Genomic DNA, 72,089 nt, shown 5'->3' on the forward strand with positions numbered 1-72,089 from the left:
TTTGGTGGATTCTTCGTGACCTTGCCTGATGATCGAGTTGCAGCACTCCACATTCTTCCTTGACACATACAATACTTTGTCATCTAGGTTCTCTAGCAGTTTTTCAACCAAGAATTTCATCAGCCCATATTTTTATATATCATTCATTTGTGCAAGGACTGCAACCCATTTGATCCTTTCTTTCTCCCAAGCCACTGTATTTAGTTCTATCTCCCTGCTCACAGTTTTTGTGTCTTTATAAACTTTCACTAGATTAATGATATAATCTGATCTCTGTTGTATTATCAGGTCCAACCATTTATTGAATATTTCTGTAACTACCCTGTTCCTTTGAACCTGGTCTAGCATTTTCTAGTTCGCCAGATATTTAGGGTCGAATGATACCGATATCTATGACAAAGGTTGAGGATTTGGACTATGGATGGCATTGATATACTCGGCCATCAAAGTAACAACTTGTTTTAATTCTCTTTTGTCCTTTTTGTCCTTCCATGTTCTTGAAATTTTTCTATTTGTGGATGATTCCAAATTCTTAACATCCACAGCATGCGAAGCAACTCCTAAATCTATCTTTTCAATGGTAAAATTTTCTTCAGTGGCTTTATCTACATCCTTCGTTGGAACTAGTTTGGCTATCTTGGTCGTCTAGTGACCTATTGCTTCATCCACTTCAAGCATTGTCTGCGTCTTTAGTTTCTTTGACTTTGATGCCTTTCCTAAACATCGGCTGACCATGTCTTCCATAGGGATTGTAATCGGCACTACACTCCATTTCTTTCCAACAATATCTTCCAACCATCATTGTGCGCCCGTAGGTTTCTTAGGTGGAGGAGTTGTCTGTATATCGGGTGAAGTGACAATAACCATGGTGTTCATGGGGTCCTGTTGGCTTTCTTCTTTATTTCTCGTGTCCATTTCCTACATTTTAGGTTCATCTAGATTCTGTGAATCCATTGTCTCCTCAACCTCTTCACTAGGGTCTAGGTCTACAACAATATGTTTCGATATGGGCTCCTTACTCTTCTTCTTGCTCCTTGAGCGAGTTACTCGAGCACTTGTGAGACCTAATGGTGACCTATTTGATCTCCTTGGTTAGATTTTTTCAACAATAGGTCTTGAAACACCTGCAACATTAACAATTTCGTTAGTGGAAGAAATGGGAGATTGAGTCACAATGTGTGAATCAATTTTTAGTTCATGCAAGGACATGTAAGGTCCCTCCTTAAACTTTTGGTCTCTCAACCATCTTTCTATTCTCCTCACAACATTGAAGGTTCTAGCTTGGATACTATCATCCTCCTCTTTGTTCCAAACAATTTCTAGAATTGGTTTTCCTTGAACCCCTATGTCAAACTCAAGATCTAAAACATCCTCCCCTGTATCTTCTGATACTCTAGATATATTAATTCAAAGCTTCATGGTAACTATTTGCTGCAAAGTGAACATTGACCATAGTCTTTTCCTTACCTCATATTCATCACTGCAGTTCTCCCAGTAATCCTCCAACTAAGGCTCTTGGCAAAAATGACTATCTACATTTAGGTTATCCATTTCATAACCCCTACTATCAAACTTTCACCTTTCCACATATGGTTGTAGGTTCATCTTTTTGAATTCTAGTTCCAGGTTCAGGGCATGTGATATAGATTTGCAGCTATAGTATCTGAGTTCAATAGGGAATACAACTCCAGACTCGCCCTTTGTTCCCAATCTTTTATCAATGTAAGCTAGCTTCCTCCTTACCTCTATAAGCACATAACTGTCAAAATCATACCTAGGTAGCTTGAATGGTTGGCCCTCAAAACCGCTTACACGTAGAGAAGTAAACTTGGGAAATTGAATAAATAAACTACCATATATGCTCATGAATTCCATTACTTCAGAAGGCATCCTCTTGTTCACATTCCCCTGAAGCTCAGAAACAAGTCTTCCCATGAAGACTCCATTCCATCTATGAATCTTCTCAACATCTCTTTGTTGTTCTAATAGGGGATGAACATTATACACCCTCATCCCATCTACCCAAGGTTCATTAGGTAGACCAAGCCAATCCCTTGTACACGCTAGTATGTAGAAAAGATAAGAAGACATATAAAAACTTGTTTTTCCCACAAAATTACTCCTCCCTTCATCAAGTCTCTCTGCAATTACCTGAGACCAATCGAGATACCTATCACTAGATAACACCACTTGGATGAAAAAGTACATCCAATCTTCCTAATAGAGATAATGTGAGTTTAGCTTCACCTTGTTTAGAAGTTTCACAATATCTCACACTTTTGTGATGAAGTGTTATCTAGTCAGGGCCTTTGGCAGCCATGACCTTCCTTTTTGAACTTTAGGAGCCAATTCCTAGCAACCACACTCATGTACTTATTCTTCTTTTCCGAGAAGTAGGCATACGAGTTCCTAATAGTGCAGTCCTCATATTCATCCTTGTGTGGAATTCCCATTGTCACCACTACTATTTCTCTGGTTATATTGACCAACAACTCACCATTACTAGTTTTGATGCATCTGTTCTCTATGTCATATTGGTTCATGCAAGCCATCACTAAATCCAGACATGGTGCGACAAGCGGGAATGCAACAGCTTCCAAAAGACCGCTTTTCACTATTTTCTCCATCAATGAACCAGTTTGAGGGTTCTTCGCTCTTTCTAGGAAATCCCCTAAATCTTCATGAACTAAGGAGGTGTCTTCTAGCTCTGGTAAAATACTCACTAGATGCAAGGTCCGACCAAGCTTTGGCAAAATTTGCCTCATACTACCTATCTATACTTCTAACCAAGAAATTCTAAAACAAGGTAGAATCCTACTCCAACAATTTTGAGATTTTTATTTCTATACTGATAAATCTTTAGAACTTAAAGAAATCTAGCTTAGAAAGAATCATTTGAACTTACCTATTGCCACCATGAAAACTGCAAATTCTTCAGAAATCAGAGCTGGTTTTACCTTCGGCGCCTCCAATTTTCTCAAGTATGGCAGCTGCAACCTTCTCAACCATGGAAATAAATTCATATATTTCCTTCAATTAGATGGGAAAATATCTATAAATCCACACATGCTTCATCATGATTTACCCAAGCGTGCGAAGTAACGGTGAAATGACCAAAATCTAACACCTTCTTAATTATCCATCACTTCCGCACAAGTAGTCTGATGCACTCATGATTACTTTTAATATTTAGAATTTTAAACTACTAAAAAGGGAATATTCCTTCTTGTCGCACCGCTTTCATTTTCATCCAAAAAGCCTTAGAGTTATTTTTGAAATGAACTCATGAACCTTGAACCATTTGACAAAAAGTTTAATGGTTCAAGTTCATTTAAGAAATCTAATAGTGAGTGAGCGGCACACAACAATACCGGGAATGAGTGACAACAATGACTATTAAATGTGAACCTTGAACCCTTTGAACTGCTTGAGATTTGGTTAAGGGTTCAAGACCACAAATCAACTTAAAACATATGGACCGATGCTCATTAAACAATGATACATTTCCATGACTTACAAAAGACATTTTGAACTTTGAACCATTTGACAAAAGTTCATGGATTCAAAATTTCAAGACGTAAAACAAAGCGTGCTTGCTCACACGACAACAAAGACCACAAATGAATTTCTTTATAAATGCACTTTGAACCTTGAACCTATTGAAATTTTTAGAAAGAGTTCAACGGTTCAAGTATGAAGGAAAACAAACAACCTGATGAAATAAAAAGGCATAAAAGGCAACCCGCGAGTATGAACACTCAAAAGAGAAAATTGCGAGGGGGACTAACATGAAGAAAGCATCATGAGTCAAATAGAGTAGATAGGTGTCATAGATGTCGATATATGTCTATTGATTGTTATATTATGGTTCTTGAGCCAATGTGAATTGCTTTGATAAGGAGTGCCAAGTTGATTGATTTTTGATGTGGATCCTGATTTTGAGTTTGATATGGATCTTTGATGTTTGCCTTTTGAGTTAATGTCATCGATATGAGTTTCGATTCTTGATTTCTGATACGATTCCTGATTTGATGCTTGCGATATGGATTTGGAGTTGATGCTTGTGATATGGGTCTTGATGTTGCTTGTGTTATGAGTCTGGATTTGATGTTTTTGATATGGATCTTGATTTGATGCTTGTGATATGGATCTTGATTTTTGATATGGGTCAGATTTGTGATTTCTCGATATGGGTCTAATGTGATGCTTGCAATATGGATCTTTGATTGATTTCTCAATATGGGTCTTGATTTGATACTTTTGTTATGGATCTTTGATTGATTTCTTGATATGGGTCTTGATTTTTGATATGGGTTTTTGATTTTTGATATGGATTTTGATTTGATGGTTTCGATATGGGTATGATTTTTTATATGATTCCTTGCTTGTTTTTTTGATATGGGTCATTGATTGATGTTCTTTTCTTGAGATGCTTCATTGTTTCATGTTGATTTTACTTTGATTTGATATATCAGATAGATTTGGGAACTGATGATGCACACTTGTTGTTTTGCAGGTAGAGCTTGGCGTGATCTAGTCTCGAGAGCAGTTTCCTAAACCATGGTCATTTATTCCGCGCTTATCACAGGCTGACAAAGATGTGATTGAGAGATGTGGGTTTTCCTCTTTACTAGGAATGCCTCAGTATATCATTAACTAGGGTTTGTTGATAGCTTTGGCAGAGAGGTGGCACAGTGATACGAACACCTTCCACTTGGCTACAGGCGAGATGATAGTCACACACAAGGACTATTATCAGATTCTCTGGATTCCAATAGTTGGGGCCTTGTTGCCATATGAGTAGACTAAGGAGGGTGGTATAGAGGCTGTTTGTCACATCTTCTAAGATGACTAGATTAGCGGGTATGAGATCCCATGGCAGGAGTTTTTGGATTTTGGTTACACTCCGCTGTCATCTGTAGTAGTAGGGTTCATTGGTGGATTTTTGTGTCCCGACCGTAGGTCGAATGGACTAGCCATGGGATGGGGGCTGGTGCTAGAGGACATGGTGACATAGGGATGCAAGTTTGCATGGGGGTCCTATATGTTGGCCCATAGTTACAAATAGCTTCACCAGGTGGTACACCTGGGATACACAATTTTATCAACGAGGGTGCAATCATTATAGATGTGAGCCTAGGAGCACATTCGTGTGTCAAGACCACTTGCAGACAAGGATAGGCCAGTTGGGCGAGGTTCTATTTATGGGTATATAGGTCTAGTTGTCTAGTGTAAGTTGCACAAACTAGAGGATTAGCAAAGAGCACTGGATGATATTGATACAGTCATTTGGAGATTGTATATGGATTGCAAGATGTGGGTAGAGGATGGGCTAGAGATGCCTTATGTGTATATGTCGAGGTACCTGATTGGGCGGATGCCCTTTATTATTGATCAATTCTTGCATAGTTGTGTTCAACGATAGTATGGTAGAAAGTAGGGGATGCCACAGGGAGCTTGTTTATATACTTGCCAGAGATAGGATGTGCCAGAGTGGGGACCCACTTTAGGTAGTGTAGCAATGGTGGAGGAGTATATGACACTGGAAAGATAAATTTGGGATTATGGGGCTAGGGTTGTGGATGCTGGGATGACACAGGAGTTTGTAGGTTACTTCATGGCACATGTAGTGGCATGTATATCTGATCTGGTAGAGATACTACCTACTTTTGATGATGACGAGGATGAGCCAAACTGACAGATAATGAGGAAGAGGAGGTAGGAGAGGGAGGCCGAGATGATGGAGGAGGTAGTGGAGGAGAAGGTGGGAGAGGGGGTGGTGGAGGAGGTGGGAGAGGTAGATTTGATAGAGGGAGAGGGGGAGATAGAGGAGGTGGTGGATCAGATAGAGGATGAGGGCTCATTCTTAGTGCTAGTGGGGTTGGTAGGGTAGGTGCAGTGCTAGCGGCGGTGGGTGGTATAAAGGATGTCAGGCAACCCACCTTGAGGAGGAGATATGATGTTCTACCTCCACTAGTGCCTCAGATAGGGATAGGTATAGGTGGGACCATGACATAGGTACCCACTCATATTAGGGTACTCACCCATCGATAGGGTTCATAGATTAGAGCACTACAGGTCACAGTGCAGGAGCTATAGGCATAGGTGTTAGTGCAGTAGTGCCAGATTATACAGATAATCGCAGAGTGGGATACAAAGGGAGAGTGATGGCTAGTGCCCTAGTTTGAGACACGCTGAGAGAGATACAGTACTTGGCCAAGAAGGCTGAGTATTATACGTGCTTATACGAGAGGTGGTCCCTAAAAGTCACAGAGCTCCTAGTTATGCAATAGTGGCTTCTAGTTGATCTGGCCATAGTCATACAAGGACAGAAAGTAGAGGTGTTACCGGACCTACCCGACATGATCCACCTAGTGGAGATCTAGGGGTTGGGACATCTACTATGAGACCGTCAACCTTAGGAGATAGTCATCCCTGAGGGACCTGTCTCTTGTTGTATTTTGATCATTTTGTTGTATTTTGACAGACATGATATCCCTTGTACATTTTGACCATTTTTCAAATATATAAATATAGCACTAATTTTCTCTAATCCACATGTGTTATTGATGATTATTGATGATATGCATTGATATGATGATTCTATTATGATGATGTGATGCTTAGATAATAATGCCCTTGATTTTGATGATGATGTATCTTGAAAATGAGATGTATGATAATGATTATGATGTGAGATGTATCTTGAGATGTATGATAATGATTATGATGTGAGATGTATCTTGAAAATGAGATGTGTGATAATGCTAATTATGTGAGATGTATCTTGAAAATGAGATGTATGATAATGCTAATAATGTGATACTTAATGGAAGATTACAATGATATGCAACTAATGCATGTTTTTAAGAATGATATGCAACTAAATGCAATATTTAAAATGATGTGCAACTAATGCATGTTTTTAAGAATTATATGCAACTAAATGAAAGATTTAAAATGATGTGCAACTAAATGATCACTTTAATGTTGTCATTCATGTTCAGTCACTTGTTTATTCTCTATTTTTGTTTGTCATCATTGAGCTTTTGATATGTTGAAAGTTTATACAAGCCTCATGGTATAATTGAAGCATAATAACCTGAGTAAAACTTACATGGATGTTTTGATATTGCAAGGTGGCACAAGCATTGAGGTATAATTGAACCAAGGTGACCTGAGTGTTGCTTACATAAAACTGACAAGAGTTAACCATTTGTATGTGCAAAGTGGAAAATATCTTCAATGATATGTTTCAAATCATGTCTTGAGACAGATTTATATCGTATGAATGATTGCCTCATAGACATAAAACTAAAGAAAAATATCAGATTCCTTTGTTGCTTCTCTAGATGAATGCATCCTCGAGTAGCTCAGGAGATCTAATTTTCAAAAATTAAGATACAAAATAGTCAAAACTTCATGCTATATGTAAGAAAATCATAATTCAGAAAATCAACCATCATGTGTGTGTTAAAGTTTTCAGTTGGATAATGGTCTTGTTTTCTAGCCTGATGATTAGTTGTTGACATTGTTTCCTTAGCATGTTGTGATCCTTGTTTGTTGTCAGAATGGTTAAAGTGAGAGGAATGTTGCTCCTAGTCATAGATATTTATCAATGTGGATATACACATTGATTACCAAGCCATGGTGGGATATGATATGGATGTTGGGATCCAAGAACACTGAGAGCGGGGGGATGAATAAATGTTTTGTCAGTATAAATAGTTTTTAACCTTTTATACCATGCATATATAAATCGGTAAATAAATAAACATATAAAAAGAAGCAAATAAACCATCCATGTAAATGAACACTATAACACACATAATTTATACATGGAAAACCTCAATGAGGAAAAAACACAGTGGGATTTGTGACCCACAATATCAGTTCACTGGCCATATGAAAAGATATTACATATAATAGGGGCCTGTACATATAGGAAGGCACACTGCCTAGAGAATACTGCTCATCACTAAAGAGCCTCACTGACTACAAGCTTTCTGCTAAAGTAAATTACTGAAATGAACTCAAGAATGCATCTGCTATGCCAAATAGAGTTCTAGTTTTGTCTCTACGCTGTACTGGTTCAAAAACCTTGAACTACTACCGGTATCTCTTCTCCTCCAAGAATGCTTTCCAAGCTATCTACAGATAATTGCATGATATAACATTCGCATACAAAATGATCTTTATACCTATATTTCATATTATACAATTCTCCTATATTTTCCTATATCCACACACTTCATCTCTATCCTTTTTCTCAAAAATAACCTAGCAGATTGACCTATATACCTATTACAAATAATATGTCTTATATCAGCTTACAATACATTCACCAAAGATATTCAATGCCGACCTTGATGATAATTACAAAATGATTTAATTAAGTAAATCCTCCTTGATGTTGGCTTGCAATGAAGTATTGATGTTGGTGTCGGTGTAGCCCTGAATGCTCCAAAGATGGTATGTGCCGGTATATGCCTCCTAGTGCTGGTATATGACTTCATCTGATCTTGTTTCCATCAAAGACAACAAAATGAATCCAATGACTGTCAATTGCCAACAATCTCCCCCTTTGGCATTGATGGAAATACTCATGTGAAAACTGGATTCCCTATTGGTATGCTCCCCCTGAGAAATACATTCCATCTGATATCCTAATATCCTTCCGATGTGTTTTTATCTGGTATATATTCTCTGATATTTTTCACATATAGGCATACTCCCCCTTTGACATTAATGCCAAAGACCGGTGGAAGAATTGAAATAATTTTAGAACAAAAGAATACGGTTAGTTTTACTCGAGCTTAGTCATCTTCAAGATTTCTGGGTATGCTTTTTGTAATAACTGAAGATATGTATCCTAGCTGGTTCTGAAAGTATCTAAAATGGATGCTAGTCCACTTAGTAAGTGGGCATGTGTTTCCTTCTCTTGGACATCTGTCGGTGTGGGTTTAGCTATCATATCCATGCACTCTCTCTTATGAACACCCAATGAATCTAATCTAGGACTTACCAGTCCTCTTAGACTTCTTGCTCTTCACATGATTTTACCTCTCTCCTTCTCAAAAGCAAAAAATTGATTCTGCAAAGACAAAATTTGTCGATCAACAGATGTGGTCAGTGTAGTCAGTCCATCAAAAGAGTTAGCAATTTTAGCTATCTTATCATATAGCTCCTTCAATCTGCTATCTACATTAGCCATATGAATTTCTATGTTACAAAACACTCTATAGATATTTGTACATTGTTTTAAACAAAAATCAATAGAAATAAGTTTATTTTCAATTTTCTTCTTCTTTGTTTCTATAATCTGATCAAAAGTTATTCTTTTAGCTGCTGTGAATTTATCCACAGCCTATCGATCTGCAATCTGCCTCAGAGATTGAAAATTGTTTGAGATATGCTCTATTAGAGTCTTGAGCTTGCCAGAAGGGCTTGCTCCATTTTCAATCTAACAGTCAGGTATTAATCTGTGCAACACTATGACCGATTGATCAATTATTCCTTTATCTATAGTACCTTCCTTCAGTAATTTCTGAGTAGCCATCATCATCAATTCAGTTGGAATCAACTCAGAGTGATTTCTTCTCAATCCGAGAAGTGTCAATTGCTAATACCTTTGTTGGGGAATCAGTTTTACCTGTCAGTATGGACTAAGTTGCTTTTACCTTGTCCATCTCAACCTCTTTTGCACTGATGGCTTCGCCACTTGGTGCAGTGTCGGTTAATGCTGGTGGAGTATTTATAGTGTCTTGTACATTTCCTTGCTCAAAAATTGTTTGTTCCAGTATAGATTGTACATTCTCCTTAATAGCCAGTTGTGTCTGAATATCTATAGTTACTACCAATTGTGTCAAAATTGGAGTTGGACTGCCCAAAATACATTTCCCTTTTGATTTGTCAGGAATGGTGGAAGATGTTGCCTTTGCAAATTCTTCTTGAGATGTGAAAAAGTTTGGGTTTTTTCTGAAAGAATTTGGTCCATCCCTTACTAGTCTCATTTATCACCTCATTAACTCTCCATCATAAGGCTTATCTGTCGGGGTTTACTATTGAAAACTATCCTATTTGCAGTATCTATGCATCTTTTCATTTCTTCATTATTTATAGCACCACATAGTTCCAAAAGTGCTACTTCCTTGATCTCCCTATCTCTCTTGATAGCATCAAGTCTTCTAGCCTCCAGTTTATTATACAAGGATAAAGGTATCTCCTTCAAAATTTCCACTAAGGCTTTCTTATAAATGTTTATATACAACAAAATAGCCTCTTCTATTTCCTTTTTGTTCATTCTCTTCTAAATCTTTATAATAATTTGATACATTTTTCAATATTCCATCTTTTGTAATTTCATCAATAAGCTCACCACCGGTCATTGTGGTCTTACCGGTTTTAGTAACATCACCCTTCTTCTTTTTGCTTGTGGTTGCTGGTGTGACTGGTTTCCTCTTTTGCATAGGCTTCCTTGTCGGTGGTGGAGGTGTAGTAGGCTTAGTTGCCTTTCTAACAAGTCTCCTCCTAGGCTCTGCCTTCTTCTTATCTACCGGTGGTTTTACCACATTCTTCCTTTGTACCCTTCTAAAAGCTAGAGGTTCATTATCCTCAGAATAAGAATGTAATGCCCCGCCAGGAAACCCCTAAAGGGTTTAAGTTAAAAACACTCAATTAGAGTGTAAATTTTTTTTTTTTAAATAATAATTAAGAGCGTTAATGACAAGTTACAATATTAAGATAGATGGATGTTATCTCAAAGTTATCTCTAACTAGATAACACAGCGGAAGGCTAAAACGATCCTAAGGAGTTTCCCAACGCGATTACACAAGCTTTACACCTAACTCAACTTTCGTCATTAGATCCATAAAACTGGATATCATAATTACGAGACAATGCATAGATCTTGATTATATATGTGTTCTATGGTTGGACATCTTATAATTTTAGGAGGCGTCCAATTACTTTGGTGGTTAAGAGGCCATTGAGGGGTTATTTATTCAATGCACTTAAATTCATAATTTCATTTAGAGGCCTCCAATAGGTTCAGGCGTTTTAAAGATAACAAAGTTCATTCATTAGGGTTAAGGTTCTCATCCACACTTGACATCTTCCTTAAATGTTAATAATATGCCTAATGAGACTCATTCATTTAGGGTTAGACTGCGATTAATAAAATGAGGATTCCTTCATTTGATTTTAAAATATACACCCACATTTGATATCTCTTTTTAAATATTAAAAAGTATGGTTAATAAGAAAATTTCATTCCTTAAGGATTAAACTTCCATTAGTAGAGTGTGGTTCCCTCATTAAGGTTTGAGCATAACCAGACTAAAGATTTATAGTTGCTTTATGGAGGATAAAATGTGAGAAGCCATCGAATTCTTTGAAGTTTTAATAATACTACTAGATGGCTAAAATCATTACGTTGAAAATGTATTAGGGCCACATGAGTTCATCCTTTAACTTTAAGATATAGTTAGCAAGATGGTATTCATCATTTCAAGATTTGAATAATAAGACCATAGTGATGTTCTTCCATTAGGATTGAAATACAATTATCTTGTTGCATATCACTTTTTTTTTGTTAGGTGAAGATAATATGAGAGAGGATTCTTTTACTAAATTTAATGTATCAACAGCTAATTGAATCCCTCCCTTTCCAGTTCATCTTTAGCAATCATAGAGGAATTCATTTGTTGGGGTTATAATTATGGAAGACTAGTTGAGATAACCCATTTTTTTAAAATTAATCTGGTGAGGATTATTGATTATAATTACAACATAAATTATTAGGTATATTCATCCAATATACAACATGGAGGCCTAGTTGAGCCCACACGATTATCAAATTAATCTGGTGAGGATTGCGTGAAATAACTTAACAAATTCTTCCAATGCAATGAAACATAATTAACATGGCGTGATTCATTTACTAAGGTAAAAAGGTAGATATTTATATGATGTGCATCCTTTAGATTTCAATCTAGGAGTTGTGACATAAATTTTAACCTTGTTTCCCTTTTACATTCAATCCATTAACATACTTATTAACAAATTAATCCAAAGAAGTATTCTAGCAAGATTCTTTCCACTATTACAATTTAAATTAACATATTTTGAATACTTTGCCATAATCACAATTTACGAAGTTTTATGAACCTAAATAACTACATTCCTCAAGATGTTTGATTTTGTGCATATGATTTAAATTCATTAATTTTCCATCATACACTTATGAATAGCAACCATACATGAATAACTTAAAGCATGAAACAAGGGAAACTAAAACATCGCATAACACATATATGATCTCGGAGTTCACCCCTAAAGGGGCTACGTCTCCGGGTCTGCTCAACTGCAAGACCCCTTTGGAATTATATCATTAGGAATACATGATCTATAAGTCTTTTACATCTTGCCACTTAGGCGTATAAAATCAATATACAACAGACGACTCGGTCGGAATCTACATAATGATCCCTTTTGAAGCGAATCCAACTGAGTAGTTCAAGCAAATTACAAGTACTAATGACTGACGATACTTTGACTAGGAACGTAACTGGCTATGACCAACACAAGTAAACCGGTGGCAGAGTCCAAAACAAACCTAGCAAGAACTTGCCTCCTTTACCATTATCTATTTCACTTCATCGGGGGAGGAATGACTAAACTATCTGTTTTACTAAAAGAAGGTATCATCCACTTTCGAACCTCAAATCGACACATTATTAAGTTTTCTGATGATCTCGTTAGCATATCAGTTGAGTTCTTCAAAATTATCATGATGAACTTAAAACACTTTAACATTTAGTTTCCTATTTCTAAGTTCACAGCATGATCAGATCGAATCACAAGTTGTTCCTGAATATCGCAATATTTAAAAAAAAAAATGAAATCACCAATTGTTAAAAAGCTATTCACTATATACATGTAAATTTCCTTCAAATATATATATATATATATATATATATATATATTAATCGTATTATCTAATAACATTCGAATTTCAATTTTATTATTTATTCACACATATAATAATCTCCATGTTTAATATATATTAATAAAAAAATTAATTATTATTTAAAAAACTTTATAAAAAAAAACTAATAATAAAACCCAAATTATTTATTTTATTATATCGTGGAAATTGTTTATTTCTTTTTTTTTTTAAATTAAAAATAAATCTAAAACAAATACCAAAAAAAAACCAAGATAGCATTTGGGGTGGGGGTTCCACGTGGACTCCACGTGGCCCCGAAGGCAGCTCACGCTACCATGGGTAGCGGCTGCTACCAAAGGGTAGCAAGCTGCTGCCATGGCAGCGTTGCTACCATTTGGTAGCAGACTCTGCGCCTCACACCCCGTGGTGGGGGTTTATACCCGCCATGGGGTTTTCTGCATTTTTTGTTTTATATATTTTTTTTTTGAAGTTTTTTTTTTTTAAAACAATTTTTTTTTTTACTGTCAAAAATAAAAAGGGTCACACAGCAAAAATGGAATACATCTGTAAAATTTCATTTTCCAACAGCTTCTCTTCTTTGTTTTTTTTTTTTAAATATTGAAATAAACCAAAAGGATTGACAAAAAAAAGAATGTAAAAACCCCATTTTTGAAAAACAAATACAGTCACAGCCATAAAATGAATTTCCAGATTTATACCAAAATCTCCTTTATGGGAGAAAATTTTCCTAACAAGTTTAAAATCACAAAATCCATCAAGAACGAGGGTTTGATTCAAGAACAACCAAGATTGAGAGAAAACTGAAACTAAGCCTCAAACATTCATGGGTGATACTATTTTTTGTATTCAACAAACAAATAAAGGAGTAGATTCGAATCCTACCTCATAATGCAATTCCGGGCATGAATCTTGATGAAGAGCTTCCCCAATCTGTTGCTCCAATGCAAATCCCCCCCCATTTTTTCCAAGAAAAACTCCCAAGCAAAAAGAACCCCCAAAATGCTTACAAAACTAGGTTAAAAGGAGAAACCCTAATTTTGCCCTAATTTTCAATTTCGAAATTAGGCATTTACTTTTAAAATAAAATGAATGAAAATGAAAATGGAAATCATTCATTTTCATTATTTAATACATCTTATTCGCTTTCCTTATTAAAATTAAAATACTTCTATTTCTTATTGCGTTTTAAATTTTAATTTCTCCATATAAATTTTAGGCCTACTTCTTATTTCGAAACTATTGACCGGGTAAGGCGTTTTGGTTAATTTTATTTTCTAAAAATCAATCCTTTTATACTATATCAACTATACGAGTAAAAAGGAAATAATTTCTTTTAAATAATAATAATTTACCCTTTTTCTTCCAAAATGCGAAAAATAAGTAATTTATTTCTATCTCCCAAATGACTTTAAATTTTTCCTTTCCAGAACGCATAACTCAATAAATTTGCTATTTTAAAATTAGCTATTAAATTAACTCGCTATAACATAATAAAGCGACATTTTTAAATAAATGACTAATCTAATGCACGAGTCTTATTTATTCTAATTTCTCAACTACAAATGCGTAAATGTTACAAATGCGTAAATGAGCACGCTAACCCAAGTTAATTACCTTAAGCTTGCTACATTAATAATTTAAGGCAATCTCTTAAATTAATGATTAATCACATAAAGGAAGCTACCCATTTAAATTTCTAAATTACTAATGTGCTCGTCTACTCATCAATTTTGAATTTAATACTTAGGAGAACAAACCTCACTTACCTCGTGCAAGGCATGCAAATCGAGGAAGTCCTCCAAATCTCTTGACACGCATCCCAATGAAAAGCAAGACCCATGAATCCACACATGATGCTCACCTATCCATGGCTAAGGCAAGACGAGAGTTATATGACCACTAAATCCGAATTCTAAAGATGAAGGAGCATACTCAACCTTGCAATTTCCAAAGGAGATGAACCTTGCCCCAAGCAGTGTTGTACCTGCAATCTCCTGCACTCAGGAATTTATACAAGCATGCATATACAAATACATATTCAATGAAGGCGTCAGCTCAATATTTATCACAAGGGTTAGGAACAATTACATTTACATGAGAATCGATGCAAAAGCAAAATAATAAGTATGTACAGTTATTTATATTATCTAAACTACACATTTCACTATAGTTAACCTACCTTTCAAGAATGCCACATAGGAAGTCAATCATGGTCAATGGGTTTTACAAGTCTAACTAGGGTATGGGCATTACAAAGAATCAAAAGTGATAGGGGAAATGTGAACTTGTGGCTTCTTCACTTCTGCAGTACCAAAATGCTCTGTCTTATCATCTAATGGGGCATCTAACAACATTTCTGTATAGAGCTCAAAAATGCTATCATCCACCTCATATCCAAGCTCAATAATCTAGATTTTCCTAGGTTCAACTACTTCCATAGGAGTTTCATCAGTTTTAACCATGAAATAGATATCAGTGGAATACTTCTTCACAATGTTCTTTGATATTCTCTCCCTTTGCCTCATGTTTTCTTAGAATGTCTTGAAATACCCCCAAAGTTTCTCATCTCTATTGGTACCAAGACTGGTGATTACTTCCTTGATCTGCATACCTACCGGTATGTCATGAGCCCAATGCTTCTTCCCTAGACTAGGTAGCTCATTCAGGAAGTAAAACATTAAACAAACAATTAAATTTCCATATCTAAAAGTACCTTTCTTGATTCCTTTGATCTTACCAAGGTTCAACATCAACTCACTTCTCATCCATTCACATAAATCATACTTCATATTGTTCCTTAGAATCTAATATGTAACATGAATGCATGAACTAGCAATAGAATTCAATCGGTTGGATTGAGTTACCTTGTAACCTATTATCATGCTTGCAAACTTTACATTAGTGTTGGTGATTGTGCTTATCCTCATTGATCTATTATCAGGTGTAGCACTGGTGAGTTTCTCAACCTTTGTGTTGCATATTTTATTGCCTAGTTCTTGTTCGACCTTGGGTAAGTTGGTGACAGCTTGAATAGCCTCCTTCATGATCATGTAAGGCCTATCTAGGCAAATAAATTTGTTGTGAACCCTTCTCAGAATGTATCTGATAACCTCATCTTTGAATTCTGATATGTACATAATACCGGTTAACCCTAGATCCTCAATAGCTTTGTATTCCAGTTTGATGGTTTCAGAGTCTCCCAATATCATGGATTGACACATGCTTTTGATGTCCTTTGTGCCCAAATCCTCCAGGGTGTAGTGAATGTATGCCCTCACATCTTCAACATACATTACGTCATCAGGAACCCTAGAAAATGCTCTCGCAAAGTCTTCCTTTTTAGAGATTTTGGGAACCTCCTTAAATACTGGCCTTGACCTATCCTTGACTTTGACAATGGTGGGATTTGCAATGAATGTAGGAGCTGAAGATCCAGATGACATTTTAAAAAATACCTGAAAGTGAATGTCAGTGTAACATTGAGTGCTTTAGATAACTATTTGAAATCCTTTCACAATGCTTTTGCTCACTCTTAACTCACCTTTTCTTCACTCGGATTGCTTGAATGCTCGGTGATAAAATGATTTCACTTACCTCCTTTTATTAGCAAATAAAACCCTAATCTTTCTTTGTAATAAATGCTTCACCAACAACCCTACAGATGTCGGTTTCACATTCATGTGTTGGGTAAACCTTCATTGATGATGAACACAACTCTCTAGATCTCTTTCTAATCTCCTTAGATCTCTTCTGAGGTAATATGCAAAATTTAGCAATGAATTTGCCAACCCCTAAGGCTTATGCCTTAGTTACTAGTGGAATTTCTTGCCGGTGGAGGAATACCCTATTCTACCGGTGGAGTTACCGGTGTAGATCCATCTCCACTTGGTTCTATGGATTTTCTATCCCATCTCTTGGTTTGATCTTTTTTTATTTCATCTACCTTCCGCTTTCCTTTCTCATTATCTTTATCATTATTAACCAGTTGAGTCTTGCTTCTGCAATACTTAGCAATATGACCTATTTTGTTGCATGCATAACATGTAACATTGTTCTTCTGAATTTCTCTGACATATCTAGTATCATTTCTTGACCTAAAATGATTAGAAAAATGTCCAAACTTTCCACATGCATGACATTTAACATTCATTCTACAATCTTCTGATCTATGACCATATTTCTTGTAGTTTGTGCATTGACTAGGAATAGAATTGTAGTTTTGATTTCGCTTATTTCTACATTGTTTAGCCATATGCCCAAATTTATTGCAAACAAAACATCTACCATTGAATTTATAAGCATTAGATTGCCTTACTAGTTTCATCTGTTCTGATGAATTCTGCATACCAATTGTCTGATCTTGATTTGCAGTACCAGAGCTTTTACCTTGTAGAAATCCAGGTCCTCTAGAATCATCAATCTATCTTTGTCTTTTCAATAAGCCATCCAACTGTGTAGCACTAATCCTAAACTTTTATTTATACTCACTTGTAGTAGTCAGATCATCTCTCAGATTAGTTATTTGTCTTTCAATTTTTTGTTGATTGTTCTGGGAGTGTGCCAAGTTAGATCTCAACAAATTATTCTTATGAGTCAATCTACCACATTCATCAAATTTGTTCTTCAAATATATGACAAGATTATCTTCCTTCTTCTTTCTATCCTCAATATCTTTTGATAACCTCATAGTCAGATCTTGCATTTCATTCTTCATGAGCATGTTTACTTGACTTAGTTTCTGACATTGTTCCTTAAGAGCATTCTTCTCATCATCATCTAGTTTTTGCAAAAGTTCTTTTCTCTTGGCTTGAGAAAATGATAACCTTTCTTGTAGGATAATAATGAATTCATTTGCAGAATTCAATTCTTCTTTCAATTTCAAGTTCTTCATTCTTTCAGCATCATAATCCTCAAGCTGTTAAACTTCTTCCGAGGTACCAAGCTCTGATATCAATTGTTGGGATCCAAGAATATTGAGAGGGGGGGTGAATCAGTGTTCTACTGGTATGAATAGTTTTTAACCTTTTATACTGTGCATATATAAACCAGTAAACAAATAGATATATAACAAGAAGCAAATAAACCATCCACATTAATGAACACCATAACACACATAATTTATACTTGGAAAACCTCAATGAGGAAAAACCATGGTGGGATTTGTGACCCACAATATAAGTTCACTGGCTATATGAAAAGATATTACATATAATAGGGGCTTGCACATGCAGGAAGGCACACTGCCTAGAGTATACTGCTCATCACTAAAGAGCCTCACTGACTACAAGCTTTCTGCTAAAGTAAATTACTGAAAATGAACTCAAGAATGCATTTTCTATGCCAAATAGAGTTCCAATTTTGTCTCTGCTTTGTACCGGTTCATAAACCTTGAACTACTACCGGTATCTCTTCTCCTCCAAGAATGATTTCCAAGCTATCTACAGATAATTGCATGATATAAAATTCACATACAAAATGATCTTTATACCTACATTTCACATTATACAGTTCTCCTATATTTTCCTATATCCACACACTTCATATCTATCTCTTTTCTCAAAAATAACCTAGCAGAGTGGCCTATATACCTATTACAAATAATATGCCTTATATCAGCTTATAATACATTTACAAAAGATATTCAATGTCAGCCTTGACAATAATTATAAAATGATTTATTAAGTAAATCCTCCTTGATGTCAGCTTCCAATGAAGTATTGATGTTGGTGCCAGTGTAGCCCTGAATGCTCCAAAGTTGGTATCTACTGGTATATGCCTCCTAGTGCTGGTATATGACTTCATCTGATCTTGTTGCCAGCAATGACAACAAAATGAATCCAATGAGTGTCAATTGCCAACAATGGATAACTATTTTTTGGATAATCAAGGATAGTGACTACTCTAAGTATGTCCGAGATAATGCTGCATGAATAAGTGTTGGACGATGGCCTTTAGCTGAGACTAGATGGATGTAAAAGATATGAGAACTGATAGATAGAGGATCCATTCTCTCACAAATAGTGCCTGTTGCTAGGTTTTCTCTACTTGTTTTACTGCATTTTTTTTATTTTATTTTTATTTTTTTTATTTTTTGCTTTTTCCGTACATTGGACGACTCAACTGTAGAATTTCTTTAGATGGATTTTGTTGGTTGGTTCATCAAGAACATCCCCTTTTGAAGTTGTTAACTGATAGGCATATGATCTATAGGCCGATATGATGATAAAGGGACCCAACTAGTTAGGTTCAAACTTCCCCTTCTTTTCTTGATCTTGCCAATTTCTGGGATTTTCTTTTAGTACAAGATCTCCAACTTTGAAAGCCCTTGGGATGACTCTGTGATTATAGCTCCTACATATTCCCTACTAGTATGCGTTGAGATGGTCATAGGCATGTTGTCATTTTTCATCCAGAAGCTCTAGTTCATGCAACCTGTTTACCCGATATTCCTCATCTGGTATGAGGCCCTTCAAAGATACTCTGAGAGAAGGAATTTCTTCCTCAATAGGTAAAATTGCTTCTGATTGGTACACCAATGAATATGGTGTAGCCCCTGTAGGTGTCTAAATACTAGTCCTATATGCCCAAAGTGCTAGATTGAGTTGTAAATGCCAATCCTTGCCTGCATCATTTACTGTTTTCTTAAGGATTTTTAGAATTGTTTTATTTGATGCTTCTTCTTGACCATTTCTGTGTGGGTAGTAAGGTGTAGAGAAGCAACGTTGGATTTTGAATCTTTCACATAGCTCTCACACATCTTGATTTTTGAAAGGATGACTGTTGTCGATGATGATGGAACTGGGAATGCCATATCTGCAAATGAGATAATTGAGAATAAATGAGGTGATTTGTTTTCCAATTATAGTGGTCATCGAGACTGCTTCAATCCACTTTGTGGAATACTCTATTGCAATGATAATGAACTTGAATCCATTTGAAGAAGAAGGATGAATTTTACCTACTAAATCAAGTCCCCACTGACAGAAAGGCCAAGATGTGGTAAATGACTGTAGCTCCCGTGCTGGTGCATGGATAAGATTGCAATGAATTTGGCACTTTGGACATTTCTTTGCAAATTGATAACTCTCTTTTTGTTGTCGGTCAGTAATATCCCATTCTCAAATTTTTCTTAGAAAAAGTAGGACCAATTGAATGCATACCATAGATACCCTTGTGAAGCTCGTGCAAGGTAGAATTAGATTCATTATGATTGAGGAATCAGAGAAGAGTACCATCTAGAACTCAATGGTAAAGGATGTTAGTGGTTAAGGTATAACGGTTGGCTTGCCAGATGAAGCTGCGCTTTAGGTTATGAGACAAGTCAAGTGGGAGAGTATTGTTCTTAAGATAATCATAGATTGTCCCATATAGAGGTAAATATGAACTAGTTAAGGTATATATGACATAGGATGCAGAATTGTCATAGGCTGGGGAAAACAATTGCTCTACTAGGAACTTGTAATGACTTTGTTTCTCTAGAATTTGTAGTAGTGAAGCGATAGTGTCCATTGCATCGAAATCTCTATTGTCCAATCTTGGTATTTGCTCAAAGGTGATATGTACAAAGTGTTGTTTGAAATCATCCACCATTCTCTTATAGGGCATTAACTTATCATCCTTTGTCTGATATTCATCGTTAATCCGATTGATGAATAATTGAGAATCCCCATAGACTCTCAATTCTGTGATTCTCCATTCCATAGCCATTTTGATTCCTATTACCAAGGCTTCATATTCAATGATGTTTTTGGTGCATAGAAACATTAGTCTATAAGATCATGGAATTGTGTATAGGATCCATCAAAGTACAGGGTCCATTGTTTGGGTGTGATAGTGAGTACATCCATGTCTAGAAATTCCACCTAGATTGGTTGTTGATCTGGTAGTCATGCTTTAGACAAATGATCTGCAATTACATGTCCTTTGATAGCCTAATGTTCTGTGTACTAGATATCAAACTCACTAAGAATCATGACCCACTTAGCCAATCATCCTGTAAGAGCTTCTTTGCTGAGTAAATACTTGAGAGGATCAATTTTTGCTACCAGTTTGATTGTGTGAGCTAGCATGTAGTGGTGGAACTTTTGAGAGGCAAAAACCATGGCTAAGCAAGCCTTCTCAATGAATGTATAATTTATCCCATATCCATTTAAACTTCTACTGATGTAATATATAGCTCATTCCTTGCCTTCCAGATCTTCTTGTGCTAGCAGTGCCCCTAATGATACTTTAGTTGTTGATATGTAGAGAATGAATGACTCTCTTGCTATTGGTGGTACCAAAACTGGGGGATTCATTAGATATTTCTTAAGTTGGTAAAATTATTCCACACACTTATCTTCCCATTTGAAAGGTATATTTTTATGTAGTAGATGATTGAATGGTAGACATTTATCTGCTAGTTGGGCTATGAATTGTCTAATAGATTGCAGTTGTTCCTTCAAAGATCTAAGTTGGCTAATGTTCCTGGGAGGTGGCATCTCCATGATGGCCTATACTTTCACTGGATCTACTTCAATGCCCTTTTCTAAAATAATGTAGCCTAACAATTTGCCTGATGTGACCCCAAAGACACACCTCTTAGGGTTTAGTCTGACCTTGAATTGCTCCAATATTTGAAATATTTTATCTAATATGCCCAAATGTTTTGCCTAGGTGAATGATTTAGCTAGTAAATCATCCACATAGTCCTCCATGAAGGTATGCCTCATATCATGGAAGATTATTGTCATGGCTCTTTCATAAGTTGCCCCAATATTTTTCAAGATGAAAGGCAGGACGTTCCAACAATATGTTCCCCATGGACAGGTGAACATAGTTTTATCTTGATCCTCTGGGGCAATCTTGATTTGATTATAGCTAGAGAAACCATCCATTAATGATAACATTGTGTGGCTTGCTATTATATCCACAATTATGTCGATGGTTGGCCAAGGAAAGTCATCTTTTGGACATGCTTTATTGACATCTCTAAAATTTGTGCATAATCTAATGCTTCCATCAGGTTTTGAAATTGGTATAATGTTTGAAATCCATTCAGCATAGTCTATAGGTCAGATAAATCTGACATCTAATAACTTCTTTAGTTTTGCTTTGACCAATAATGCCACATGCAGATTCATCTTTCTTACTTTCTATTTGACTAGCCTAGCTCTTGGAGTGATGGATAAATAATGCATGATCAGGTTCAAATCTATTCTAGGCATATCAACATAAGACCAAGCAAAATTGATTTTCTTTTCCTTGAAGAATTTGATAAAATCTAGTTGTTCTTCTTCTGCCAGTGATTCAGCTAGGTGTATGGTTTTGACTCCTTCTTCTATACCGATATTTATTGATTGAGTTGGCTCAATCAATATGGGTGACCTTTCTTGATAATGTTTAGGAAGAGTGTCAAGTCTCCCATCTTTAGGTGCCTCAAAAAGGTTTTCACCCTTAGATGCCTCCTTTATTTTTACTTTTTTGTGGTTTAATACTACCATTGACTGGTTTTCAGCTTTAGTTCCTCTGTTTCTTTCATTTTTGTAACTGGGAGACTTGGCACTCCCCTGATCACAGATATCATTATTTTGTTCATTGGTAGAGTATGTTTCCTAGTTGACTGAACATAAATACTGGATAATGGATTCATCATCTAGGAAAATTGGTATATCATGGTGTTCAGGTTCTTCTCAGTCTATGAGATCAGGATATATGAGCGGTAAGGAGTCATTTGGTGGGTTGAGATCAGATGCGATAAGTGTCATGATATAGGCCTCATTATAGTTGTTTGGGATATTGGTTAGGTCTATGATATTGTCAAGGTCTATGATGGTATTATCTTTGATGTAGCCTTGTTCATATTTCCATTGCTTGTTCTCACTAGCCTCGTAGATATGTCATGGTTTGAATTTAAGTGGTCGAGATTGTGTGCCTTGCCCCTCCTAAGAAAGGGGTGTGTATGAGTGGATGGTATCTTCCTCAATATCCCTGGTAATATTTGGACAACATCCCCATTCATATTCATTAGAACTAGTTTCAAAATTACTATCCCAGAGTATCTCGATGCTTCTAACAGGTATGTTGTATGGTGAGAAAAGATCTCTAACAATTGATACCAATCTTGTAGCTTTTTCTGATTTAGAATCAGAGCCTACTTGTACCCTTTGCATTTGTTCATACACTATTTCCCTTCGGTGAATAGTAATTTCTTTAGGTGGTGGCTCTACCTTGGTTTGATCAAGTTATTCAACATGATACACTTTCTTATAAGAGGCTTCTTGGCTTTGAATGGCCAGTTCCTCTTGTCATTTCTCATTTTTATGACGTTCTTGCTCTTTCCTTGCCGTTTCTTCTCCTTGGTGTAGTGCCTCTTGCCATGAGTTTTCATTATATTTCTTCTTTTCTTTCCACTGAGGTTTTTGATATTTATTTTTCTTCTACCTAGGTGGTACGTGTTGTCCATATTCTAGTCTTGTTTTGTCTCTTACAAATTGTGAAAGAAGTTGCAGATGTTCTGTAATTCCTTCTTGATGCTTGCCGATAGGTCCTTTGTCATTGTATCCCATCTGTTGCATGATTTGGAATCCTTTTCCATATTGTTGTGTTGGTATGGCCACCTCTATGGTAGCAGCTCTGACTTCTTCTTCATCCTTGTATAGCCAACTAAGGATGTCTTTATCTTCTTATTCATTAGCTAGTGTGCCCAATTGGATAAACGTACCATCAAACTTGGTGATGGGATGTGTTGCTTGATGTGTTGATGCAGAAGATTGTCCACAATATTTTGGTGATGTTGGAAATTTTGATAGGCATAAGGGCTCAAAAGAGTATTCCCTCATGCCTTGATCTTTGATTTTCATATTTTTCTTAAAGTCTATGGATAAAGACTTGAGTTCTTCTTGATGATGATTAGATGTTGAGGAAGCTTGGGCCTCCCTGTTGTGTGGAATTAGGTTGTCTTGAGCTTCCCCCATAGCATTACAATGTTGAAAAGGGTTATTATCTATAGATATGGAAATTTCCTATCCATTATATGGGAATTCGATACACTGATGGTATGTCAAAGGCACTGCTTGCATTTCAAGTATCCATGGATGACCTAATAGAATATTGTATGTTAAGTGTATGTCTAAGACTTGGCACATGGTGTCATTTTGTATTGGTCCTACTTGAATAGGTAGTATCACTGTTCCTTTAGATAACCTTTCTTCATCATCATAGGCCTTGATGGTGATCTTCTTGTTTGGATCAATAGACTGCTTAGATAATCTCAATGCATGGATAAGCTTTAAAGTGCAGATATTGAGACCAGCTTCTCCATCTATTAACACTCTTTTTACTCGATGTTTATAGACTAAGACTTTGATATGGAGCAGAGTGTTATGTGAATTATTCAAGGAGACATCATCCTATTCGGAAAAGGTAAGGTTATGAGGCCTTGTCATATGAGCCACCATGGCTTGGAATCTATCAATGTCCAGATCTTTAGGAATGTTTGTTTCAACTAGTGCTTGTTCTAAGATATCTTTGTGTTTTGACAAGAGGTTGAGCAACTCGAGTATATATATCTGAGCGAGAGTTCTCTGCACTTGATCAACCAAGTTATATTGAGTCTTGGGGATAGTTATGGATGTTGATGTGTTCCCTTTCAAGACATATTTTTGTGCTCTGGTTGTCACATTGATCAATGCATGTTCTTGTTTATCCTTGATTTTTATGACATTTACTTGGTGTCATTTGTCGATATGTGATTGATGGTGTTATTGTATAGGTGATTTACATGAGCTCCTCCGGTATCGTTTGATGTTGAAGCTCCTCCCTTGTTGTAATTTGGAAGAGTATTTTTAAAGGCATCATAGTCACCATTTGTTTTGTGACCATCAATTTTTAAATCACCTCTATCGATCATGTTCTGAACAATTTTCTTAAGCCTCATGGAATCATTTGTGTGATATCCTTTGTTTCGATGAAAATCACATAAATGTGAGTCATTCTACCAAGGTGGTTTGAACTAGGGTTGAAAGTTGTTCATGGTTGGTAATGTGATGGTCTTATTCACCAAGAGTTCTTGAAACATTGATTCTAAGGTTTGCCCCAATGGTGTGTAGATGCATCGATACGAGAAAGCGTTGGTGATGCCTCTCTGGTTTGCATTAGTCCCTCGGTTAGTGTTGTTGCCTTGGTTAGTGTTATTGGTGTTTGATGTTGAAGTGCCTTGGTTATTGTTGTTGGTGTTTGATGTTGATGTGCCTTAGTTGGTAATATGCAGATAAGTTTTAGTGCCTTAATTAACACCTTTTTGATTTTTGTTGGATGGCGGGTTACCTGATAAAGATAACACCGGTTGTTTGGATTTTGCATTATTAGCATCAACTACCCCATCACTGGATTTGTCTAAAATGTTGTTGTTTTTTTTATTGTTAAAGGGGTCAGTGCTTGATGAGTTAACTCCTTCTTTAAATAACTTCAACATTCCTTTCTTGATGCAGGCTTCCTCCACTTGGATTCCATTTTATATCAACTTGGCAAAAGATGGTATGCATTAGAGTTTGAGTTGATAACTCATCTCATTATTTAGATTATCAAAAAAAGATCTCCATCTTTTCTTTTTCAAGCACATCTTGAGGATATCTCGAAACCATGTGTCTCCACTGCTGAAGAAACACCATGAATGTTTCATTGTTCTTTTGTTTGGTCTTACACACATCTAGCATGGTGATTGCATGTTGAATGTTATAGGAGTATTGCATGATAAATTTTTTTACCAACTCATCAAATGATCTGATAAGTTTAGACAACCACTCCATGGTTTTCCCTCCCAAAATTCTTGGGAATAGTCTCATTAAGTAAGTGTCATCATGAGCAAAATCTAGGCTTATGGTACAAAATTCCCAAATGTGATCCCAGGGATCACTTTTACCATTGTACTTGTCATAATTTGGTATATCTAAATTTGGGGGAAAAGGTACCATGTTTAATCTCCTATCAAAAGGATAAGGACAGCTCTCATCCAAGGATTATCACACCGTTTTTCATTGTTGTATGTCCTACATTTGTTTTTGCAGTATTTGGGTTTGTTATGTAAGAGCAACCATGGGTGCATTTGTCCTCTGAGGGAGAGTTTCCCCTCTTTTATTAATATTGTCCTAGTTGTGGGTATGGTCTTGCTCATGGGTGTTGTTTGTTTCGTGTGTGTTTTTGGGATCATGTGTCTCCTCTTCTCTTTGTTGGTCTTGATAGGCATAATATCTAGACCTTGTTCTTAAAATTATTTTGTCTATATTCCTTAAGTTTTCGGTATCAAAATCTTCATGAAGTTTAACTCCTTTTCTAGTTAGCATGAGTATATATTTTTCCTTGTCTACTTCAATAAGTCTTTCCATGAGTTTTTGGAATGCTGCATTTTCTTGGCACTCTTGGAGAAGTTCTTCGATGATTTATGTTTCACCCATATTGGCATACTCATCAAAAGGATTAGATAATCTTATACCCATACTTGATTCTAGTTGTGATTCTTTTTGTTTGTTTCTCTGAGATCAAGTGACAATAGGCATTTAGTAAATTTCTACTGTGATGAATTCTTCGTCTTCTATGGGAGTTCTAGGTTGTGTTGGTGGTTTAGGTTGAGCTTCATTATAAGTGATACAGAACCATGGGAATAAAGTGGGGTTAATCTTTCCTCCATGATTTAGGCATTGGTTGAATGTCGCTTTCTAAATGTAAGATCTACTTCTCAAAGGTTCCTTGTCAAACTCATTTGTTTTGCCTTGGATATATAATCACATGTGATGCAAGAATTCACAATGTGATGCAAAGAGTTGACGATTGATATAGAGAAATTTATTATTTCTCGCAAGTGACTTAGAACCAGGTTGTCTCTTCTTCAACCTAGTTTTGTGATGAAGACTTGTTCTTCTCACAATATGAGGAGTGGTCATACATGAATGATCAAAAGTTGACATTGATGTTGGATTTGGATACTTCATTTGAATACTCAAGTTTACTTTATCAAGTAGAGGTTTAGTTAGATTCACCTCCATATTAAATTATGTCAAATGATATGGATAAAGTCTTCCGATATGGAAACTTTATTTGACAACTTAAGGATTAAACTAGGTATGTTATTTTGATAGAGTCTGTTAGATGGTGAAACTTTGATCACTGTTTCTGATACTTCCTGATTATGATGGATGAAATCTTATCTCAATCTAGTTGGTGATTTGAAAAACTTGTTCTAAGAGCATTTTGTTGAGTTTGGAATTTTTCTCACTGATGATCAGATTCAAAGTTTGACTATTGAGTTTGCTAAAGGACCTGAAAGGGTATTCGAGACTATTGATAAAATTTTCCCAAAGTGTCTGATTTGCTCTTTGTTTTTCCTAGTTTTGATCATGAGCTAAGATGGAGACTAAATGCACTAAAGAATGTTCAAGATGCACTATAGAAATCTCTTTATGCGCCATGTTTCCTCTCCTACGCATTAGTTTAGACTGTTTGAAAATGACTGCTCGGGATGGGTTATGCACTAATATGTCCTGATTGCGTGCAATTGATTGTATTGAAAGTGCTATGATATGTCTTGAATGCACTATGCTGATGTTTGAATGTGCTAGACTGATGCTAAAAGGTACTACTAGAAATTTTACCAGTATGATACTAGTTATGCGATAATATGACTAATGAAAGTGCTAAGTTTAGGTTGAAATGCATTATTGAATGGTTGCTATGCGCTAGGATGTTGCTCCTATGCGCGACTATCTTGATTTCTTTGTTTTTTCTATTTTGAAAACTAACACTTGTGATTTTTATGGATGCTTTTCTGAAAAATAACTTGAAAACACAACATATAAAAGAGATAACAATTTTTGCCTATGCTAAACAAGTAGTGTATCTTCTATGAGGATGTGTTCAAATCCCTCATATTTTCACTAGTTTAGATAACAAATAAGATAAATCAAACAGATTCTTTATTCAAGGGTCATCAACAACATCATAGCCCACTAGTCTCGATACTTCATCAACTCAAACAACCTTGTCACCCCCTAGAGGGCACCCATTTTTTTGCCTTTCGCTAGAAATTAACTCAAAGTGAATTGCTTCATAGTTGAGTAGTTATCTTGGGAGATATATGGTAAGTTATCTTGGGAGTCGATTCTTCCCCACCCTTGCACTATGGTGTTGAAAATGTCTAGTTATTGACTCGGCTCAAAGCTTCTAGTGCTAAGGTTTTTAATTAGGCTTTCATTCGGTCTTCAGTGATAAACTCCCTCGGGAGGCTTCCCAACCTTTAGAACAAAGGATTTACGTATCTTAAAGATACTGGGGGAAGGCTAATCATTGAGAAAAACCATTGAAGGGGACTTTTGTCAACCTCCACATTTGATTATAATGGGTTGGAACACTTGGCGATAAAGTCATTTCCCACTTAGGTCATTCCCCTCTCACTGACCATTAATGGTGCTCTAAGAGAAACTCGGGAGGGTAGGCCTACTAAAGGATTTAAAATGATTGAAGTAAAGAAAGCATAATAGTAGTTTGGCTTTTTGATGACCTAGTTAAGAGGAGAGCATATACCTTCCACTTTTGAGACAAAGAAAACAATTTCTATTTATCCTTCAAAGAAATGATTTTCTAACTTTCTATTTGAAGATGTTGCTCCAAAAAGCATGGTGTTCTTTTTAACTCTTCATAGAAAAATGTTTTCTATCTAAGAAAGTGAGATACTAGTCAACAAAATAAATCGTGATGTTTGGTCAACAAAAGGAAAATTGTGAAATGAAACACTCATTTGTTTTGCACAAAATAATAAGTGAGGTTATTTTTATCCTTTGCATAATGAAAATGAGTTTGTTTTATGCACCAAAGGAAAATGTGATTCTTTTTGCCCTTTGCAAACTGAAAAGCAAGTTTGTTGTTCTTTTTAAGCTAGCCAAAAGAAGTGAGTTTGTAGTTCTTTTTAACCAGCAAAAAGGAAGTGAATTTGTAGTTCTTTTTAACCAATAGGAAAATAATTACATGCCTAAGTAAACTCCTTCAACTTGCAAACAAAGATTATTAACCTACAACAAACAGTTAGTGAAATTTTTTTAACTCCGACATGAGCTTATCAAAGACTAGTCTATACTTCTATTACAAATAATATTTTTCTTGTTTCTAATAGAGTCACGCGCTAAGCTTCTGCATAGAAGTGTTATAGAATGTTACAGATGCACTACAAAATTCTCCCTAAGTGCTACACTGATTACCAAATGAGCTACACTATTATCCCGACGTGTGTGAAACAATTCTGAAGTGATATGTGCTAACAGAGAGTTCTAATTGATGAATAATGATGAAAAAATGATACCCTAACTGGTACTGAGAGGGGGGTGAATCAGTACAAGAAAAAAATTTCTCAACACTTTATCATATTAAAACAATCCTGATTGGTTGTCTTCATCACTGAACTTAACCATAGGTATACCGGTTAAACACAGAAATGCTTCAGACAAATAAACCGGTTAACCGAAAGTACTTTAATAGATCTCAGATCTTGATAGCAACTTTACCAGTTTAGTCATACATGAGTAGCATTAATAATATCACAATCATTTAGCACTACATGCATATTCAACTTTAATCAATAACTACTTAATCATCGCATGAAAACTTACAACCCATAACACACAGATTTTTCATGTGGAAACCCAAATGGGAAAAACCACAGTGGGGATGAATACCCACAAGCTTGTTTTGAACTCTTTTGAAGTATGCTCTGTTAGGAGCCTGCTCTGGTTAAAGACTTTATAATAAGGTTATGTTAGGAACCGATCCTATTAGAGATCACCCGGATAAGGGATGGCTATAAACCCTGTTAAAGGTTACCTCGCTAGAGGATTTAAAGAACTCAATGAACTTGAGTCACCTGGTTAGAGGATTTACAACAAGACAGTTAAAGCTACCTGGTCAAGGGATTTTCCTTCTATTGAAATGGTTAGAAGTCAATAGGTAAAGCTTTGATCTGATAACAACACTACTTGCTAAGGCAGATCCTTTTCAGCTCCTCTCCTCTGCAATCACACTCTGCAGGTTCCCCACTCTGGTTTGGCAAGTATCTCAACATGCAAACACAAATACAACATTTGCCAACAACAACAATATCAAAACTCATCAACCTTATAGACAAAAATTAGGTTGGTAGCATAAACCCTAAACCCTAAACATTTTAGGTTTACAATTACAACTGGTCCAATCCTGACCATTCAAACACATTATATAGAATGAAACTATCTAAACAGATCTCAAGTCACTCTACATCATCTAATCTTCACTGCATCTAGAAAATGGTAACCCATCACACGCTCTTCATACACCACTCAGAAAATCATGCATTCCTGAGGTAGGCATTTAATGCATTTGATCTCCACACACAAAATCCTTCACATGCAGACAACTATCATGGCATCTTGATCCTTATCCTTAACATTCACAAAACACCATCGGTTGCACCGCACAGGCCATACTGGAAACTCTAAGACTGAACTGAGACTACCAACTGGTAGTTACACTTAGTGAACCTTGACACCGGTCCACTCCATCCTAGTTGACCAAAACCATTTACAATCTTCATACTGGTGCATACCAGTGTACCTTCTTGAACAGTTATTGACATCAATGACAACATACTTTGTCACTGCTTCATCATATGCCAACAATCTCCCCCTTTGGCATTGATGGGAATACTTAGTGTATCATTGCTTAGTATCTGCACCATTCTCAATAACATATACCGGTTGTCATATACTAGTTCAAAGATCACAACCACCACCATCTAGACTAGTCAGTGTGTACTCTACCATATATCTTCATCATCAGATATCTTCTCCCCCATACATCAGATATCTTCTCCTCTAGATATAATCTCCCCCTTTGACAACAATGCCAAAGTGGAGGCACAAGCTTCCAAGCTCCACTATGATGCTCCCCCTATGGAGTATCATCCTTCAACACATAAACCTTATAAGATTTATCACTATAGTACCTGACTGATGTGGAGCACACAACTTTATTTTACTTCTTGAAGGTGCAGAACCCCTAATTAACCTCTCAAATAGGTAAATGTAGTCTTCGGTAAGGGCTTAGTGAATATGTCTGCTAGTTGCTCCTTATTGGAAACATGTTCTAATACAACCTCTTTATTCTGAACCTTTTCTCTCAGAAATGATACTTGAGTTCAATGTGCTTTGTCCTAGCATGCAATACCAGATTTTTGGAAATATTGATTGCACTAGTATTATCACAGAAAATACTCACCGGTTTAGATATAGGCACTTTGAAGCCATTCAGTACATGCTTCAACCAAATTGCCTGAGTGCAGTTCATAAATGCTGCCACATATTCTGCTTCAACTATAGAATGGGAAATACAACTTTGCTTCTTGCTCGTCTAGGAGACTAATCTTCCACCAAGGAAGAACGCTCCACCAGTTGTGCTCTTTCGATCATCTACATTACCTGCCCAATCTGCATCGGTAAACACTTTGAGATCAAAGTCACCATTGTATGGATACCACAATCTATAGTCAATAGTCCCTTTTAGGTATCTAATAATCCTTTTTACCACTACCAAGTGGGATTCTCTTGGACTCTTCTGAAAATGAGCTACTATGCCCATTGCATGAGTAATGTCCGGTCTTCTTTGCACCACATAGTGTAGTTTACCGATCATTGACCGGTACTCCTTCTCATTCACCAATGCCAAGTCATCCTTCTTATTTAGTTTGCAACCGGTTACCATCAACATTCCAACCAGTTTGCTCTCCTCCATGCCAAAGGTCTTCAATACCTCTTTGATATACTTGGACTAGGTAATGAAGATTCCTTCTTTCATCTGTTGAATCTGTAGACCAATGAAGAACTTTATCTCTCCAATGAGAGACATCTCAAACTTTTTCTTCATTTCATCTACAAATGCATTACTCATTTCATCATTTCCTCTGAAGATTATATCATCTACAAATACTTCACAAATCAGTATCTGATCACCTTCAGATTTCAGGTATATGTTCCTGTCCTCACTTAATCTCTAAAATCCTATTTTCACAAGATGAGAGTGTAATCAATCATACCATGCCCTTTGTTCCTGTTTCAATCCATATAGGGCCTTGTGTAATCTAGACACCATGTTACTATCTTTTGACAAATCCAATCCATTCGGCTACTCAATATACACTTCTTCTTCTAGGATTCCATTCAAGAATGCAGACTTCACATCCATTTGGTATACCTTAAATCCCTTGAATGCTGCAAATGCAAGTAGCATTCAGACACCTTCTAGTCTAGCCACTGGGGAAAAGGTTTCTCCATAATCTTCTCCCTCTTCCTAAGCATATCCCTTGCATACAAGTCTTTCCTTGTTTCTTACCACTGTACCTTCTTCATTCAGCTTATTCCTGAAGACCCATTTGGTACCTATTACATTCTTGTGTTTCGGTTTGGGTACCAAGGACCATGCTGAATTCTTTTCTATCTAGTCCAGCTCCTCTTCCATTGCCTTTATCCAGTCTTCATTGGTAAGTTCCTCTCTAGTGGTCTTAGGCTCAAATTCAGAAATCATGCAAGAGTTTTCTTTCACCTTTCTTCTTGTGAGTATCCCTACATCTTTATCTCCTATGATCTACTTTGGATCATGATGTAGTTTCACATACCTAGGGATGACCCTAGCTAGTTCTTCTTGCTTTTCCTCTTCTTCTTCCACTTCATCTTCTTCTTCACCTACTGCAGCTTCTATTGGTATAGGAACATTAAGGTTTTTCTGGTGTTTGTAACTTGTCTCCTTCTTAACTGGTTCCTAGAAGGCTACACCTAGTTCATCTTCCACTTTCTTGGTGCAAGTTTCCTCAAGCTCCTCAGGGGATTCATCAACCCTGACATTGATACTCTCAACAATTTTTTGAGTCCTATTGTTGTAGCATTTGAGAGCTTTACTTTTAGTGGAATATCCTAGAAATATTCCTTCATCACATTTAGCATCAAACTTGCTCAGATGCTCACCTCTCCTAATATAGCACTTACTGCCAAACACTTTAAAATAAATCACATTAGGAGTTCTTCTGTTCCAGTACTCATAAGGGGTTTTGTCTTTACCTTTCTTGATGAGTACCCAGTTCATACCATAGACTATAGTGCTCACCACTTCTCTCCAGAAAGTGTGAGCTACCTTTCCATGGATCAGCATTGTTCTGGCTGCTTCAACTACATTCTTGTTATTCCTTTCTACTATGCCGTTCTGTTGTGGTGTCCTTAAGGCAGACAATTGTCTCTTGATGCCATTCTCTTCAAAGTACTTGTTGAGTTCATCAAAAGTGAATTCACCTCCTTGATCGGTTCTAAGACACTTTATTCTTCTACCGCTCTCCTTCTCAACCAATGCTCTAAAGGCTTTGAACTTTCTAAACGCCTTAGACTTGTCTTTCAAAAATGTGACCCACATCATTCTTGAGAAGTCATCAGTACGAATAATGAAATACTGATCTCCCTAGATACTTCTTGTTTTCATAGGACCACACGGATCAGTGTGCACAAGATCAAGTAAGTTCTTTGCTGAAAAAGTCTTATCTTTGAATGTTGAGGAAGACATCTTCCCAAGTTGACATTCTCTGCATAAAGCATTCTTCAGTTTGTTCAACAAAGGAAATCCTCTTACTGCCTTGATCTTACTCGCCTTTACAATATTATCAAAATTCATATGACAAAGTCTCCTATGCCATATCCAACTATCATCAAACTTTTCCATCAAGCACTGACTAATATTAGCATTCAGCTGAAACAGGTTTCCTCTAGTCTACTTACTGGTGGCAATAAGTTCACCACTTTCCAATTATTCTACAAACTCCACCTTTGAACTCCAGAATGAGTCCTTTGTTGTTTAGCTGAGCAACAGTCAAAATGTTGTTCTTAAGGCCTTCCACCCAGTAGACATCATCTGCACTACTTTTTCCATTCAGTGAGATGGATCCTTTTCCTTTCACTATGCAAGGTGCATCATTGCCAAACCAGACAACACCTCCATCATATCCTTCCAGAGATAGAAACTTTATGTGATCACTAGTCATGTGGTGAGAACACCCGCTATCAATGATCCACTCTTTAGAGTTGTCAATGTGAGAGACAAGGGCTTTCTGATCAGACACATCTTCCTTTACAGCTATAAACACTATGTCCTCATTCTCAAATTCTCAAATTCTTCATCGGTAACACCTTCATCCACTGCAACAAGACAATTTCTCCTACCTCCTCCTTTATACTTTCTAAACCTTTCCGGTTTATCCTTATTGTCATTATTAGGATAGTTAACAACTATATGTCCTATCTTATTGTAGGAAAAACATTTTAGAGGAAGCTTCCCTCTATATTTTCCAGTGCCTTTTGGGAGTCTCTTGGCAAGAAGAGCTTCAAACTCCATTAGAATCTCCTCATCATCCATGTCTCTGTTTGGCCTAGATTCATAGTTGGTGTTGAATTCTTTTCCTTCTCTGGTTGGTGCAGAGGAAATAGATGCTCTAAAGGCTGACTCTATCTTCTAAACACTACCATCATAGTTATTCAATTCATATGCAGTCAACTTTGCAATGATAGAGTCTAGAGATACCTTTGTCTTGTTGATAGATCTTAACTCCTGAATAGCGGAAACCCTAATTGCATAGACTAGTAACAATGATCTCAGAAATTTACTGACAATGGTGGCATCATCAATTGTTCCACCAGTGATCTTGATATCTCCAACCACAGTCTTGATCCTTATGCCATATTGTTGAATGGTCTCACCTTCAACCATCCTCATGTCTTCAAATTTTCCTTTAAGGCTTTCTTCCTTAGTCTGCTTGACATGCTCATCACCACTATAAATGGTTTCCATTATGTCCCATACATCCTTAGGAGTGTCCTTATCTTGTACATCACTGAACTCAATATCGGATAGACTACTAATAAGGGCTTCCATGACTTGACCATTTTCTTGAATCTCTCTTTTCTGATCATCGGTTAGAGTGCCAGTGGGGATTACATAGGCATTCTCAACATAGTTCTAGCGTTGAGCACCCAAACTCTTGATATAAATCTTCATTCTGTCCTTCCATATTTTGAAGTTATCCCTATTGAACTTAGGACCTTCCCTCTTCATCATTAAAGCAGGATATTTTGCCTCAAGCAGTTAAGCTTATATCACCAAGGACCAAGAGTTGCTCTGATACCAATTGATGAATAATGATGAACAAATGATACCCTAACTAGTATTGAGAGTGGGGTGAATCAGTACAAGCAAAAACTTTCTCAACACTTTATCATATTAAAACAATCCTGACCGATTGTCTCCATCACTAAACTTAACCATGGGTATACTGGTTAAACATAGAAATGCTTCAGACAACTAAACTAGTTAACCAAAAGTACTTTAACAGATCTCAGATCTTGATAGAAACTTTACCAATTTAGTCATGCATGAGTAGCATTAATAATACCACAATCATTTAGCACTACATGCATATTCAACTTTAATCAAGAACTACTTAATCATTTAGCACAGATTTTTCACATGGAAACCTAAATGGGAAAAACCACAGTGGGGATGAATACCCACAAGCATTTTTTGAACTCTTTTGAAGTCTGTTCTATTAGGACCCTACTCCAGTTAAAGACTTTACAATAAGGTTCTGTTAGGAACCGATCCTGTTAGAGATCACTCGGTTAAGGGATGGCTATAAATGCTATTAAAGGTTGAAACCCTGTTAAAGGTTACCTCACTAGAGGATTTAAAGAACTCAATGAACTTGAGTCACCTGGTTAGAGGATTTACAACAAACCTATTAAAGCTACCTGGTCAAGGGATTTTCCTTCTGTTGAAATGGTTAGAAATCAATAGGTAAAGCTTTGATCTGATAACAACACTACTTGGTAAGGTAGATCCTTTTTAGCTCCTCTCCTCTACAATCACACTTTGCAGGTTCCACACTGGTTTTGCAAGTATCTCAACATGCAAACACAAACACAACATTTTCCAACAATAACAATATCAAAACTCATCGACCTTATAGACAATAATTAGGTCAGTAGCATAAACCCTAAACCCTAAACATTTTAGGTTTACAATTACAAGTGGTCCAATCTTGATCATTCAAACACATTACATAGAATGAAATGATCTAAACAGATCTCAACTCACTCTGCATCATCTGATCTTCACCACATCTAGAAAATGGTAACCAATCATGTTCTCTTCATACACAGCTTAGAAAATTGTGCATTCCTGAGGTAGGCATTCAATGCATTCAATCTCCATGCACAAAATCCTCAAGGAAATCCTTCACATGCACACAAATGATGTGGCATCCTAATTCTTATCCTTAACGTTCACAAAACACCATCGATTGCACCACATAGGCCATACCAGAAACCCTAAAACTGAACAAAGACTACCAACCGATAATTACATTTAGTGAACCTCAACACCGGTCCACTCCATCCTGGTTGACCAAAGTCGCTTCCAATCTTCATAATGGTGCATGTCAATGTACCTTCTTGAGAACTTATTGACATTAATGACAACATACTTTGTCACCAATTCATCATATGCCAACACTAATTCACTAGGCTCAGGGTCTGATGTGCTAAAAAGTATGCCAAAAGCACTATTGTTTTCTCTGGATGTGCTAAAGAAAGTTCTTAACACGCTAAAACAACATTTTTGTGTGCTTGTAATCTTGATCCTACATAAAAAATGATGTGTTTTATGGGGATGTGCCCCACGATGGGCACCAAAAATGTGTGCGTGAAATGAGGGTGACAGAAATGTAAAAGTTCGATTCAAAAGGCCTACACACCAATGAGACTCTTGGTGCAAGTTATAGGAACTATCTGAGATAGCTCAACTTCCCAAGGAGTGTCCCATTGTTCTCTATTTCACAAGATCCCTAAAGTCAATGCCTTTTCTCTCACATCACTGAGCAAAGTGACTTAGGAATGACAACTCCAAGAATGAGTGATGTTTGATTAGTATGCATGAATGCATTCCTAGATATTTATGATATTAAAACTATGATGATTAATCTAGCATAAAGATGATGATAAGATTAACTAATTATCCTAGCAATGATATACTAGTCTAACATGGATATTCTATGATATTAGAATTCTTCAAAATGCTATTATGATGATTTGACAAAGAGGCTAAAATTCTTAGTAAATGACTATAAGTTTTTTGCATGAAAACTTGATATATCACTAGCAAAATCACTATAAGTTTGATACATAAAGACTTTTGTATCCAAATGAGAGAATGAGAGCTCCATTTATAGGAAAAATAGGGTAATGGATGGTCAAGATTGAATAATCTTAACAAGGGCTAGGATTGAAAGTTAATCAATCCATGTTTAAAATTCTCACCAATGAAGTGATGACAATTGTCAACAAGAGGTTTCTTGAGAGGATGAAATAAGCATTAAAGGCTTGAGAAGACATGAAGGTTACCCTAGGAAGTAAGGGTTTAGGTTAGACTAGGGTTATCCATTGGATGAAGCTTTTACCCAAGAGGTAAACTCTTGAGAAAGGGATAAAGAGATAACCAAGGTTAAAGCCATGAAAGATTCATGAGAACCTTGAGTTAGATGAGGGTTGAGTTAGAGAGAAAGTCTCTAATCATGCAAGAAGGTTGAGTTAACTATTAATGTTTATGTAAGAGCCTTAAATGGTTTGGAAGACTTTGAGGGTTAACTTGTTGAGGACATAAAGCCTTTAATGGTTTTCAAAGACTTTGGAGACTTTGAGAAGTGACTTCTCTTTGCTTAAGGATGTGACAATATTTAGGCTAAATTGGAAGTGATTAGAAGAATCTATAAGGGGTTTAGGAGGGAAGTGGGAGATGTAGGAAAATGCAAGTGGAGGAAAAAGGATTTTAATTAAAATAAAATTACTTTATTTCAATCAAATAGATGCAACTTGCTTAAATACAAGTGGGGGATTTAAATAAATAAATTAGATTTATTTATTTGCAAGGATAAATTTAATTAAATGTAAATTTAATTAAAAAGGGAGAAAGGGGTATTAATTAAATAAAGCGATTTATTTAATTAAATGTTAGAAAAGGTTTAGGTGAACTTAATTAAATAAATTGAGTAATTTATTTAATCAAATAGATAAATATGAAGAAATTAATTAAATAGAATTTAATTAATAGGAGGAATGGGGTTAAAATGAATATTAAATATTCACTTAGGAAAGTGGCCAGATTTATATGTCTACAATAACAATGGCAAATACTTCTGTCAATAGGGATACCTTGGTTGGGAAATTATCTGCTTTTGAGCTTGAAGAATTTGGACCTTCTGGAGTTGTGAAGTCTGAACTTTCTTTTCATGCATTTACATCATCAACCGACAAGAAAGATTGGAAAGATTTGTATGCAAAGGAATTGGATGATATGAAGAGAGAAGATGAATAATTTGAGCAACTTGAAGCCCTATTTTCTAGAAGAGTACCTAAAGGACCGGTAGGAAGTAAGTATGAAGGAAAATCACCCTTTAAATGTTTTGCATGTAATAAGATAAGTCATTTTGCATCTAGATGTACTAAAAGTAATTCAAGATTTGAAGAAAGAGATAGAAGATCTTTAAGGCCTAACCCTAGATATCAAAACAAGCATAAGTACAGGAAAAATTGAGATAAATCATGTTACATTGTGGATGAGGAAGGTGTGACTGATTCTGATGATGAATTGACACAAGACTCTACTAGTTGTTTCGACAATGGAAAGGAATGGGTGCTTCTGAATATCAAGGAAAATGATCTAGCATTGGAAGAGAATGTACCTGAAGAAAAGGCCCTTGCTACTAAAATTGAAGATAAGGATGAATGGGTAGTTGATAGTGGATGTTCACATCATATGACTGGAGATAAAAGGAAGTTTCTATATTTGAAAGAATTTGATGGTGGTCTAGTTATATTTGGAGATGACAAAGCATGCATGATCAAAGGAAAAGGAACTATATCATTAGATGGTAAGTACAATACTGATAATGTATTATATTGAAGGTTTAAGACATAATATTTTGAGTTTAGGATAGTTGGTGGATAAGGGATTTCAATTACAATTCAAGGATGGAAAATGCAAGATCATTAATAGATCTAGTTGGAGATTGCAATCAGTACTCAGACAAAAGGTAATATATTTCATTTGAATTATGATGAGAAGACATGTTTGATTGCACAAATTGATGAGAGTTGGCTTTGGCATAAAAGGCTATGACATGTGAATTTTGATTGCATGGTAAAGATTAGTTCAACTAAGGTAGTTAGAGATATACCTAAGATTGTGAAGCCCTATAATCCAGTATGTAAAGAAAGTCAAATGGGAAAATAGGTCAGAACCTCTTTTAAGAGTATACAAGACAAATCTAATGATGTTCTTGTTCTTATTCATATTGATTTGTGTGGTTCTATTAGAATCAAAAATTTTCAAGGTGATAGATAATTTATGCTAATCATTGATGATTATTCTAGAATTATGTGGGTTACTTTTCTAAGGGAGAAATATGAGGCTTTTGAAAAATTTAAAACTTTAAATCTAAAGTTGAAACTAAGACAAGATTGAAGATTAAGTTCTTATGTTCAGATCATGGTGGAGAATTCACATCCGATGAGTTTGATAACTTTTGTGAGAAGCATGCCATAAGGAGACAATTTTCTACTCCCTGGTCAGCTCAACAGAATGTAGTTGTGGAAAGAAAGAATAGAACTATCTTGGATGCTGCTAGAACCATGATGATGGAAGCTAATGTACCTCATATCTATTGGAGAGAAGCAGTGAGCACAACAATTTATACATTCAATAAGGTTCATATCAAAGGAGAAACCGATAAGACACCTTATGAATTATGGTTTGGCAATAAACCTACAATTAAGTTCTTTAGAATCTTTGGTAGTAAATGTTATATCAGGAGAGATGATTTAATTGGAAAGTTTGCTCCTAGATGTGATGAAGGAATATTTCTTGGTTATTCTAATGAAAGCAAACCATATAGATGGTATAACAAAAGATTGCAGAGAATTGTGGAAAGCGCTAATGTCAAGGTGGATGAGAAATATAGAATTCAGATTAGAATTTATGAGCAAGAAATGGTAGTAGAAATGATCATAACTGAACTGGTAACAACTTTACCAGAACAGAATGCAGAACCAATTACTCTGACAGTATCAGAAAATTCAACACTAACTGAAGATTAGGAAAGAGGAACAAAGAATCAAAAGACTCCTAGGCATGTAAGGTTGAATCATTCAGAAGATCCGATCATTGGGGATAAGAAAAATGGAGTGATGACAAGAAGAAGATTGGCAACCAATGAGGTATGTTTAATTTATCAAGTTGAACTTGTATCAGTAACTGAAGCATGTAAAGATGACTATTGGATGAAAGCTATGGAAGAAGAATTAGATCAGATAGAAAAGAATAACATGTTGATTTTAGTTCCCCGGCCTAAAAATAAGAATGTTATTGGAACTAAATGGGTTTCTAGGAATAAACTAAATGAAGATGGACAAGTTGTGAGGAATAAAGCTAGATTGTTTTGTAAAGGATATTCTCAGAAGGAAGGAATTAATTATCATGAAACTTTTGCACCTATAGCTAGGATTGAAGTTGTAAGATTATTTCTTGCCTATGCTGTGCATAAAAACTATAAGGTTTATCAGATGGATGCCAAGTGTGCTTTTCTAAATGGGGATCTTAATGAGAAAGTTTATATTGAGCAACCTGATGGCTTTTCACTTTTAGATGATAAAAACATGGTTTGCAGGTTAAAGAAAGCTTAATATGGATTAAAACATGACCCTAGAGCTTGGTATGCAAGGTTGGACAAATATCTTTTAAAGCTTAGTTTCACTAAAGGTAATATTAACAGTAATCTATATTATGATGTCTGTGATGATGATATACTAATTATTGAGGTCTTTGTTGATGACATCATTTTGGCAGGTGAAGATAAGTTGTGCATGGAATTTTCTAAAAATATGGAGAATTAATTTTAAATGTCTATGATTGGGGAAATGAATTTTTTCTTGGGTTTGCAGATTACTCAGACTGATAAAGGTATTATCATCTGTCAAACTAAGTATGCTAGGGAGATGTTGAAGAAATTTGGTATGGAAAATTCTAAATTGGTTAGTACTCATATGGTTACAAGTTAGAAATTGACAAAGAAAGATAAATCATCTCTAGTAAATCTTACACGATACAAGTCTATGATTGGAGGTCTGCTATATTTGACTCAAACTAGACCAGACACAATGAATGCAATTTGCATTGCATCAAGATATCAAAGTGATCCTAGAGAAAATCATGAGCGCAGTGAAAACGATTATTAGATACTTACAAGGAACATCTAAATATGGTTTGTGGTACCCTAAAGATGATGAATTTACTTTATGTGCATATACAGATGCAGATTGGGTAGGTGATATTGATGACCAGAAGAGTACTTTTGGTGGAGCTTTATTTCTTCGAAAGAAACTTGTTTCATGGATTAGCAAGAAATAGTCATGTACTTCTTTATCTACAATTGAAGCTAAGTATGTTGCTACTGCTACTAACTATACACAAGTTCTATGGATGAAGAAAATGTTAAAGGACATAAAAGTGCATTGCAATGGACCAATAGTTATTCACTATGATAACTCTACTGCTATAGACATATCAAAGAATTTGGTATTCTACTCTAAGATAAAGCACATATCTATCAAGTATAACTTTTTGAAGGAGAAGGTGGAAGAAAATGAAGTAAGATTGGTTTATGTGAACACTAAAGAGAAGATTGTAGGCATCTTCACTAACCTTTGCCTAAGGAATCATTTGAGTACCTAAGAGATAGATCAGGGGTTTCTGCACCTCCAACAAAAAATTGATTGATGCTATTTGGCATCATTCTGGTATGAATTATCAGAGATATTATTCATTCTGAATTGATGTGGTGATTCTACTACTCAGAGGGAGTAGTTAGTCTTGTGATTCAGTGGTTTATGATTTTTCTTTGATATTTATGTCAAAACTCTGGCATTGATGTCAAAGGGGGGGAGATATTCATATGAAAAACTTAAGGGTTATATATATTAGGGGGAGAAATTTGCAGAACTTAACTATGATATCATCTACATGGAGAGTATGATCTACAGGGAGAGTATGGATCAAAACTTCATTGCTATATTCTTGTGTGGGAGATTTGTTTGGCATTTCTTGGCACTTGGATGTTTTTCACATCTAGTATTGCCATCAATGCCAAAGGGGGAGATTGTTGGCCATTTCAAGGAATTGATTATGTGTTGCATTGATGTTTTGTCATTGATGTCAACACTAGCTACTTTCATTGTTTATCGGTATCCTTTTGGACCCGGTAGGTTGATTGGTTTCTGTTTGGTATGATCATGATGATCTGGTATACTCTGGTATGCTTTGGCTTATGGAATTGGCTTAGATCTGCTACTAAGATACATGTTTAGTCAATTCATATTTATTTTCTAATTGGATGCTATCTTATATGCTGGTAAGCTTGGTTTGTTGATTCGGCTGGGGTTTCACCGACAAAGCTTGATGGAAGATATTTTGATATTATGCATAATTGGTGTTGGTGCGGCTTCTAGTAGAGTTTTAGGATGCTGATGGTTATCATGTTCGTGTTCTAGTTGATTGGTGATATTGCATTTAGAACCGGACCTATTTTGTTCTATCTAGGTTTTGGATCGGCTTAATGTAACGTGTTATGGGTTGGATATTATTTGTTTGTTCTCAGGCTAACACATTTTATAATTATATAATATGTTTTATTGTCTGGTGGCTGACCTAATTGTTTAAGGTTGAGGGTTTGTATATATGTATGTGTATGATCTCATTGTCGATCATGGTATAAAATGGTATGCAAGTGAATAATGTAATAATCATTCATGTAGAGGATTTGGTCGATCATTGGTGATCGAGTTGGGTTTATGTAAGAGGATTAAGTCCTCCGGTATTGAGCTTAACCAAAACTATACTTAGGCATAGGAGATGCTATTATTTTAGTTCATTCTTCCTTTCGGATTGTAGTCTATATTTTTATGTAGTCAATGAGACTCCTTTTATAATGAGCAGTGTGCTCTAGGTTGTTTGCCTTCCTACAAGTACACTCCCCTCAATTTGTAATCACATACTTATTGTAGAAGTATTATCTAACTGTGGGTAGGCTTCCCACCATGGTTTTTTCATTTATCGGGTTTTCCATGTACAAATCTTGGTGTCATGTGGATGGTATTTATTCTCTAATTGTTGGTTGTGCTTAATTGATATATCTACTATTTTGGTAATTGGTTTATGTATTCTGGTATTGATCTTATGTGTTTTGGTAACAATTTTTTAATTGCTTAAGGTTTTGGTAATCTAGTGATAATTGATTCACCCCCCCCTCTCAGTTGTCTTTTGGTTATTTAGTTGTCTTTTGGTTATTTGAACTATCTAACAATAATGTCATCTTACTTGTCGATGCCAAGTCTATCAAACAAAATATTTGCAAGACAAATCCCAAAGTTTTCCTATTAGTCAAGACTAATATAGAAAATCTTTTAAAACTTATTTTTATCTATCATATCAAGTATTTTCCTTGGATTTTGAATTTTGTTGTTAGTAAACCTGATGGCAATATTCATGCTTATATTGATTTTTCCAATATTAATAAGGCTTCTCTTAAAGATGATATTTTGATTCTGAATATCAATATGATTGTTCATTTGAATGGATTCCATCTCTTACTCTCCTTTATGGATGGTTTATTATGTATTAATAAAATTCTTATCAATTCAAAAGATCAGTATAAGACTACCTTTACTATACCATGAGGTACCTTCTATTATGTTATCATGTAATTTTAGTTGAAGAATGAAGAAGAAACCTACCAGTGAGCCATGAATCTAATCTTTCATGACTTCATTCATAAAATCTTAGAATATTATGTTGACAATATCTTAGTGAAGTCTATAACTCATCAAGATCACATCATAAACCTTTGGCTTATCTTTGAAATACTTTGACTCTATAAGATGAGACTTAATCCTCTTAAGTGTGTCTTTGGCACTAATGTCAATAAACTTTTAGGATTTATTGTCACTTGTTGTGTAATTGAGGTTAAAAAAATTAAGATTGACATAATTGTTAACATACCTCCACCTAAAAATATCTCTCAATTGTGTAAGCTACAAGGGAATTTATTTAGGCAATTAATAGATTTGTATCTCACTTGGCTGATTGTACCATTTCATTGATATGTTAATTGAAGAAAGATGTGTAGTTCAAGTGGGATGTTGAATGTCAAAAATATTTTTATTCCATCAAACTTTACTTGACTAATCCACTTATCTTGATGCTAGTTGTACAAGATAGATACTTCCTCTTATATATCTTAGCATCATTTAATTCTCTGGTGGCCTTATTGGCTCAATATGATGATGATGGGAAGGAAAGAGCAGTCTATTACATTAGTTGTTTCCTTGTTGATTATGAAAATCAATATGTAGAAGTTAAGACAATATCTTCTTCATATGGAAATGTTAGATAGCTCAGATAATTGGAGGGCAACTGAGAGAGGGGGGTGAATCAGTTTTCAATAGATTACAGAACTTCAAGCATTCAAAACATTATTACTAGAACACATAAAATCAATACCGGAATGCATAAACCAAATACCATAATAATAGATATAGCAATTAAGCATGAACATAAATCACATAATAGTTACCATCCATCCATAACACATGACACCAAGATTTGTACGTGGGAAACCTGGTAAAGGGAAAAACCACGGTGGGAAGCCTACCCACAGTCAGATAATACTTCTACAGCAAGTATGTGATTACAAAATGAGGGTTATGCACATGCAGGAAGGCCAACAACCTAGAGTGCATTGCTCATCAAAAAAGGATCCTCACTAACTACAAAATAAATTCAGACTACAATCTGGAAAGAAGAGTGAACTGCCAAGATAACATCTCCTATGCCTGATTATAGTTCTCGTTAAGCTCAGTACAAGAGGTCTTAAACCTCTCTTACCAACCCAATTTGATCACCTATGATTGACCAAAATCTCTGCATATGATTACAACATTATTCACACACAAATAATCACATAATCATCCCTTAACCATGATCTACAAAGAGATCTTACATCATATTTATACCAGCTCAATACCTAAACAATTAGGTCGGCCACCTAAAAGATAATATAATAAATTCAAAACATAAACCCGCAATCCAATGATCAACCAAGTTGTCTTAGGCCGAAAACAATGTAAACTAATCATTAAATCCCGTCAATAATGCATTGGGAACATCCACCAGCACGTTACATAATCCGGTCCAGAAGCTAGATAACACTGGACCCAAAATAGGTTGCCATAAATTAAATCCAACAAAACTAATCAATAGGAACATGAACAAGATAACCAACAACATCTTGAAAGCCATCTAGAAGTCACCTCAATACCACTTATCATGTGCATCAAAAGATCTTCAACAAAGCTCTGTCGGTAAAACCCTTACCGATGACCAAAAGGCTTACTAGAACAAATGATAGCATCGAAGTCATGAAATCCTGAACCAACTAATCATGATACACATTAGGAACCCATGAATGACCAATCCAAACTAATTCCACAAACCAAAGCATACCGGATCAATATCATAATCCAACCACTCTACCAGAATCAACTAGAAACTGGTAAACAACCAAAACAACCAGTGTTGCCATCAATGACAAAACATCAATGCAACACATAATCAATTCCTCCAAATTTCCAATAGGAAAATCAAGTGATTATTAAAAATGATCTCCTTAAACATCTATTTTGTAGGGATAATATTTCTAGAAGATTGGCGAAGTGGGTAATGTTACTTTCAGAATTTGATTTTAAGTTCATAACTCAAAAATCCATCAAAGGATAGGTTGTCACTAATAATTAGGCAGAATCTCCTTCAACTAAATATTTTCCCACTCTCAATTTGTTCCCTTATAAGATTCTATTCACAGTTGATGATGAACCCATCTGGGAGATGTACTTTGATGGGTCAAGATGTCAAATTGGCTCTAGAGTGGATGTAGCCTCAAGTTCACCCTAAGGAAAACTAGATCATCTCTCCTTTCTCCTTTAATTTCACTATACAAATAACAAATCTTAATACGAAGCCCTTATTGGTAGACTAATTGTGTCAATTGATATACATAATCTTATTCATGGCGACTTTGAACTCATTGTGAACCAAATCATTGGAGCATATCAGGCTAAGTAGTCTAAGCTATCTTAGCATAGGCATTTATCTTTGCCTCTCCTCAAATATTTCTCCTCTTATACCATCAATAGAATCTCTAGGAGATAAAATTGGCATGTAGGTGCAATGACGAGCACTTCTTCCCTTGTACACCCTGACTATAGTGTAGATGAATACTACTTTGTGTCAGATATTGCTAAAGAATTTTTTGGAATGATGTGTTGTCATTGATGTCAATATATTCTTCTGTGTATTCTAGTGTTGCAGCCAGATTAGATGAGTTGGTTTGGCCAGTGTGTTGGAGATGAGTTATTGCAGTTTAATGGGTTTAGAGATATTTATATCTAGTTGATTTTGTAGAAGTTCCAGTGGTTTGTGTTGTTCTCAAAAAATGAGTAAACCCAAGTTCACCTGCAATCTATCTATGAAATAGCCAATTTCAATCTATGAAATACTTTAGGACTTGGGACAACATAACAAGTATAAAAATCCTCTACTCTTTACGCTCTACAAAACCTAGGTGGGTGTACCTTTGATGCATAGGATTAGACCCTTTACACACAAGATAGAAAGCATCAACAAAAGAAGATAGATCTCATTAAAGGTTCAAAAACAAGGAGGATATTGTAGATAGGCTAAATCTACATTGACAACTCAATAGGTTTGAAAATGAGATAAGTGGAACATTTCTACAAAATAGAAAGCAAAAGATATTCTGATTTGATTTTAAAATGATGTTCTGACAATCCTTCAACACTATAAAAGACCAATGCCTTATCTAGGGCACAGAGTCATGCATAAAACTGGACAAGAAATCTTAGGTGCAAGCTTCTTTCAACATTAAATTTTCATGTATCAATGCCTTACATTAATACAATCCTTTGCTCTGTCATGAAATCATACTTATGTGTACCCAACAAATACATTTAGAAACACTAATGCTGGGTTTCAGGATTTAAATCCTTCCTTGAAGAATACCTGAAAGACAAGCATTACACTCTCAGAGAAGACTAAAAGAGACAAATCCAAATTATCCTTGATAATGTGAAACTGTATGAATCTTAATACATTTCATGAGACAATTTCATGGAAAATCACACATGCCTTGCATATGTGTAAACCTGCAAACTGAAACAAAATGTACAACAAAGACAAAACTGGAAACCCAAAAGAACATAGTGTCATTTGCAAAAAATGAAAAATGCCATCACTAGAACCTGCAATTTTGGATTTCTCCCTTAGAGAAAGTCTCCAAAAAAAACTAGAACCCTTACAAATGAAAAGAATAGAGAATATGAAGGAGACGGAAAAGGATCAGATTTCATGACACATTGCCAAGTGCCCTCTTTCCCCAACTAAAATTCCTTCTTCCTTCCTATGGAAATTTCTCTCACAATATCTAACTTTTGTTAAAACTAACTACAAAACTAAATTCCTCATTATGAGAGCTTTCCAATGGTATATAATACTTGCTATTTTGGGTAAAAAATACCCCTCAGGCAAATTAATCTCTCATGCAATTAAGCAGACCAATCATTTAAATTTTTGAATTTTTTCAATAGTTTGGACTATACATTTAATTTTGATTTTTACTTGATTTTCCACCTATGGTCCGCCATGTGGCACCTTGTGATTTGCTCATGAGTCCTCTAGGATGACACCTCATCTGCCACCTATGCATGGCCAGACTGCCACTTGGTCGCCAGTCTTGCCACTTGGACCCACCAGCTCATCAGTCATTGATCCACGATGGGTAATTGGCATGCATCTTCGCATAGTGGATCAATGACCACCGTTGATCCTCCTTAAACCTGCTAGATCTTTAATTTTCCCTTTTTTGCATGTGCCTTGTCGCTGATCCATGATGGTTAACTAGTGTGCATCTTTGCCTTGCGGATCAACAATGTTCGTTGATCTACAATGGACCTGCTCGATCTTTAACATACAAATCGTTCACCTGTCAGGCCCACCACTTGGTCACTGATCCGCGATGGTTAACCATCATGTAACTTTGCCTTGCGAATTAGTGATGGTCATTTGATCACCTGCAACTTGCTGGCTGGTTAATTCACCCTTCTGCTACAAAACCAAGGTACCTCGAGATGTGTGCACATGTGTGGGATCCACTAGGTCGTCAGCTGCCTCTTGCCAAAAGCCTTCAAGCTTTTGACACTATGAATGTGTGTGCTTTTGCTTTTAAATACATAAACTTTCCCACTCACCACCAATGTGGATAATCAGTTTTATGTCTAGCACTTGCATTTGGTTAAAAATTTCTAAAACCTTGCTCATATCTCCACCATACCATAGCTCACAACAGGGGAGGATGCTAGCAGAGGTTGTGGACTTTGGGCTCTATGCCCAACAATCTCATTTGCTTGAAAGCTATTAACCTGCTCAATCAAATTTGCTTGAAGGCTCTTAAAACCCTTGGCTCATACCACGCAGGGAAGAGATTTGGCTTTATGCTTACTAATCTGCATTTGCTTGAAAGGTTCCACAACCCTTTTCACATTTCACGTGCCACAAGTAGGGAGGATTGGCAGAGGAACTATGCAATACACTTGCCATTGCATTTGTTTGGAAGTTTGCAACTACCTTTTCAATGCCATCTGCTACTGTAGGGAAGGATTTGGCCTGCACCTCACATAGGGGTGATTGGGAAATACAACTTCCCTTTACATTTGTTTGAAGCTTTCTTAAAACTCATCCTCACCTCCACACTATGTTGGATTTGGCTTAACGCCTGCCAATTTCATTTCACATTGCCCCCTTTCTATAGTTGTTGTATATGTAGCAAACTTGATGGACATATACATGAAGTACTAACATCCATATATGACAAAAAATGAAATGAAATCATCTCCCACTAAACCAAGTTGCCAATTGAATTTGAGCTGGTGTTAATACACTACTATGAATTAAGACCATTTCGCCATGAAATCAACGCTGTAAGGGCATGAGCCAGATCGGGCCCCAAAGTGGGCCTGACTAAAAAAAAATTTGTTTTCATTTAACTGACCCTTGAAATGCCTTAGACACTTTGAGCATACCTCTGGAGTTGATTTGCACCATTATCTGATCATTAAACTGAATTTTGCAACTCACTGGCAATTGTGCCACATTTTCGCATTTAAACCCAAAGAGGCATTTCAAGAACTAGTCAGAACACCTTCCTGAACTTCACAAACTGATAGGCATGTACTCTGATATGTTGAATTTCATCCTGCAAAACCATTGCTCATTATAAATCCCAGGTGAAGAAATATTAATGCACAAAGATGACCAGATGGCTCTATCAGCACTTGAACCTGATAAAATCAATGTACAGGGACATCAAAGTGCACACATTAAAAATATCAAATGATCTCCTTAGATCCCCAAATCTGGGGCATAGATACTTTGAAGTATAGAGAAGACCTTGGAATGCTCAGTTCGACCAGGAAGTTGATAGGGTGCAAATGGTGAGCTCATGAAAATAGACACTTTAATAGATGTAGCAATGAAAGTGCAAAAAAATGAATAAAGTGGCTCAAGAAATCATCTTCGAAAACTGATCAAACGGATTGATAGGGGCTTCAAACTGGAAACATAGCTTGTCTTTCATACCAGCAGTACTCTAGAAGAAATATTTTGACATGACATTCACCGGGGCAACTTTTACACATGTGCAAAGTGGTGCTCTGACAAGCTATTGAAACAGGGACCTATGCAAACAAGCACAAATTGCAAATGGATTGGGCTTACCAAATTGAGCAAATGGATTCATAGAGACTTGAAACTTGGCATGTGAACTCACCTATATGGATACAATTCAAAGAAATTTTAATTTCAACATGATGATCAACTGGGCAAAAGATGCAAGGCCTCAAAGTAGGTTATTTAATAAAATTTGCATTCACACCTATGATGGACTTTCAGCTCACCCCTTGAAATGGTTACTTGATAAACCGATCTAAACTGAATACTAAAAGTTGTAGAGAACTGCATAGGCTAAATGAAATGTGTAGGACACATTTCCCAAGCCTTACCCCTCGATAATCGATTGGCTCCATTTTACATGCCCCAAAATAGGCCTCTTAGGTTGACTCATTAGGTGGTCCTTTGAAAGTGCAGATGCAAAATTTTGAAATGGGCCTCCCAAAAATAATCAAATTTTATGAGTTCCAACAGTTCACATGGTGGTTAGATCATGTTTCGTGGTCTGATATTATGTTTGGTTATTCAGTTGTTTGTGTTATTCAGTATTCTAGTTTGTGCTCCACATTGCTTTGGAATTGCTATATCTTGTTGTGTATATTTGGAAAAGTGTTTGGGACATTCATATGTATCCTCAATTCAGATGGTTCATGATTTGGAAGTCTACAAGTGAATTTTTCACTTTGATAGTCAGCTTGGGATGTGTTCTTGAAGTTCGGTATAATGATGATGAAAATTCTAGTAAGGTGTGATGTTGTAGTTATTTCTGGTGTAATTCATGTTGCTTGTGAATGTTTCTAGATTAGGTTCTATCTATGTTTATGGTCCGCATTGATTGTTGTGTGCATTATTGATCATTTTATTGATGCGGTGGTGTTCTTCATGTTATGCAACATTCTTGGTGATTGTAGTGTGTTGTTGTTGGCATTACACACTCAGATGAGAATGGTTGATGTTGTCATTGATGGCAACCAACTGGTAACAGGGTTCTACAGGATTCTATTGATTATACCAACATCTAGTTTACACCGGTAATGAATCATATCAGCACCCAGGGCGACATATGATAAAGTTTTGTTTATGCGAATTATATTGTAATGTAATTAATTATTTGCAGCCGACATGATGTATTGTAAAGACTCATATATGTATGAGATCTTGTAGGTCATTTTGTAGGAGATGAGTATGTAATTAGGTAATGAATATGAGAGAAAATAATTGTATATGCATTTTGACGTATTTTATGAGCAAATAAAAGGAGAGCAGAGAAAAGCAAGGTTTATGGCAGAGGTATCTGACAGAGCTTAAATCGGTATTGAATCCAGCATTATAGATGCTATTTTGAGCAGTAATTATCATTGGATTTAATCATTCAATTTTGTAGTCAGTGGGACTCCAGTTTTGTTGTTGAGCAGTGAGCTCTAGGCTGTTGGCCTTCTTACATGTGCAGGCCCCTATTTTATGAGTAATATTTATTCATATTGGCCAATGAGTTAATATTGTGGGTCACAAATCCCACCGAGGTTTTTCCCCTACTGGGTTTCCTCACCAAAATATTTTGTGTTATGGTGTGCATTGATGTTGTCTCTCTTATTTCTCTTTACTGCATTATTACTTGTTTACCGGTATATTAATTTAGGTTATAAAGTTGCAAACAAGTTTAAATCTTTTATCCACCGGTTAGACACTAATTCACCCCCCTCTCAGTGTCTTTGGGACTGATCAAGTATCTAACAATTGTTATCAGAGCCTAGTCCTCTATTTACAGAAGCCTAACAACTTGAGGAAGATTCTGAAACCGGTACCGATGGAAAGTTTGAGACAACAGTTGGAAGGAGCTCTTGAAGATTTTGATGGAGAAAAATTGAAGAATATCAAACTGGAAGATGAACTCATAACTGTTTGGGAATTTATCAAAACACTTCAAGATAACTTGGTTATAGCAAAGAATAAGAGAAAATAATTACATGTGCAATTTCAAAATCAAGATGATGAATAAAAACAAACTCTCAAAGATATTGCAGAGAAATTAAGACAAGAGAACAGTAACATGAAGAATGAGATGAAAGATTTAATCATGAGACTATGCAAAGATATTGAAGATAGGAAGAAGAATGAGGAAGATTTCGCCAGAAGACTTGGTGAAAGTTCAGATCAATCTCTAAGGCTTAGTTATGAAAATGATATCCTTAAAACTGATTTGATTCACATGCAACATGACAAAGAGGAACTTTGGAGACAAGTTAGCACTTTCAAAAGTGAGTTGGTCACTGCAGATGAATACAAAGACAAATTCAAGAAAAGTTTAGATAATCTTGATGATATGCTAAAAAGTCAGAAACCTGATGGAGAAATAGTTGGACTTGGATTTGAACATGGAGAAAGCTCCAGGACTGTAAACAATCATGATTACAGCAAACCGGTAAGGCAACCTAATGCTTAAAAATTTAATGCAAAATGTTTTAATTGCAACAAATTTGGTCATAGAGCAAATCAATACAGATTTAGAAATAATCAGAATACAAACTTACCCACCGATCAATGTTCCAAATGCAATAAAAATGGTCATAACTCAGACAATTGCAGAATGAATGTGAAATGCTATGTTTGTGGTAGATTTGGACATTTATCTAATCAATGCAAAAATCAAACCGGTCAAGGTTATGGAAAGGCAATTCAGAGAAATAATGTAACTTGCTATGCATGTAACAAGATTGGGCATATTGGAAAATTTTGTAGAAGCAAGAATTCACCGACGAACAATAAAGGACCCAATAACAAAGGCAAAGAAAAGGTGACTAAAATCAAGCAAGAATTTTCTAAACAATGGGTTAGGAAGAGAGATAAAAGTAGTGATGAGTCTGTCTCTGCACCGGTAGAATAGGGTAGTCCTGCACCGATAGGAGGTACTTCATCTAACTGAGGAATAATCCTTAGGGGTAAGGAAGCAAATTGAAAATCATGCATTTTACCCTTGGTTGATGGTAAGAAGATATATTTCTTCTTTACCAGCAAACATGTTAAGTTTTCACTTAACTGAAAGCATTTAATATAGTTGTTGCTGAACTTTTTGGTTATAAAGCACATAAATCCCTCATTTTGAATCACAGAGCATTCAAATTTACGAAGAGCATGAAGAGAGTGGAGGCATTCAAGAGGCAAAACAGCTAAGACATTTTCAAGGCATTTCAGAGGATTTCACTTGCAGAAAAGGTATTTATTTTAGTATCATGGCTACTTCATCTTTTGTTCCTGAATTCATTGCAAACCCTACTATGGTAGAGAATGTTAAGTGTTCTAGACCCATTTTAAGATCATTCCTGAGATTGCTAAGCAAGATGATTCCATTGGTGCCTTTTCTAAAATTTCAAAGGGAGTTTCTTTTGTTGAAGATCCAAGGATATATATTCATTGCAACATAGAGAATTTAGGGTTTGATGATTTCAAAAACATATACTAGAATGCTATAGCTGATAAACAAAGTTTAATCAATCCTGAGCATAAGATTGTTGAGGATTTAGGATTTGTTGATATTTTGAACATTCCTGAATTTCTGGATGAGATAGCTTGTCTTGTACTTAGTAAGGTTCATGGCAAATTTATGTGGTTAGATTCTATTTTCAAAATTACTAAGGAGGCAATCAAGGTAGTCACTGGTTTAACCTCTACCGGTACTAGGCCTGACAAGAAGAAGAAGATCCCAAACAAGGGGGTTATGAACCTAACTGGCGCTACATCTCATAGTAGATCCCTTAGGGTTAGTGATATCACTAATGAGAATGTGAAATATGTGAGTATGGTGACTAGTTATAGAGTTCCTCATACAAATAGGTTAAATTTTGTTTCTAGTCTGTGTATACATAGTGCATATGAAATGGTGAAGAACAGTGCAAATATTAGCATTTGTGAACAACTAAAGGATAAAATGATAGAACATCTGGGGAACATCAAGGGTGATAATAAAGGAACCTTCAGATTTGGTAACTTACTTGTAAGTCTAATGCTTTATTTCACAAAGGAAAAATTCTTGACATTGGTCACAAGGACTTTCCTTATGACATCCATGTTGGAAGATAGATTATGGAAGCAATTACCGACATAGGTGTTGATGGTGACAAGCTGGTAAAAGATTATTTCAAGAACTTTCAAACTAATATGAAGGCAAGGGAAAGGATTCTTCAAAGCATTTTGTATAAATATGACAAACAGATATGTTTTGTAATGAAGAGAGATGAGACATGGATGGAGGTTGTTACTCCTCAACAATTTGAATAACAGCGATGGGCTATGAAGTAGATTTGAACATTCTTGAGTCTTATGCAAGGATACTTCTTGATGCACCAAGGGAACTGACTGAGAAGATATTTGGCACAACTGAAACAATTGAGAGTGATGTATCCATGATGAAGGAGAGGAAGACAATGGAAAAATTAATGAAAGATGCTTCGAAGTTTGTAGAAGATGTTAAGAAAGGATTGATGGTACTTGAACAAATGAGTGGTATTGCTAAGAGGATGAAGGAAATTAAAACTGGACAACAACCAATAGCTCATGTTTCCTTGGTTGTTACTTCTTCTGAGACATAAAGTGATAAAGAAACATAATTTAAAAGAGTTGAAAGAAAGAAAAGGAAACCTTCATCGACACCTACTCCTTCTCCAAAGAGGACAAGAACACTAAGGAAGAAACAACAAGCTATGAGAGAGCCCAACATTCAGAGAAAGAAACTTACACTAAAGAATCTAACACCTAAGGTATCAGATATTCTATCCCTGGAAGAACTTATAAATGAAATTACCTAGGATGGAAACCTTAGCAATATCAGCAAATGTTATCATACTTTCAAAGATTCTGGTAAGGGGACAATTGAGGAAAGTATCATTCTACATCTTGATATTTACAAGAAAGTTTTAATTGAGGTCATTGATGATTTTCCCAATGATCTTTATCTGAGACTTGAGACAAAAAGAATTTCTATAATGGAACTTGATAAGAAATTAAAAGTTGAAGCATTGTTGGCGGTTCACCCTGTCAATTCTCGATAGGAGATTGATGAATTGATTGCAGAAGCCAACCGGTCAGTTTTTGCTAGTGGTCACTGGCAAGTTAGCTTAATGGTAGGCAGAGTCAAAGAAATTGTTGATGAAATGGCTGACAAATGGGATATATTCTTTGTGGAAAAGGAAAAGAAGGAAGAGAAGGATAGACAGAAAATAGACAAATCTTTCACTAAAGTATATCAGAAAAGTGATAAGGGTAAGAACAAAGTTGGTGGTATTCCTAACTTGACTATCAAGGATAACCTACCCCCACCGGCTGAAGACACATCACCGGTAGTGGTAGAGAAACAAGTTGAGGAACAAGCAAAGGAATAGGTCAAAGAACAAGTTGAGGCATAGGTTGAACATGAGGAAGAGAAAACAAAGGAAGTGAACACTAAGAATATTGATCTAGAGTCAAACAATCTGTTTACCATGAATGTGGACACTCAGTATATCAATGTAATTATAGATAAATCTTCTAAGAATGTTGAAGAAAAGAAAACTGAAGCTACAAACATTGAGATCTCTAAGTCACTGGTCAACATTGTTGACTCTCAACAAAACATTGAGAAATTGATAGAAGCTAAAGTAGAAGTAGAAGCACAAAGTAAAATAGGTAAGGGACAAGAACATAGTATAGCTGAACTGATAGTCAGCAAGGCAGGCAGCAAGGATGTTGGTAAGGATGGTAACAAGATTGAAAAATGGAGTGATCATAAGGAAGTAACAGTAAGTAAAGAAGAGGTAAATGATGGTAGTAAGTTAGTAGAAGTGGTTAATGTGCAGACATTCAACGATGATAAGAAACCTACTGCAGAACATCTCACTCTGCCTAGCACTTCCACCATGGATTATAGACATACCAATGTGACAAATGTTTTGTTAGATTCTATCAAGAAGATCACTGAATGCAATGCCTTAGCATTTAAGGCTATTGATGACACCTTACCTATTTTACAATAGATAACACCAGCAAGTAAGGTAGATGATGTTATAGGCTCTATTGGTAAGTTAGACACATTGTCTAAATTCATTTCATCTAATATTCAATCGATTGATAAGATTAATGAGACAATTAGAGAAAGGGTAAATAAGGAGAAGGTGGATTTCTTTAATAAATATATTGAGGACTATATAGGAAAGTTAAATTCCTTAATACCGACACTAAATTCAACAATTTTGGAGTTTAAGGAACTGTATAGAGATGTTTGCAAGCCACACCATTTGACTATTGATATTGATGATCAGATTAAACAAACATAGAAGGAAATTGATGATATAGCAGACAACCTGATTGGTTCTTCTGAACTCACCTTAGTTTTAGATTAATAGTAGTATATGAGGAGAAAATAGAACATATTGAAAAGGAGAAATCTCGATTAAGATTAAAATCCCAAGAGTTAAAGAACAAACTTGGTCCTAGATTAGATAATCTATTGACACATCGAAATGTACTATCTAAGGCTACTATTCCAGGAGGAAGATCACTAGATGAACAATTGCATCATCTAACAAGCATGATCTGACAACCTGAGGATATCATTTCTGATAGTTCTAAATTCTTGCAAGGAATTAATCTGATTGTAGTGGATATCTTTCAGATTGTACATAACCGGTTACAGGCTTCTAGGTAGAATTTTTGAATTTTTGATTCTTTTTTACAACCTTTGTCATTGATGTCAAAGGGGGATTGATAGAGAAAAGGAAAAGGTATATTGAAGGAGATCATTTTCTCAAGGAGAGCACTTTTGGTTTTGGTAATTTTAGTTTCTGGTTTTTTTCATGAGTGTTGCCATCAATGCCAAAGGGGGAGATTGTTGGCATTACACACTTAGATGAGAATGGTTGATGTTGTCATTGATGGCAACCAACTGGTAATAGGGTTCTACATGATTCTATTGATTATATCGACATCAAACTTCACATACCAGCACAGGCAGCTACACAAAGTTCATTCACACCGGCATCCAATTTATACCGGCAATGAATCATACTGGCACCCAAGCCAACATATGATAAAGTTTTGTTTATGCAAATTATATTGTAATGTAATTAATTATTTGCAGCTGACATGATTTATTGTAAAGACTCATATATGTATGAAATCTTGTAGGTCATTTTGTAGGAGATGAGTATGTAATTAGGTAATGAATATGAGAGCAAATAACTGCATATGCATTTTGATGTAAGCATTTTATGAGAAAATAAAAGAAGAGCAGAGCGAAGCAAGGTTTATGGCAGAGGTATTTGAAAGAACTTAAACCGGTACTGAATCCAGCATTGCAGATGCTATTTTGAGTAGTACATTGTCATTGGATTTAATCATCCAATTTTGTAGTTAGTGGGAATTTAATTTTGTTGTTGAGCAATGAGCTCTAGGCTGTTGGTCTTCCTGCATGTGCAGGACCCTATTGTATAAGTAATATTTATTCATGTTGGCCAGTGATTAAATATTGTGGGTCACAATTCCCACCAAGGTTTTTCCCCTACCGGGTTTCCTCACCAAAATGTCTTGTGTTATGGTGTGCATTGATGTTGTCTCTCTTATTTCTCTTTACTGCATTATTCCTTGTTTAATGGCATATTAATTTAGGTTATAAAGTTTCAAAAAAGTTTAAATATTTTATCCACCGGTTAGACACTAATTCACCCCCCCTCTCAGTGTCTTTGGGACTTATCAAGTATCTAACAGTTGTGGATGATCGAGGCATAATTGTTGAAGGTGTTGCATGTTTGAGATATTGTTTTAGGTCTAGACTATGTCTTAGCCAACATTGTTTTGATTCGCATGAATTGTTGTAGTGTGTGAGGTTATTATTTTGTAATTTGTACTGATGGTTTAGCTGACCTTGAAATATTGGTTGATGATTTGTATAAATATATGTAATATTCATTTGTGAAATGTATCTACATATGTCAACATTGATTTTCTCTTTTAGTAGCAGAGAACAAGTGTGAAAGAGTGTAAAGAAGTGGAAAGATCAGAGTTTGAGTATCTATGCTTAACTGAAACTATTACTGGGCATGTGGAGATGCTATTTTCAAAATTTATGTAATCTAAATTATTGTTCGAATCTTGTAAGGCAGTGAGCCTTCCTCAGGGTTGTAGTACTTCTTGTTTTGTATTTGAGCAATGAGCTCTAGGAAGTGTTCTTGAATGCATGTGTGCTCTCCATTTTATTATTTACACTTACTCCTAATAGGGTACTATCTCATTGTGGGTAGGTTCCCACCATGGTTTTTCTCTTAACTGGGTTTTCCACATCAAAAATCTTTGTGTTATGTATGTAATTGATGTTGTGATGGTTTATTCTTTAATTGTTAATAATAAGATCTAAATTTAAGTTTGAGTTGTGTAGATTTTGTGAGCAAACTGATTCACCCCCCCTCTCAGTTTGTTGCATTGTTGCCAACAATTGGTATCAAAGATAGATCCTCCAGAAGAATCTTGACCACTTGAGGATATCTAGGATGATAACCTTTGATTTTAAGAAAGATAGTCCAAGATTTGATGGAACGAATTACTCTCTAGAAGAACCAGATGGAATGTCATTTGAGATGCATCGGTGAAGACTATTGGAAGATTACTAATAATGTGTATAATGCTCCTTTGAATGGTCCTATACCACTTTGTATGAGATTAAGGAAGCTAAATTTAATATGGAAGAAGCTAGAGACTTTGTATGAAGGTGATAGCCATGTGAAAGTTACTAAGTTGTAGAGCTTGAAGCTGAAAGTATGAGATGTTGAAGATGGGTGAAGATTAAAACATTAACTCCTTTATGCAGAAAATAAATGAGCTAGTGTTGACCATCAGATGTGCTAGTGGAGTACTAGAAGAATCTGAGATTGTTGCTAAGGTTCTGAGATCCTTGCCTCTTGCATACAAGCATAAGGCTTCTATTATTGAAGAGATTTAGACTATGACATATGTGACTAGAGATATGTTGATTGGAAAGGTTGTTGCTTTTGAGTTGAGTGATTTTGGTGAAGCCCCTTCTAAATTTGCATTCAAAGCTACTATATCTAGGAAGTAGAATTATGATCTGAGAGAAAGTTCAACAAGGGTATCCAGATATGAGAAGGAGATGAGAGAGGTTAAAGAAGATGAAAGAGAGCTTGAAGGGCTTGAAGCCCTGATTGCTAGAAGATTACCTAATGGTGTTAGTAAGTATGAAGGGAAGTTGCCTCTTAAATGTTTTTCATGCAATTAGATAGGACATTTTACCTCAAGGTATCGAGAAAGAGATAGAAGTCCTAAGAAGCCATTTAAGTCCTATAAGCCTAAATATAAGAAAAAGTGTTCCTTTGTTGTTGATGAAGGTGTGACTAATTATGAGTCTAAGAAAGGAAACTCAGGAGATGAGTGGGTGTTCATTTCTATCAAGGAAGATGATCTAGTTACTGCTAATTCTACTAGCTGCGTTGTTGAACAAAAATCTTTGGCTTCTAAAGTTGAAGAGAAAGATTAATGGGTTATTGTCATTGGTTTCTCTCATTATATGATAGGTAATAAAATTAAGTTTGTGAGTATGAAAAAATATGATGGTGGTATAGTAAGATTTGGAGATGACAAAGCTAGTATAATCTATGGTAGATGTTCTATTTCTCTTGATGGTAAGCATAACACTGATGATGTCTTATATGTTGAAGGTATAAAGTAGAGTGTTGGACAAATGGTTGATAAGGGATATGAATTGAAATTTAAGAATGGAAAATGTAAGATCTTGAGTAGCTCCAGAACTGAGATTGCATTAGGTACAAATACTAAAGGTAATATCTTTCACTTGAATGCTTGTGGTAAAAGTTATTTAATTGCTTAGATTGATGAAAGTTGGTTATGGAATAGAAGGATCTATCATGTGAATTCTAACTGCATGGTTAGGATAAGCTTTACTCAAGCTATAACTAGAGATCTACCTAAGATTGTAAAGCCTACTAATCTTGTATGTAAGGAATGTTAGTTAGGGAAGCAGACAAGAGTTTCTTTCAAAAGGAAACAATATACTTCTAATGGGATATTGGATCTTGTGCATACTGATTTGTGTTGTCTTCTTGGCATTTGACACTCATATGTTGATTTTTAATGCTTGATATATGGTTTAGGGTTGTCATTGATGGAAACTCTTTGTGGAGATTTGATCTGGTGGTTGTAATTCTTCTTATCCAGAAGCAAGTGTTAACCAGTAGCTAATTAACCTGTAAATCAAGATTATTCCAATGCAGTTTTGGTTTGGAAAGATTTCTAATGATTGCGGTGATTTTGGTGACTAATTTCAAGGTGAAAATGATGAGGCCAATATTGGTGAATAAATTTAGAATTTTTTTTTTTGTTCATGATATATTTTGTTAGAGATTGAAGCTAACTTAAAGTTACACATTACTTTTTTTTTAGCCGACTTGGAGGAGATTATTTTTTATAGGACTAGATATATAAGATTGAATTCATGATTGGTTTTTGGAGTATTACTCTTGGGGTGATCCATTTTGGTGTGATTGAGTGTAGTTTCATGTGCACATTTGATTCCTAGGTGGTCTGGTAGCTGACTGAGACAAAAACATAGCATATTGCAGAGTGAGTATAGTCAAAGATCTTGTGCTTAACTGGAACTCATTCTTGCATTATTAGATGCTATTATAGAGTTGTTTTATTGTATTTCCTCATTGTAATTAAATTGTAAGTCAGTGAGACTTCCCTAAATGTTGTAGTAATGGAATCCAAGAACACTAAAAGTAGGGTGAATCAATGTTCCACCGATAAAGATAGAATTAGACTTGTTGCTTATTAACCAATTAACAACATATTAAATTAAAGTGCATACACCAGATTACACATAGAAAGGAAACACCATAAAACCAATATTTATACATGGAAAACCTTGCAAAGGGAAAAACCACAGTGGGGTTGATACCTACAATATATATATACTTGATCAAGGTATACAAATATTACATGAGGGATGCAATCAGGCCAACTGCTTAAAGCTCACTGCTCAAACACAAAATAAGAAGTCTCACTGACTTATAGAATATTACAAAGTGTTTACAAATGAAAATGAACTTATAAATTGCACCTGACCATGCTAGGTAAGTTATAGTGAATGCTCTGATATTCTTCTTTGTATACTAGTTCCCTAATGCTTGGTTCTACCCTATTCTTCTATCAGTTAAGCTATGCATGTGAAACTGCACATAAACACTTCTAATCGTTGACCAAAATACATACTGATACTCTTTATAATATTCGCAACCAAAAATTAGCATTCCATATCATATGTGATCTATTGCTGAAATGATCTCCTTAAATATCCTGCTAACTTCCATCATATTGCTACAATGAAAGTATACACATGTTGGCTGCCGAAACATAATGAAATTCAAACATAAATCTAATGACCATGTCTGTCATCACATGTTACCACGAAATCCATGAAAGAAATAATTAGGACCAAAATAGTTTCTATCTGGGCCCTATCCATTATCGGGTTCCATATACATGTTACCGAGATTAGGACTTAGCTGGATATGAAGTGAATGTCAGTGCCAGTGTAAAGCAATATGAATACCGGTGAAGTACAATGAATGTCTATTAACTAGACCATGAAACCATTTACCTTGAGATGATGAGTTTGCTGGCAATTGACACTCATTTGGTTTCTTATGTTGTCATTATTGGCAACATATTTCAGTTTGAATTCACATCCAGCAAACACTTCACCGACATCAAAGATTTCAAGGTAACTAGCAAAGGGTATTGGAAGCCGACATCATTTGGAGATCCAACAAAGGGTAGTACCTAGCAAATCATTTTATAATTCATATATATTTGTAATGAGCTGACATGTACTATTTTTTTTATAATATCAATTTAAGCCAACTCAATACATGAAGGTTTGTAAGGGTATATAAGTCAATCTATTAGGTCATTTTAAGTAGTAACATATTAGATAAGATAAGAGATCCGAAGATTATGTATGCGAGATCATTTGTATGTGAAAGTAATATTTTGTAATGATCTATAGATGATTTTTGAGGTGCTCATAAAGTGTATGTTATTCGAGCAAGGGTTTAGGGTTTAAGAACCAGAACTCAATCAAGCATAGAAGATGCATTATATGAGTTTAGTTTTGCATTTTTTTATCAGAAAGTGATTGTGGTCAGTGAGACTCTTAGTGATGAGTAGTGTGATGTAGGCAGTGTGCCTTCCTGCATGTGTTGGCCCCTATTATGTGTAATATCTCTTCATATGGTTAGTGAATTGATATTGTGGGTCATAAATCGCACCATGGTTTTTCCTCATTGAGGTTTTCCACGTATAAATTCTTTGTGTTATGGTGTTCACTTATTTGGTTGCATTATTTGTTTCAATTATATGTTTTATGTTTACCGGTTGGTGAATGCATGCTTTGATAAGGCTAAAATCTTAAGTTCCTGTAGAACACTGATTCAACCCCCCCCTCTCAGTGTTCTTGGATTCCAACAATTGGTATCAAAGCCTTGTGTCTCAGAGGAAGCCTAACATCTTGAGGAAATCCTGAATCCGTAATCCATGGAGATGTGTTTGAGGCAGCAGCTTGAAGTTGCTCTTGAAGATTTTGAAGCTGAAAAATTTAAGAACATAAAGTTGGAAGATGAACTTATATCTATAAAATAATTCATTATCACTCTTCACGAAAAGCTATCTAATTCTCAAGCCAAAAGGAAGGAACTATGTGAACAATTGCAAGATAAAAATGATGAAGAAAAAGATGCTTTGAAGAATCTATGTCAGACGCTTAATCAAGAAAATGGAGTTATAAAGAATAAAATGCAAGCTCTAACCATGAGGATGGCAAAATAAATTAAAGACATAAAGAAAAATGAGGAAGAACTTGCTAGATCACTGAAGGACAGATATGAAGAATGCATCGGGTTAGCTCATGAGAATGATGTGTTCAGAACAAAAGTAGTGGAATTCCAAAACAATGAACAAGAACTTGAAAGACAGATGATAATCCTAAGAGATGTTGTGACTATTGCAAATGAGTATAAGGACAAATTCAAGGCTAGTTCAATACAACTTAATGAATTATTGGAGAACCAAAGGTGGAATAGAGACTCCTGAGGACTTGGATTTGAACAAGTGTCATGCCCAACTTTAGGGCACGAACGGAAATTTTTTTTTTTTTTAAAAATACTTAACTAATTATCAACTAACTAAATTAAAATAATGCAACTTAGTGTGATTAACTTAAATAAATAATTAATTTCCCAAATGGCGAATTAATCTCGACCATATACTTTTTAAAATTTAACTTATTTATCTATCTTAATCCACTAGGATTCCTAATTTACTTATCCTGGTAATTTAAATCACCTTATTTAATTGAGGCCTCTATAATTTAAAAGCTTCTTAATTAAAATTTAAATGAGTTCTAGGTAACGTTACCAACTACACATTTGGGTTATCAAACGTCTTCAATAATTTGAAACTACTTATATATATATTTGTATACATCCACATTGATATGTATATAAATATATATAAATATAAATATACATATATATTTCTCCCTTTTTTTGTAAAATATTCTCTTTGTTACCATTAGCCAATTTTTCTTGTTTAGCCATCCATATTTAATATAGCTTTCTTGTAAATGCTTACACATAGTATATATATATATATATATATATATATATATATATATATATATATATATATATATATATATATATATATATATATATATATATATATATATATGTATAAGTATATATATATATATATATATATATATATATATATATACTTATACATACATACATATATATATAACCATTCTTTATTATACCATTTTCAAATTTTGTCCCTCCCTAGGTAATGAAACCCCCATTTGCTTTTTATATACATATATTTTCCCACCCCCCCCCACACACACACCCACTCTTTTTTTTTAAAACTTGACTGGGTGTTGCCCTAACCCGAACTAGGGTTAGGGCATCTAAAATATCATCTTTTTTTTTCTCCTTACTGTGAGTGTGTGTGCGGGTGAGGAAGGGGCGACGGAACAGGGCCGAGCAGGAAAAAGGTTTTGCTTTATCCTCGCGGTGCTTATGTTATATTATTCTCTTTTTTTTTTCTGGTTAGAAATCCCGGGGCGTGGGGAGTGGGGTTAGCGGCGCAGTGATGCGGGCGGAGCGGCGAGTTCGGGCGGCGCGAGTTTCTTTTGTCGGCCGCGGAGCACGGGTTTCAACGGCGATCTAGGTTATCCGCAGGCGGTGCAACGGTGGATGAAGATAGGGTGAGGCGCGGGCGGAGGGGACGCAGTGGGTGGGGGTATTCCCCCCGGGCGCCACTGTGGCTACCCACAGTGCGACCGGGCGCCGCCCACTGTGGGTACCCACAGTGGCGGCCGGGCGCCCCCCGCGCCACCGCCGGCCACTGTGTACACAGTGGTTCGGCTTGCTCACAGAACACTCCCTCAGCCGCTAAAAAAAACATTATCGCGAGTTAACAAAAAACACGTTTATTTTTGTTTTGGGATTTAAATGCAAATACAAATATATATATATATATATAACAGGTGGGATAGATATAGTTTGACTGTGTTTTTTTTTAAAAGAAACAGAGGCAAGTTTATTATTAAATATTATCCATAAATATACATATATATATATATATAAGTATATATATATATTTATATACATATATATATATGTATATATATATATGTATATCCATGTTTTTAAATGACCTGCTTAACAAATCTAGCAGACTTTCTTTTCCTGATATTTAATATTATCTGCTTGTAAATACTTTTTTTTTGTTGTTTGAACAGTTTTCAAGATAACATTTTTAGAGTTAAAATATTTGAATTTGTTTATGTATACATTACTGCCATTTATATTTTTTTTTTTGTATAAACCAGATTCTTTAAATGATGCTTAGTGTGTTAATAATGTATATAAATATATATATTTATATCTGCATATAAATATATATATTTATATCTGGTTATTTGTCATTCAAGAAGGCATATTATTTTTCCTTGTAACCAAATACTAAACTAAATGCTAAGTCTAAATGCAAGATATAAACATTTAAATAATTTCTTTTGCTGCAATAAACAGAAAGATGAAAGACAGATTTTTTTTTTAAAAAAAAACAAATTTACAGCAGCTTGTTAACATAAGAAACATACAGTAAGAAACTACATCTAGGAGGAGAAATCTTAAGTTTGCATTTGGTAAAAATTTTCCTTTTATTTCCTCTTTTGCAAATCATGAAGATTCATACCCTATTTAGTACATTCCTTCACCTCTTTGCAACACTAACTAGAGTGAGGACATTATACATATTTTTTTGAAACTTATTACAAGTAAAAATAAACACAAGGATTTTGGGCAAATAAACATTTACATTTTTCCTTTCCAATACATTGCTTTACTATTTGGAAAATAAATACATCATTGCCTATCTTTTTCTTTTCATTTACAACCCCAAAAGGGAATATATTGTCATATTAACAAATTTCTGCAACATAAAACAGCAACTTAGTTCTTCATTCCTTCTTTTCCCATTCCCATGCAACCTGCATTAAAACACATTTTTGACCATGGGAAGCTCACCTCCCAGCCTAGGCTTACTAGAAGCCACCCCTGAGCTTGGAGAACCAAGCACTAGATGGGTTACAAACATGCAAACCCCACAACAAACATAGAAACACCTTTACATTCAAATATCCCTTCCCAAGCTACACATTCACCACTTTCATGGTGACTCTTCCATGGGTGGAAGTGGACCAAGTACCAATGGGGAGAATGCATGCCAAAACAATACCACATAAACCACCTCATGGCAACACAAATGCAACCAAAAATACTTCCTCATTCCTTATGCCCCCCAAAAGGCTCATGGCCATATTTACTCCCCTTATGACCCCCAAATGCATACACAAGGCTATGCATCAAGGGTCACCAAGGACACCCTTGAGAACACTCTCCATGAGGAGAGCCTCTCACCCATGGCTGTCAAACTCCTTCCACCCCAAGATCTTCCTACCCTCCCAAGGATAGGAGATCTTGGACACTCCCAAAAACAACAAGAAACACAAACAAACACATAGAAAGAAAACTACACATTTTAACTTCAACAAAAAAAAGCTTCATAAACACAATCTTACAAGCAACTCTTTTCTTTTACAAAACAACACAAACTAACATTTACAACATAACAAGAGGAAGAAAGAAGTAACCAACCTTATTCTGCCAAAAGGTTTGCTAACTTTAGTTGGGGATGAGCTGCCCAATTCCACACTAACTTTCTCCAAATTCCTCCAAAAATGCTAAACTCCTACTAACTTTTTCAAAACAAGCATAATCTCCAAGAAAGGAGAGTGGGTGATTACTCACTAAGTTTGCAAATTCTTGCCTAAGAAGGCCTCTCACACACTTCCCAACCCCTTGGGTGAGGTGTGAGTTCCCATTGGTTGCCCTTCCCAAACTCTTGCACATTACTCAAATTGGAAAGGGAAAAGGTAGAAGAAGATGGGGAAGAGAGTTTAACTCCTAAAGGGAAGGTTCTCTATCCTAGGAAGAACTTTCTAAGTTCAATTTTCGTGCATCTTGAAAACACCACTTTTTGAAGTGACTTCATAGTCACATGGGAGAAGCCACATGTTGCAAAATACCCCTAACCCATAGGTATACCCTTTGGACCTTTGGAAAAGCCTAAAAACTTACCCTAGGAGTCCATTAAACCCTTTGGAAACCCCACTGAAGTTTACCTACGGGTCAAGCTTGAGTTGACCACTCCCATGACTCCCTACCCAAGACAAATTTGGGACCACACTCATGTTTTTGAATGGCTTTGGTAGAAACAAAACTCCCTCCAAGAGACAAGTCAAAATCAATGACACTTAATCAGCACATGTGTCAAGTGACACAACAAAAATACAATATAAAAATCACACATGGAAAATTGGTCTCTTGAAGGATTACACAATTACATATAAATTAAATTTTACACTCAAGCATTATACACATCACAAATAAAATACATTACAAGCGGGGGGGGTGTTGTCTCTCCAAATAGACAACTCCCGGCTTAACAAACGCACATTGGTCTAGGCTTGGTTCTCCATTAGATTCCATGGTCACATGGATAATTTTCCTGCGCATCTCAATTAACACATTAGTAACTCCAAATAATCACAATTATTCATAATCAAATACATGGATTCCATTGCAATTCAAACACTCATACATTTGACATCGATAATTCAATATCTCATTTGTTTCAAATTCAATTTTACCTATGCAATTAACATAATTTCCCAAAAATGAACCATTCATAAATATGCATCATTTTTCTTTCATCAAAATAAAATCCTGCAAATTTCCAATAATGACATTCACCATCATAATGTAATTCTATTCTAGAAATCATATCTAAAGTTTCATAATCATCATGCATGAAATAAAACATCAACATATGTCAGTGTGATCGAAATCATGGAATCATATGAGTTCTAAGTCCATAATGCATAAAATAAAGCATCCATAATAGTCTCAACATGCAAATAACTGAAAATGTCAAACTGAATCGGGGTAGGGCCTCACAACAAGGCCAGAGCTCTGGTACTACAAATGAAGATCAGACATCCGGTATGTAGAATGATCAGAACAACCAGAACTAGAAGACACTAGTAAGGAAACTCAATGATCACAAATTCAATGGTAGATGCTTTGTTTGTAATAAATTTGGTCATATGGCTGGACAATATAGAAATAGAGAAAATCAGAATTATAATTTTGTCTTTGGTCAATGTTCCAAATGCAATAAGTATGGTCATAGGACATCAAATTGTAGAATGAATGTAAAATGTCATGGATGTGGAAAGTTTGGACATATGGATAATCAGTGCAGCTCAAGTAACTATCCTAGATATAGAAAAGCAATTCTATGAGGCCTCACCTCGACTCAGTCTGACATTTCAGTGATTTTTATATATTGACTATCATGGATACTTTATTTTAATGCATATTGAAACTTAGTACTGATATGGTTTTAGGATTTGGATAACATTGCTATATTTTGATGATTTACTTATATGCTTTATGAGATAGAACACTACATGATTATTAGATAAGATGATATTGCGATGATAGATGTTGTTATTGAATTTGCAAGACTTTACTATGATAATAGAACTATGATGTATGGTTAAGTTTATGTGAATTAGGATGAAATTGCTTATGTGATATTCCTTGATAAGAGATGTATTTAATCTATGCAGATGTAAATTGTATGCAAGTAATGATGTGTATTGTTATTCTTTTGAAATTATATTATATGTGGATATTTGAAAGTACTAATGTGTAAATTGAGATGCGCAGGAAGTTGACCATGTGACCATGGAAAATTACGGAGAACCAAACCTAGACTTATGTATGTTCGTAAGCTAGGGGTTGTCTATTTGGAGAGACAACACCCTGTTTGTGTTGTATTTTATTCGTAACAGTATATGCTGCATGTGTGTTAAGTGTTGTTTAAAGTTATTGTGTAAAATCCACAAGAGACGATTTCATGTTTTAAATTGTAAAAGTGTTTTATTTGTGTCACTTGACACATGTGTGGATTTAAGTTTAAATGTTTTATTTTTGTCTCTTGGTGGGAGAGTGTTCAACTATAGCTTTTTCATTCAATGTAACGTGATGTCATAAATACCTTGGGAAAAGAATCTTTGGAGAGGTCAACATATGTTTGACCCGAAAATAAACTTCAGAGGGGTTTAAAATGGGTTAAATGAACACCTAGGGGTAGTTTAATAGGGTTTCCTAAAGCCCATAAGGTATACCTAAGGGTTAGGGGTAATTTTAGGCAAGTTTCTACTCCTAAGTGACCTTTTAGACACTTTAAAATTTGGCTTTTCTGAGTTGTGCGAAAATTGAAATTAGAAGTTTGAACCTAGTTGTAAACTTTCCTATTCGAATGAGAGTTCTTTTTCCCATTCTGTCTTACTTTCCTCTTTAGTTTTTAGAAACTTGTGAGAACTGAGAGAATGAGCTTCTTAAGCAAGAATTTGAAAATTTGAGGGTAATCACCCACTCTCCATTTTTGGAGACAAGAATTTTTTTTGAAAAGAATAGAATAGATTTGATTAGAAAATTTGGCTAAGGGTAGAAGAAGAAGATCCATGGATTGGGCAGCTCTTCCTCAAATATTATCCTACCTTTGGGTAGATTAAGGTTGGTTTCAATATTCTTTAAAATGACTTCTTTTTCCTTACATGTGTTTGGAAGTATGTTGTTGTAAGGAATCTGTTTTCTTGTATGTTTCTTTTAGAAATTCATTTGGTATTTTTGCTTTATGTTTTGTCTGTGTTTTTGGGAGTTTTCTCAAGACCTCTTACTCTTGGGAGAGAGGAGGATCTTGTGGGTGTTAGCAGTGACAACCCTCGAGTGAGAGACTCTCATTTTGAGAGCGATCACAAGGGATTTTTGTGTGACCCTTGCTGTATGGCCTGTTTGTGCAATGGGGGTCATAAGGAGGGATATAAGGCTAGAATGCCTTGGGGGGCATAAGGAATAAGGGGTTGAAATTCTTGATGTATTTGTTGTGCCATGAGGTGGCTACTTATTTTCCATACTTGCAGTTCTCCTTGGGGTATTGGTCCACTACCACCCTTGAAAAGGTCATCACCAAAGTGTGGTGTAGTGTAGTCAAGTTGGGGTGTGTTTGAAATCTGTGTGTTTCCTGTCTTCTATGTGTTTGCATGTTTGTTACCCCTCTAGGGCTTGGTTCTCCGAGCTCAGGGGTGGCTACCAGTTAGCCTAGGCTGGGAGGTGAGCACTCCATAGTCATATTTGTGATTTATTATGTAGGAATGTGGGGAGAAAAGGATAGGACAAGTGAAAAAGTTGCAGAAGATTATTGTGTGAAGAAATCTAATTTCATTTGCAGTTATTAGTTTTGATAGGAGAAATACACCCTCATTCGTTGAAATGAGAGGCAAGTTGTAAATTTAAAATATAGACATGAGATTTGTTATTGTAGTTAAATAAAGAAACATCCTGTAAATTTTGCTGAATATCTTTAGTGTTGTAAAAAGCTAGATATATTTCTATTTTCTGTTTTGAAAAAAAGTTACTTTTGAATTGCATGCAATAGTCTTTGTGATATGAAAATCAGTTTTATTTAATTCTGTGTTTTTCTTTTTATCTAAGAATTCATCTTCATTTTAATTGCAGAAAAATATGAGTTGTATTTGTTGTTAGCTTTTAAATAAAAATAAATAAAAAATGGTTATTTAGTTGTTGTAATAATTGTAGAATCAGTAAATGTATTTATTGTAGAAGAGAATAATGTATTCCCAAATTAGTATTTCTTAAGTTTCAAAAAAAATTATATCCGATGTGTTATGATAAATAGTTTAGCAGGAAATTTATTCCATTTTTAGGTACTTAAAATATAACAAAAATAAATAGGAGAGGCATTAACTAGATTTGCATGCATATTGTAGATTTAAAAATAATTCTATAATTCTATTTTCTGTAAAAGGAAAATAAAAATATATAAAAAAATAAGACGAGGAATATAGTATAATATATTTCTGGGAAAAAAATATCCTTACATTAAATAGATTTAATACTATACTTCCTTTCCTACGATTGAAAAATCAGAGTCTTCCATGATTTCGGGTTATTTTAAAAAATGAAACAATGATATAAATTATTTATAAATATATATAATTATATACATGTAGATTTCATGTATATATATTTATATATACTTATATATAAAATATATCATAAAAAAATTTACCTACAAAACAAATGATGATGTAAACCCAATAATATATATACCATTATATATATATATACATATGAAACTGTATATACACATTTATATACATATAAAAATACCTATATAGATTTATTTAACTTATTGAATTACCTTTGTATTTAAAAAAAAAAAAAAGATTTTTGCATGTAAAATATATATATATATATTAAAAAAAAAATTAAAAAAAAGGAAAGCAGTTTTCTTTGAGAAGGGCCGCATAGGGCACATGGACCCTGTGCGGGCCGCAACCAACACAGAGGCCGCAACCTTTGTGTGGGCTGCGGAACGCACAGGGCTTGCGTTCCCTGTGTGGGCCGCGGGACGCACCAGTGGCTGCAGCCACTGTGCAGGGTGCGACACACACAGCGACTAAGGCCGCTGTGTGGGCTGCGACCCACATAGTGGGTCATCCCACTGGCGGTGCCGCCTACTATCCCCCACCTTCACCTTTTCGGCCGCTCATCCCCAATCTGCCGAACTCAAGGCCACTGTGTGGGCCGCGACTCGCATAGTGGGTCGTCCCACTGGCGGCCCCGCTTACTATCCCCCGCCTTCACCTTTTCGGCCGCTCATCCCCGATCTACCAAACTTCCTCCATGGCCATTGTTCGATGGGTTTCAGCCCTGCACAGTCCGGACCAAGATTAAAATGTAAGGCTCAATATAAAAATATATATATATTAAATGGAATGCCCTAATCCAAAGCTTGGGGTTAGGGCAAACCAAATATGGTTAGGATAAAATTATGAAATTACCCTAAGAGAAGTTTTAAATTAACAAAGAAATAAAAATAAAATAAAAGAAAGAAAAGAAAAAGGGGTTGAGGGTAGGTATTGAATTTGATAGAGTTTTGAATGGGTAAAACCCTAGGTAGTTATATATATATATATAAATATATTTGTATATAATTAAGGTTGTCATTTTATAATTACGTTCTATATAAAGTAAAGAGGTAGAAATGGAATCAAGTTAAAATTGTATGGGGTTATTATTTGACTTTTCAAATACTACGAAATGATTTAAATTGAGTAATGAGAAGTAAATAATTATTTTAACTTTATTAGCTAGAGGAGTTTTAAAATAAGATTAAATTATCTAAATTAAGTGACACTTTAAACGATTATTTTAATTATGGATTTAAAAATGGATTTTAGATAATATAGTCTTAATGGGGACTAAATTTATCTTCATCTTCTAGTTTTTAATGTGTTTGTTTTAATTAAACTATTGATTATGATGATGAGAAAATAAATTAAATCATTTA

The sequence above is a fragment of the Cryptomeria japonica genome, chromosome 7, assembly GCF_030272615.1.
Source record: "Cryptomeria japonica chromosome 7, Sugi_1.0, whole genome shotgun sequence".
In the NCBI taxonomy this organism is placed as follows: domain Eukaryota; kingdom Viridiplantae; phylum Streptophyta; class Pinopsida; order Cupressales; family Cupressaceae; genus Cryptomeria; species Cryptomeria japonica.